This window comes from Xyrauchen texanus, chromosome 5 (assembly GCF_025860055.1).
Source record: "Xyrauchen texanus isolate HMW12.3.18 chromosome 5, RBS_HiC_50CHRs, whole genome shotgun sequence".
NCBI classification, from domain to species: domain Eukaryota; kingdom Metazoa; phylum Chordata; class Actinopteri; order Cypriniformes; family Catostomidae; genus Xyrauchen; species Xyrauchen texanus.
This window is the reverse complement of record NC_068280.1, coordinates 46272061-46337423: the sequence shown is the minus strand read 5'-3', so window position 1 is coordinate 46337423 and position 65363 is coordinate 46272061. Positions and strand designations below refer to the sequence as shown.

Below are 65363 nucleotides of genomic sequence, written 5' to 3'. Positions count from 1 at the left end.
CTTTAGGGCAACAGCTCTTTCAAACTGCTGAGTTATAGTCCTGCTCCATTAGCAGAATCTGGCTAATGCAGTCTTGAAATAATAAAGCGAGTCTCCTCAGGGGCAAAACTCAACTTCCCATTCCCTCTTTCACACACACACACACACACACACACACACACACACACACACACACACTGGTGCGGCTATCCTTATGAGGACTCTCCATAGACAAAAAGATTTTTATACTGTATCACAAACAACTTTCTACATTTTTACATTTTCAAAACAACATAGTTTAGTATGTTTTTTTTTAAGTGATTTGAATTATGGAGACACTAGAAATGTCCTCATAAACCACATTTATAGCATAATACCCTTGTAATTACATTTGTAACCTAAGAAAATATCATCGTAAACCACTGAAACCTGCACACACACACACACACACACACACACACACACACACACACACACACACACACACACACACACACACACACACTCACACACACATACACCTACCATATAGATGTCTATGGCTTTGAGTGGACAAAATACTCTTCTTAGGGGCCATTCAGGCCGAATGGGTTTTTCAGCTAAAAAGCTAAATTCAGTACAACATATAGAACAGAGTGTATGTGTCTCTGTGTCTCTGCTCGTAAAAAGTTTTTTCTTCTAAAAAATGTGGCACTCCTCCATGATATATGAAAAGCCAGCAAGACGCGGGCAATGGACAAAGACATCCGCCTAATCCATGTTTTACTCGAAAAACAATTGAAAAGATGAATCCAAAAATGTACATTCTAGAACATTAAATTATGGTCCTCAAATGTTACTGGCCAAGTGGCGTCCCCAGCACTGGGACGCTTTGCTATGTGTATTACTCTGCTTGTCTGTATATGCGGCTTTCAAAATAGTTGTGAAGATTTTGCTACATAGTTCATTTTGATTTCCTTCACTGATTCGTTTAGTGAGCATTTCTGGAAATTACACTAGAAGATGATGACAAATGAGCATCTTTTATGAACAAGCCATTGAGTCAGCTCAGCAATCATTGACGCTGACTAACAACCCTGGAGTCACGAGTTTGAACCCAGGGCGTACTGAGTGACTCCAGCCAGGACTCCTAAGCAACCAAATTGGCCCGTAGAGTAGAGTCACATGGGGTAACCTCCTCGTGGTCACTATAATGTGTGGTTCTCGCCCTCAGTGGGGCACGTGGTGAGTTGTGCATGGATGCCGTGGAGAATAGCGTGAAGCCTCCACACGCGCTAGGTCTCCGTAGTAACACACTCAAATTGGGGAGAAAAGGGGATCAAAGAAAAAGAAAAGGAAGTGTCGGTACTCCTACTCGGTCTCCAAAAATGGTATTGATGTATCGGGATATATATATATATATATATATATAAAGCAGTATCACAAACATGCTGTTGGTCTGTATTTTAACAGGACTTTGATTACCTGCCACTACGTATATTAGGAACAACAGCTTAGATATTGCATCCATGCTTCACAGATGTTCTCACAACTATTGACACAGATCACACATACTCTGACAGGGCTAAAAAGCTGAAATGGAGTTTATCGCACAGCCACATTGTCAAGCCTGTCATGGACGAACAGGGTTGAAATAAACCATCAGGACCTGAGGCAAACACACTGCACTGTAATTTATGACTGCTGAGGTGAACGCTGACTGGCTAGTCAAAGTGTAACGGGAAGGGAAAACACAAGCTGTGAAAAGCATTTATTAACTTTCACTCCCTAGATAGCTGGAGACTGCACTTGTGACAGTGAAATGTTTTGTTAACCCCTTTTTGCAAACGAAACAGTCTGAAACAATTTTGTGACTTATAATTATATATTTTTACAGAAGTACACCGGCCATTTTTCTCTGACATGTTAAGAATGTCCCCCATGCAAAATATACATTCTGTGTGTTTAAATTGGAACCTTCTGGGCTATGAAATGTCCCACTCACGGCAGGACTGGAAATTCATTTACCTATATGGCTCACTATGTACAATTGCCACACAAGTGGAAAAATCTATTTAAGTGCAAGTGCATTACAAAATATATGCAAATAGACAAAAAAAAAAAAAAAAAGGATATGTTCAGAGTGCAATACTAGCTTACTGCATACTTTACAGATGCTTACTCATTTTTTGTGAAACAGTATAAAATATGCAAATGCTTAGTATTACCTCATGACCTCATTATGAAGCACATTTAATTCAAGTGCCATCCAGTTATCATTTCGGAAATAAAAATGGTTATTTAGCTTTTTTTTATCCAGTTTTGTGCAAAAAATTCTAAATTTTTAGCATAAAATGCAGATGATTGTTTTGTTATCTGTCATATATCAAATATAAGGTCAAGTTGAGCATGTAGTGTGCTCTGTTTTATAAGACACATTTTGACAAATGTAGAAGGTAATCCAAGTATTCCATGCACACGGTATACATAAGCATACTGCAAAAACCGTATTGGTATTAAGATATTCTGAACATAGACAAAAACGATCTTCTGCTTCCAGGCCAATGCTAGAGGCGGGTGGGTGATATGAAATACATTTGGGAAGTTGTCATTCAGTGTGGTATGCTATACGCCATCTAAAACTATTTTAAACCATATATTGCTGATTCTTTTATCATGATTGTCTATGCAGTTTTATGAACTCATATTAACTGAGAGTCTACATAGAATATTTGTACTTTTAAAAATACATTTGTCACACCACATGACCAAATGGTGTCTAAAAATGAGAGAACACCGATGTATCAGACAAACATTTGTATTGGCCGATGAGCAATTGTGGGGCCGTTGTTGTGTAAAAACAGCCATTATAAAGGCTGATTATTTCCTCTCAATGGTGGTGGACAAAATGCCATGGATAATTAGCCTCTTGTTGTGTGTAAAAGAAAATGTCTCTTGTGTGAAATTACTTTGATTTGGGTGACAATTACAGCAGAGTTGCGTTTCGTAAGAAATCTAGAACTAATTTGGTTACTCATCTTATAACATGACACGTCAAGAAAGAGTTTGTTAAAGATAGTGGCAGCTTCATTCAGAATCAAGTATATCTGAGATAAGAACATAAAAAAAATTACGAAATCTAACCAATGCAATGTGAGGCTAACAAGAGGCTACTGAGAATTCAGTTTGTGAGTTAAGAATGTTATAATAAAGTGAGTTTTGATTCAGTGTTTTGTTTTCAACTGTGACCATTTACTCTGAAACCTGGAAGTCATATAGAGGCATAGAGAATAAAGTTAAGTTTATCATTCTTTCCATGTTGTGTAATCAGTTATTAGTGATTTGAAACAAGGTACCATATAAATGCAGAACCACTAAACTATGAGTATCAGTATTAGCAGTTGTTGCTCGAAATAATCGCAGTATAACCAGTTATCGGCACACACATTTTGTATCGGTGCATCCCTACTAATAATTATGAAAAACTTTAAAGAAATGTTGAGGAGTTACAACATACAAAATATTCAGTACACCAGCCCAATCTCACGAGAATCCGTCACAAAAGTATGAGTTTGTGAAATCGTTCTAATCCGTATAAGTTCATTTGTACGAAATAGTAAAAGTTATACACCCACCAATTAAAGACTCTTGCCTTGTGTTCTTCTAGTTCCCGATGTGATTAAGCCACCAAAATACTTCCTACAAAATCAAAGAATGATTGAGTGTGATGTCATTTAGAACAAAATCTGCCCAAAAGGTGTTTTTGCATTCGTTTTAGTGATTTGTAACAGCTCCCTGGGGTGAAACTTTAGGTCAAATTCTTACCGGCTTCTAAACACCTTCTTACTGCCATTGGTCCATTTCATTGGTAGGTGTGACCTAAAGCTCCATCTACATTTAAGCCGACAGCTAATTTTGTTTATGTTAATTTTTATTTAGTCAGTCAAAATCAGTCAATGTGAAAACACAGGGGTGGCTTAGTAGTTAAGGCTCTGGGTTACTGACTGAAAGGTTGGGGGTTCAAGCCCCAGCACTGCCAAGATACCACTGTTGTATTTGCATGATATTAATGTTAAAACATCTGATGTTTAATATGGTAGAAAGCAAAATTTTCAGGTTCTGAATGTGTGTCGTGAAGTGTATGTTATTAGCCGTATGTTTTTGTACAAATTAAGTCACCACCACATAGTATTGTGACAAATTCTCATGAGACTATGTTGAGTAAACTGTCCCTTTTATACACACATAAACCACAGAGTTATAGTAAAGAGTGCCACTGCCATGGCATGACGTTAGCCTTGGTACAACACTTTTCCCTTCCCCCACACTGGAAAACCCACAGGAAATTTAGTTTTTCATACAGAATTTTTGCCAGGCTCTCTCTATTTCTTTCTCCTTTCTCCTTTCCCCCCTCTCTCTCTCTCTCTCTCTCTCTCTCTCTTCCTTTCCCTCTAATCTCCCGCTCTCTCACACAAATAACTAAACTTTTTAATCTCAAAGCTGTCAGTGTGTGTTTACAGACATCTGATACACAATGGGAAGTAGCATCTTGCAAGTTGCATGTTTGTTTACTAGTGTCTTTTAGCTCTCTGCCTCTGGCAAGCAATGGTGGAATTGTGTAACTTTGAATCCACATCTCTTAGATTTGAATCCATCCATATGCTCACAGACTGATCACTTTGTAAATGCAGCCACAGTACATATTGTAGTTTCATCAGCTAAAATCAGTATGTGCTTGCCAAAATTCAAACCACTGCCTCCAGTTGCCAAAGCTGGTAGTGTTGTTGAACTTATGGGCATATGCAAAATCATGTTTTTGCTTGAGTTGTCCACAGAGTGGCGCCAAAAGCAAGTTGATTTAGTTGTAAATTATGTAATACAGTTAACAGCAATGCACATTTGATTAACCATATGTCCTAACCCCAACTCTATATCTAACTCTCAGTGGAGTAAAAATGTAATCTAACATTTAGACACGAATGCTGTGTCTTCGTACAGTTGACCGTGAGCCTGTCAAAGTATACTCCATATGAGAGCCTACACACTAGGGTTTGGAAGGCGTGTACCAGAGGGAAGAGGCAGTCATGGATAGAGATGGCTATTTAAAATATAGCAAACCGCACAGACCGGATTATGGGGCATCATAGGCAGTGAAGTATGGATCTATTTTTCCTTCACAAATCAACCAGATGGAAACATATCAGTAAACAAGATGTCATTCAAACTTATATTGGCTAAGAATGCAGCGCTTTTCAGGCTTCTGACAAAGCCTTTAAATTAGAGCTTTGCAGCCCAAGTCTAACCTAACAGAGCATCCTGTGGCTGCAGAGGCCCCAGAAATGTGTCCATGCAAGTCCACTGTTGTGTGGACACACCCTGCCTGCAATCGACCTCTGCCCTGCTCTCTTGAAGGTAAGTCTGAGAAGACAAAGGCTATGTGGAGCACACCCTGTGAGGAAAAACAACATACTTTGCAGATCCGAATGGCCCATTTGTGGAAGGGTCCAGTTGTCCTGTTACTGGAAGCCTTCCTGACACTAAGATGTGCCACTGGAGATAGCAACAAAGCATTTCTGTGTAAGTCTCCACTTTTGACCTCCTCTGCAAAAACATCAGGACTGTCAGGTCCACAACGTTTATCTTCATCACTGAGCAAAAACCTTACCGTAGGGAACCATAGTGTCACCATGCATCTTTACAATTGTGAAGATTGGGTCATCTAGAGTCATCGCAAGCTACTAGAGTGTTTCCATATAGCTGTGTTTCTATGGCTTCGGGCACTTTTAGCCCTGTGAATTTGAGAAGTAAAATCCAGTGAATTTTTTTTTTTTATATTAAAAGTTTGTTTACTAACAATGTCCAACAGTCTACATAATGCATCGCAGGAGATTTATGTTAATTTTGTCATTTTGTTTTATGAAAGACATGGAAATTCCCACCAAAGTGTCATTTCCATCACATCTTTAATTCTGTATTGTGTTAAATAGATTTCTGTGATGGAAATTACATTTTTAATGTTTTTTTTTTAAACAAAATGTCCAACTCTTATTTTACTAAGGCTAATTTCACAGTTAAAATTGTATGTATCCTAAATACACACAATTACATATTGTTTTCACTTTTATGTTTATACTAGTGCTTTCAATCGATTACAATTTTTAATCGAATTAATTACATGGTGTCCGATTAATTAATCGCGATTAATCGCATATACAAATATTTGCTGAGAAAGCCCCTCATATAAAAATAATTCAATATATAATGATGTAATCATTATACATGGTTATCTTTAAATATTACAAAATTATATATATATATATATATGTTCAATTTCACATTAATGCAATTATCTAATCAACCAATCACATGGCAGTTGCTTCAATGCATTTAGGGGTGTGGTCCTGGTCAAGACAATCTCCTGAACTCCAAACTGAATGTCAGAATGGGAAAGAAAGGTGATTTAAGCAATTTTGAGCATGGCATGGTTGTTGGTGCCAGGCGGGCGGTCTGAGTATTTCACAATCTGCTCAGTTACTGGGATTTTCACGCACAACCATTTCTAGGGTTTACAAAGAATGGTGTGAAAAGGGAAAAACATCCAGTATGCGGCAGTCCTGTGGGTGAAAATGCCTTGTTGATGCTAGAGGTCAGAGGAGAATGGGCCGATTGATTCAAGCTGATAGAAGAGCAACTTTGCCTGAAATAACCACTCGTTACAACCGAGGTATGCAGCAAAGCATTTGTGAAGCCACAACACGCACAACCTTGAGGCGGATGGGCTACAACAGCAGAAGACCCCACCGGGTACCACTCATCTCCACTACAAATAGGAAAAAGAGGCTACAATTTGCAAGAGCTCACCAAAATTGGACAGTTGAAGACTGGAAAAATGTTGCCTGGTCTGATGAGTCTTGATTTCTGTTGAGACATTCAGATGGTAGAGTCAGAATTTGGCGTAAACAGAATGAGAACATGGATCCATCATGCCTTGTTACCACTGTGCAGGCTGGTGGTGGTGGTGTAATAGTGTGGGGATTTTTCTTGGCACACTTTAGGCCCCTTAGTGCCAATTGGGCATCGTTTAAATGCCACGGCCTACCTGAGCATTGTTTCTGACCATGTCCATCCCTTTATGGCCACCATGTACCCATCCTCTGATGGCTACTTCCAGCAGGATAATGCACCATGTCACAAAGCTCGAATCATTTCAAATTGGTTTCTTGAACATGACAATGAGTTCACTGTACTAAAATGGCCCCCACAGTCACCAGATCTCAACCCAATAGAGCATCTTTGGGATGTGGTGGAACGGGAGCTTCGTGCCCTGGATGTGCATCCCACAAATCTCCATCAACTGCAAGATGCTATCCTATCAATATGGGCCAACATTTCTAAAGAATGCTTTCAGCACCTTGTTGAATCAGTGCCACGTAGAATTAAGGCAGTTCTGAAGGCGAAAGGGGGTCAAACACAGTATTAGTATGGTGTTCTAATAATCCTTTAGGTGAGTGTATATAAATAAAATATATTATAATTTTATATAATATATTTATATTAAAATGTATTACATTTTTGTGGCAGAAGAGTTAATAATTGATAAGACAATACAAAAGCGGCTTTATAATACAGTATTGTTTTCTACCATATTATTGATCATAAGTCAATCATTGGCATACGGTTCACAGCAATCCATTTCGCTAGTGAATTTGTCAATCAGTTCGAGATTTATTATGAGGGCTTGTTTAAGGACCGTCAATTTACACCTGCATCAGATATGCTTGTGTAGCGTCTCGGGTGCGTTGCATCATAAAAATAAAATGTTTAAGTCACTGTGTCAAGTTAAATATAGTTTAATACTTAGAACACATCTTGAGATCCCTTAGTTTGAATATGCGCTCCATTAAGTGTTTTGAATACAAGAACATAACAAATGTCTGTGTTGTTCTGTCTGCTGGATGGTTATGTTCTTCACTGTATAAACTGCGCGTTGCAGCACAGCTGAAATTTCACTTACTGCCCTCTGGAGTAAACAGGTGGTACTACAAGCTTGCATTTCTCAGGAATCTTCCTTATACGGTCCGGGGGTATTGCGATGAATTGCGTTACTTTTTTAACGTGTTATTTGTAATAAAATTAATCGCACTGAAAGAACGCTTTAAATCGACAGCCCTACTTTATACTTTTGCATAATTCTGCAAAAATAAAGCTTGATTGGAAAATGTGCCCAATAATAAAATTCTACTCAAAAGTGATATTTACCTTGATTTCTGTTTTCTTCAAACATCACTTGTCTATTATTGAATCTCAATCATGTTTTTAACTGAAAATGTTGTCGATTTTTTTACCAGTATACAAATTTTCGAAAAACGTTATTTAGGGCAAAATTGTTTTGTGTGGTAGAAATGACCCCACAAGTTGTAATTTTGGAAATATTTATAGAACTAATAGTCTCACAAAATGAACACATATATAAAGTATCACCATCTTCATCTTGATAACTTAAAGGGATAGTTCACCCAAAACGGAAACTTGGAAAATTATATTTTCACTATTCCCTTTATTATAGCTTTTTTTCTATACATTGAAAGTCAATAGCCACATTTCCACTGTTGGGCCATGAGGGCGTGTTAGTGCGTGCCAGGGCAAGTTGCGTTCCCACTGTCACTTCCAGGGCTTCATCGTGCCTCCATCGTCTTGCAGTTTGAGGTCCGAGGCTATTGGCCCTGGCTCGCATTGGCCCGAGAGTGGAAAAGCGGCTAATGGAGTCTCAGGCAAACATTCTGTCAATGATAACATGTCATTTTTTTGTGTATTCCATGGAAGAACTCATACAGGGCTGGAATCACATTGGGGTGAGAAAATGATCACCGAAATTTTAATTTTTCCGTGAACTATCCCTTAAAGCATGCCTATCCCTTTAAAACAAAAATATTACAGTACAGCTCAGTATATTTGGCTTAGCTGCTGCCTTTTGTGATTCATGGGGTTCTTTGAAAAAACAGTGGTCTCTTTTTCAAAACAAACACAGAAGCTCTAGAGGTGAAACAAAGCAAATATGTTGGTTGTGGCTACGCTGGAAAAATACTGTGAATTGAAAGGATTAGAAGGGCCAAAGTGGTGAAAAATCGCAAAAGAAAAGGAAAACTATGATGACCAATAGCATTTAGTTGATCTATAACATTTTAAAATAGTAGGAGACCAAAATAAAAGGGCTATTTAATAAAATAAAAAAAGAAAATTTTAGTCTTATTTAAAGGCTAAAATATTTTATTACTTGTTTTAATTTAACACTTCACTTAGCCTCACTTTCACTTTAAAACTTTGAATGTGTACTATCTATAGCAATATAGTTCACTTGCATGACAGCACAATTTGTCCACATATACTGATTTACTGTCTACTTATGACTGATTTTAAAAGCATGTGAATCTATAGTAGTGTGGCCAAAATAAGCTAATTTAACGTAATTATTAGATTAGGTACTTATTTTTGATTCCAGACAATTAAGATAAATTAACCAAATGTATAAACCAAAATGTAACCACAATCTGCTACATCCAGAAATGTATTTTCTATGTTATGTTTCAGTTATAGAGTATAATTTCAAGAGTCACAAGAGTCATCTATACTCATAAAATGTACCAGTTTTGAAAACCTACAATGGAATTAGTCTCCTTTTGAATGCCAAATCTGCTTTAATTCTTTTTTTTATCATAACTATAAACTATAAGCTAAATATTAAAATTGTAATCCAGACAAGCTAAATCCTTCCAAATCCAACTCCAGCATATTCTGTTGAAACCTTGCAATCCCTCTGTGCACAACACCCTTATCAACTCTATATGGATTTTGTCATTTGTTTAAATTATTCATCATCGTGTCTTGCCGTGTGGACTCTCTAGAGATGACAGGAGCTCGAATGATCAGTCTGATGTCAAGCAAATGTGCAATGGATGCTCTGATGTTTCCTGGAAGTCGTGCATGCACCGTAGCATTGACACACTCTCCTCTCTTCTCCAGTCCACTTCCCAGTGTGCCCGCAGAGACTGCAGAGTGTAGCGTGTGGCAGATTGGGTGGACTAATTCAGGATTAATTGCATGTTTGTTACAACAGGGCACCCATATGGCCTCAAGCTCACTGAAGTGTCACTTTTGTGTCAAATCTCACATATACTCGAGGAAAAGGGAGGATGGGGAGTTTACTGCTGAAGTGTGTTGTGTTTCTCGATTCTGTCGAATCTGCAGAAACATCCTTGCATGTTACATGGATCTTTGTCAATTTCCAGCACGAGTTCCGCAAGATTGAATGGGACGTGATTGAATGTTCTTCTCACCATTGAATTGCTCACAATGGAGAGTGAGAGGTTATATTGTGTATTCAATCAGAAATCTAAGACATTTGAGATGAGGCAATTCATGAGGCATGGTGGAAGCCATTTAAGCCTGTTTAGAGTCAATGTCAAACAGATGGTGAAGACGGGATCCATTCTTGAGCAGTAGAAAGCTATTAGAATCAAAAAGTCCCAGAATGCTTGTTAACTTCGTAGCCGTGAATCCATGATCCGATTTGAGAAAGAATGCAATCGTGATCCAGATTTCATCCGAGGGGCCACTTTTGTTACAAAATGCTTCATTGACGATCAGTGATGGCTTTTAGCAAGAGAACAATATAAGAAAATTCACACTCATTACTGCTTTTCATTTCCAGTTCCTTTTGGAATGCTTTTTCCAGCTGCCATTCACACATTTTGTAAGTGAAAAAAATAAATGTTCTGAAAAAATAAGACAGAAATGCTGGCACAATAGCCTATAATGTATGTTAAAAATGTCCCAAAAAAGATGGGTTTTTTTTATTTTTTATCAATTACTATGCTTTTTTGACCCTTAAAGGTAAATGGTGTTAGTTTTTTGATATGTCAAAATAATTTATCTTCTAGCTTAATACGAAGACACAACTATAAGAAAGCAAATTGTGGTCAGTTTTCTCAAACATTGTAAACACTGTGTCTCTGTGGCTCTATAAAAACATTGATTTGTTGTCAGAGCATCCTGACCAGCCCGACACAGCAACATTGGCTCAACTAATCACATGAGTTTTGGGACGGGAGTATCTGTTTGTTCGATCAATGGCTGTTGGGGGTAGTATTTGACAAATCTGTTTGAAAACAATGTTATTTTTTGCAATTTTGTTTGGTGTTGCTAGTTGAGCAGAAATTACATTCTATAGCTTTAACAAACATAGTTATATTCCGTTCATTATAACTACTGTTCTATCAGGAAGACTCACAGACAAGAGTGAAATTTAAGATGACATTCATTTGATGAAAATAAAACAGAAATGCAATGTCTCTCTTTGGCGTAAGCCCCATCTGGTGGTCCGAAGAAGTTGTACTTGGAACCGTCATATCCTGCCGGAGATAGGAGGTAGGGGAGAGGAGCCTACCCCCGTGCATGACGGGACTCAACTGGTGGTGGTGGGGTGGTGGAGGTTGCCTGTTATCATACTGAAACAGCAATGTGATATTGTGAGCAGACTTATAAAGCAATGGCTTACATGTGATTGGCTAGGAGTTACCTTGCTAATCTTACGATGATGTACAGCTGCTAGTCTTCCCGCTAAAACTATGCTGCGCTTACATTTCAGAGTCAACCACTTAAATACAGCACAAAAAGCAACATAAATATCTATCTATCTATATATATATACATATATATATATATATATATATATATATATATATATATATATATATATATATATATACTGCATGTATATATTACAGAATAAAATCTACAAAATTGTATAGTTGCAATATTGTATATAACTGTACACAGATAAGTATAGTAAGCAATTTTATCACAATAAAATCATGTTTTATACATGTCCTGTGGGTATACTTTTAAAACAATTTGTATTTTAACATTCATGGACTTGCTCTGTTCACTTCCATTGTAAGTGCCATACAGAAACCACAACTTTTTATTTTATTGTCTTTTTTTTAATAAATGAGGCCTGAGTCTAAAATGCTGTTGATTGAGCTTTACTTGTATTAAATCCAGAACATTCCTTTAAATTGTTTTTGTTGAAGAGACCTCAGGTTTTAACAGTGATCTATATAAGCCAAAAATGAAGTTTCATTTTACTAATCGTTTTGACTATTCTATATTTATAGTGTGACATTTTTTGTGGTCATACAATATTTGAGATGACATTTAACCCTATAGATTTAAAAGGCACATAAAACCGAGACAATAATGTCTTTGCTTGGCAATGACCTATATAAGAGGAAGTGAGCTCTATGCTTAAGTCTACACTAGCAAACCTCTCCATTCTTTCCCCTTTACCTGTCACAACAAAGAAACATCAACTTGCCCTTCTCTGAGTAGAAACTGGTAAAATACTGAGTGGAAAAATGTACAGTGATCATTTGCAACAGATGTTGGCATGGTGGATTATACAGCCACTCTTAACTCCACATTCAGGCTTTTATCATCCAAATGTATGGGGTAACGTTAGCAGTCTCTCTAATTCAATTAAAAATTAGCAAACAAAAGTTTTGCTGTGTTGTAAGAACAGATGTTCAAAGGTGTCAGCTTCTTTTGTTGACCACACACACCACCAATTACTGTAGAGCTGCTTCTATTGGGGTGTGAAATCTACTACCAATAGCGATTTACAAAGCAAGTGACAGCAGATAAACCAGTTGGCCAAGAGGGTAGAAATGAGGGTGGCAGCCGGGACTGTTTGCTGTGTGCCATAGTACTCTCACAGCATGTTTGGCTCGAACCTGTTTCCATGCAAACATTTCACACTTCTCTACAAATCTAGTCTCTCCATCAAGATTTGGTCTTCATTCTGCTTTAGCTTGTTATATGAAACCATATTTTTTAAAATGGTCTGATTATTTCGTTTTTTACATCTTCTATTGTCCACAAGGCAAAAGTCAGGTTGTTCAGAAAAGTAATACCATAACTCTCCTCATTAAGCCACCTAAATTGGTGTATCATTCATGTCTGTAGCACAAACATTTTGATTTGATACAATATGAGCAATAATAATAGTGCCGCTTGCATAGATAGATAGAAAACATACACAGAATGATAGATAGATAGATAGATAGATAGATAGATAGATAGATAGATAGATAGATAGATAGATAGATAGATAGATAGATAGATAGATAGATAGATAGATAGATAGATAGATAGATATTTCTGTGGCGATCTGATTAGACATTCATCCACACCGCCAATCAATCTCCATAATTATCTGAAAATACAATCAGATGGCTTTCTAATCCCTGTGTTATGAAAGACTCAAGCGGGTTAACAGGTCAAGGTTCAGCTACGAGGGGTTGAACTCTACTAATTGTTTCTTTAGAATTAGGTCTTCATCTCTTTTAAATGGCTTTCACTGAGTCACGTTGCACATTCTACTTCACAAAGACGAAATTACCGACACCAAGGATGAGAGCGGCAGATACTTAAAATGTAAAAAAAGGTCTTCAGACCGAAATGTCACATCATAAATTAGCAGAAGGGAAACTCCACACCCTGGGACCAAAGGCTTTCCAGTGCCAAGTAAACGACAGACAACAGCACATCTGGCTGTCAATGTGCGTTCCTTTGGGCTGAATGTGGGTGTTGGAACAAAGAAGCATTTGCAAGTTTAAAGGAATAGTTCACCCAATGATGTTTTACTTATCCTAATGTCGATCCAAACCCTACGGCATACTTTCTCCTGTGGAACGTAAAAGGTGCATTTTTAAAAAGTTTTCACAGGGTTTAACTGCTATATATTTGCTATATAATAGAGTGATTGTATGGCTGTAGAAGACTTTTATATAGTGTGTGAGGCATATCTGTTACTTTTACTGTGATGTTATAGTGAGGGTTTTTTCAGTCACTATTTACCAGCATTATATGGCAAATAATCACCTTTTGTGTTCCACGATAGAAAGAAAGTCATACTGGTTTAAAGCAACTTTTAGGATGAGTAAATAATGACAGAGTTTGAATTTTTGATAATAACGATAGTTACAGTGGCATACTGTATTACAGACTAACTTTTTAGAACCCACAAGATTCTTTAAAGAACTAACTATTATTTGACCTTGAATCCATTGGAGTGAGAGTCCAGCATAGCAGCAAGATTTAATTGTGCTTTTAACCCCTATGCCCTGTGCGTTATGTGTAGCTGGGGTCCTTCTCTATAGAAAATGAAAGTGTTTTAAATGTTTTCACACACTTTATTAACTCTACAGACTGCTTGATGCACCGAGCCGTGCTTGCAGTGACAGGGTACTTGATAGTTAGTGAGAAATGAGATAAAGGAGCAATAGTCTAAGGTGACACTGGGCCACTGTGGGACTGTTAGTCATTTGCTTGGGTGAGGATGGTGGGGAGGGGAGACGTTCCGCCTTTTCCTTCTCCATTACTTTAATTGTTTCCAAACCATTTGGCCTTGAACGTGCACCAGTCTATGCTCAGCACACATGCTTCAACCACACTTAACATTCCTCGGTACGCAAGCCCTTAATCTTTCCTCCACTTTCCCTGTCACTTGAACGTGAGGAAGGTGATATATGGCGTTGAGAGACATGCCGAAATCTGGAGGGTAACTTTGAAGGTTTCATCCGCAGGCAGTTTGTCATTGTCATTGTTTTGGTTTGTTTCCTTCTTCTTTTGTGTAATTTATTTCTTCATTCATTTGCAGCTTATTTCTTCCCATGTAATTTTGGAAAATTGCATCTTACGTGGCACCTTATATATCAAAAACACTGCCGTGACATGTCATTTTTAAATTCCTTTTGAATAAGAACAGCTAAATGGCTTCCTTGAGGACTGACTCAATACAAACTATTTCGAGTTAAAAATGCAATGGTACAAAATCACAAGAGTGGGATGACTATTAACAAGATTGCATATTTCATCTGTGGATAAACAATATCTTTTGATATTAATTTTTATTTCATTTTATTCCACATTTTTGTTGTACCAAGCCATTTCTGTAAATCAATTCAATGCAAAAAAACACTTATGATATATGTTAGAACTTATGTTATAACCACACTGGCAAGTCGGTGTATTGAGGCCTTAAAGGAATAGTTCACCCATAAATTTACATTTGCTGATAATTTACTCACCCTCAGTCCATCCAAGATGTATATGACCTTCTTTCTTCATCAGAACAGGATTTAAGATTTTTAGGAAAGTTTCCCAGGTTTTTAGCGTCATCCAATGCAAGTGAATGGACATACATTTTTGACGGTCCAAAAAGCATATTTTATCAACATCAAAGTAATCCACACGACTCCAGTCCATTAAGTAATGTCTCCTGAAGTTAATCGATCCACCAGCTCTCTGTAGCTGTGAAGTACGTTCCTCTGTGGTAAATAGAGCGGAACTTCTAAATTCTCGCATGAACAAGCCAACATGATAACGTCACACGACAGCAACGCGAGGCATTCAGTGTTTACAGGAAGTGATTTTTTTAAATTAATAAATTTTTAATTAGAGATTAGTTTTACACAAACGTATCGATTCACTTCAGAAGACATTACTTGATCGGTCGGAAGTCATGTGGATTACTTTGATGCTGACTAAGTGTGCCTTTTGGACCATCAAAAATTGGTGTCCATTCACTTGGATTGGATGATGCTAAAAACCTGGTATACTTTCCAAAAAATCTTAAATCCTGTTCTGATTAAGAAAGAGTCATATATATCTTGGATGGCCTGAGTAAATTATCAGCAAACTTTCATTTACATTTTTTTTTTAATTTAGTTAAAGAAAAAAAATTTTATTCACCCCAGAATTTAAATTCTGTCATTATTTACTCACCCTATTGTCATTCTGAATCCATATGCTGTTATTAAAAAAATATATATATATTTTATTTTTTATTTGATTTTTTACTTAAAAGGAGATTTTTTCAAAAAAGTAACCTGGTGTCATAGAATCATGTTACTATACCTTTACATGGCTAGTTGTAATTACCGCAGCAGGTTCCTGGTGAAATGAACACTAGAGGCACTATGACAATAAAGACTTTTATTAGTTTTCACCCAAACCAGAAGTTAAATTCCATTTAATATATAATTATATCAGTTCATAAACACTTTTCACCCTGTTCCTCACACAATACTATCTTTTTAAAATCAACACACTTTTACTATAGTGCATGAATGTAAAGGGATACATATTAATGTTTGTATTAAATAACCGTCTACATTTACGAGCTTGTTCAAGTGTGATAAATTTGTGCGGTAGCTCAACTGATAGAGCATTGCACTTGCATTGCAAAGAATCAGGATACGAGTCCTAAATAGCATGATCGACATGTGAGTTGAAAGTGTCACAGAAGCACAACAAAATGATTGTTGCTTCAGCAATTGCGTTTTTCTTCTCACATTTGCTTGTCATGACATTATCAGTTAGGTTTTGGTTAAAGGTTTAGGGTAGAGAAGTACGTTTTGTTGATTTAAAACTCAATAGAGCATTAACCTTAAAAACATCATCTGTTTGGGAGAATTGTTTGGGTGATTTTACTAGCGACAAACAGTGAACATTTCACCTAAGAACTGCTGTGATGCGTGGAATGAAACATGTTATATCATCTAATATCAAAAAACGTCACAGTCAAGCAATTTTGTGGAGATCAGGCTGAAAAACAGCATTAAAAACATAGTCTATATGACTTGTTTGCTATATTCCAAGTCTTCTTAAGTCAGTGGTGTATAATTATGTAAAATGTTAGATGTAATTCACTGAAAATCTTCCCCTCTGCCATAGCTCTCAAGTCAAATATGCTGTCTATGCCACAGGCTGCACATATGTCTCATGATCAAATGTCAAAGACACCAAACTGACTATTTAGAGAGCTGCAATGGAAATATAAACATCATATGGGTTTGGAAAGATGTTAGGTTGAGTAAATAATGATAAAATTTTCATTTTTCGTTGAACTAACACAGGTTGAGTGACCTCCTGTAGTGTAAGGAATTCAAACCTGTGAACAGTAGTGTATGCAAACAGACCATTGGTGACAGGTCTAAGATGATCTATGGCTCTCCCTCAGAGTAAAAACATACCACAGTCTCTTCCTCTCTTTTCTTTCCCCACCCTGCATGACAGATGTGTCTCCCTTCCCCCACTACTACCTACCCCCCCCAAACACCACCCCTATTTTTCCTCACTGGTTCTTTATTTCACAGCCTACAGACTTTGGTGGGGAGGAAATGTGCCTGCCACATGAAGATATCTTGATTTTCCCAAAAAGTTTTCCATTTCCTGTGAATTCTGAGTCACAGATATTACACAAAAGGCACACAATCACCCACTTCTACAAAATATATTTAATATAGCTTAAGCCATTGTGGTCTACGAGTATTTGCTCCTGATTTTTAACAAGCATTAAATAAGATGAAGCAGCAGGCTGGAAGGTTCTTTTGTCATTTTTAGTCCAGATGTATTCTCTCTTGCAGATAAGTGACTTCAAGTGTTCGTTCTGATTTAACGAAGCATTGTGTGTTCCGAGTGAAGCATTTCAATGCCATTGTAAGTAGTGCGGAACAAAAACTCTTTACAAGTGTTTCATACTTTGATGTAGGAGCATGTGGCTTCTCGGTAATTAAAATGTATACAGAATATTGGAACTACTCAAACTTCCTCTTGGGTTATTTAGACTACAGTCATAAAACATTACTACAAATTACTGCTAAACAGATATGGCTTTTAAAAGGAACACAGTACAATATAAAGGTTTTTTGTTTTTTTCATTGTTAAAATACTTTCTGCTATCCCAGATGTATATGAAAAGAGAACTTTAAGTAAGCCACTGTAGCTCTGTTTGAAAACAAACATCATTTTTGCAATTCCGTTTCGTGGCGTTAGTGCCGCCGAAATTACACATTTCAGCGATGGACACTCATTTTACACCATATTTACAATAAATGATCTGAAATGAGCAGAAAACGTTTTAATCCATTAATAATGCTGTCAGTCAATTTTGTATTTGACACGAGGAAACAAACATTTCTATAAAGTTCAACAGTGCCTGCCCACTTTTTCTGCCATCTTGGTTCTGGTAGTATTTTTCCCATTCATTTAAGGGATTACATTTGTAGGGATTTAATAAAATCCTTCTTAAAAGAGTTCTAAGCCATGAAACAAACCAACCAGCTCTGAGGTAAATCACAACGTTACAAACTTTCATCTGAAGCAAAAAAGTATTTGAGACATTTACTAAATGAAAAAAGTACAATTCTGTGCATGTAATGTTTTCAATGTGGAAATTAACTACAATCCCATGAAGCAAATGATGTAAACAAAAAATATAAAACTGTTTAATTAAAGTTGTTGATTTTAAGTATAGAAACTATTTATATTTATATTTAAATAGTTATAAATAGTATATAAACTAAATATATTTAAAGCATTGTAACACCCTTCGTTCGGGCAATGGAGGAGTCAGGAGACAGCGAAGCAGGATTGAGGTCAGTTGTACTTTTTATTCGCATACAGACAACGTCAATAACTCAAAATAAGACACATAAACAAAGTAAGGCTTCAGGGATCTCTCTCTCCTCGCACCTCCATCTGCCATTGGCCTTTATCCCTCTCGGAGGCTTAATTAGCCTGATAAGGGACCCGGTGTGTATAATCACAACCCGGTCCCGCCCTCCGCCCTGCCACAAGCATATAAGTAGTTTTGCGTCATTGAAGTGGGTGGTTGCTGCAGAGCACTTTTGCCACAATTTAATTGCTGTAATTCTCTGATTGGTGGATCTTTCCATTTAAGTTCATGGGTAATGTAGTTCATCACTTTCATTTTGCAATTAAACACATTCTCAAAATATCAGGCAATAAATTTGCCTGGCTGATATCTAGGCATATAAATCTATATCATTACTACAAACATTATTAAAGAAACAAACAGTGACTTTCTGATTAAAATCCAGACCTCCAGAACATAAAAAATATATTTGAGCGTCTCCACCCAAAACTAAAGTTTGGATTTCAATTATTGTGAGGAATTATCATGTCCAATGAACTTTTCCAAAAAAGTGACAGAAATGCATAAATTCCAGGATGCAGTTTTTATAAATTGGCAATCATACCCATAATGACAGAAATGTTTCTGTTGGCTCTCTGTGATAGGCAGCTGGCTTGACATGTAGATTTAGCACCCCATTGTTCTGTCCCTCCATAACAAAATCACACAGTTTCCTGTTCTCCTTTATCCCTGCTTAGTATTCAGGGTGGAATATTGTTTGTAACGTAAGAGGGGAGAGTAACGACTACAGATGGTGGTCTATGGAAGGTTAGAGGTCCATATCTGAGTCTGTAAGTAAAAGAGTAAACACAGTGTGAGGGCATGGGTGTGTAGTTAGGCTTGTGTGAGACAGTAAGTGTGTTTAAGGTCATGAGGTATGAGTGGGTCTTTTGAAATGTATCTCATTATACTCCTCACCGTGGGAGAGGTCTGAGTGTCTCGGTGACCCAATGCGTCACTGGAAACTAAGCCAAGTGGTATTTACTTCCTATGTGGCTGACAGGGAAGAACCCGCTGAGCAGACAATCTTGCTTCATCCTCTATGATTGCTCACAGTAAAAATGTTTTGTCAGATAATCTAGAATATGCTCTTTATGTGGTCACATCTAAATTACCTTGTTTTATTCAGTCAAAAGTATGTGTAAAATTTGTTTAACTTTAAAATACTTTCTCCTATTCCAGCTTAATATGCAGAAAAAACTCAAAGTAAGCCAGGTTGACTTTCCTGAAAGTGTAAACACTGTAGCAATATCAAAACATTGCTCTGTTTGTTTGATCATCCTGACAAGACCAACGTAGCAACATTGTTTTAGTTTTTTTTTTACCAATTTTAAGATGGAGGGAGACTTTGGGAAACCATTATTTGAAATAACTTTTACAACTTTGTTTGGTGACGCTAATGGCACAAAAATTACTAGCCAGATTTAATGAAAATGATATAACTGTGGTGACATTTAGCAAAATGATATAACATTGTTCCCAGGTGAAATGTCCTCTGTGTGGCGCTAAAAGCAAATTAAACAGATCAGGTTTTTATACGTTAATGCCCCACAGTTTACAGCAATGCATTTTGCAAATGAATTTGTCAGTCAGTTTGTAATTTAGGGCTTTTCTAATGACGCATAAATGGTCTCATGCATCAGACGGACACTTTTGGAGGGTCTCACTTTGGTTGCATTGTGCCATAAACATACCATTTTTAGGTTGCTGGGTCAAGATAAACATAGTTTGAAACGTAGAAAATCAGATCTTGAGATCCCTGCATTTGGATATGCGCTCCATCAAGCTGTGTTTGAAAGAAAAACATGTCCTCATCTTGTGCTGTCTGCTGTCAATATGTGTGGTTTGTTCTCTGTATAAGCTGCAGGTTGCATATAGAACTGAAGTTTCACTTACTGGCCCCTGGAGAAAACAATTGGTACATCAAGCTTGAATTGCTCGCATGGTAGGTTTTTCCTTAATACGGTCCGGGGACATTATAAATTATGTTAATTTTTTGAATGCAATATTTATTTATATAATTAATCACACTGAATTAACAGGTTACATCAACAGCCCTAGTTTTAAACCAACAAAACCTACCTCCCTACCTTAACCTTAAACCTAATCCTAAACGATAGAGTCCTAAATATAAATGTGACCTAAAAACCACAATTGCTTTGTAGGACTTTTGGTTCGCGAGTCCACTTGCATGCTCTTCAGGACTTTGCTTCACAAGTGCAACGCTTAATCAGTTGAGCTAACATGAAATTTGCACTCAAAAAACCTTGTAAATGTAGTCGATTATGATTCAAACATATCTAACAAGTCTTGCGCTATAATAAAAGTGTTTAGATGCTGTATGATAGCATTGTCTGAGGTTGTTATTTGTGTAAAAGGGAATAAAAGTAATTATTGTTGTAGCGCCTCAAGCGTTCAACTCACCAGGAAACTTCAGTGAAATGCAGAGAGCGCCACATAAAAAATAAATTTGCAAATATGTAGGTAATGTAACGTGAATCTTTGAGACTAGATTAAAAATTACACACTTCATCTTTAATGTGACAAATCATCGTGGCAACATTAGATTTTTGTGCCCACAAAAGTAATTTTTAAGGGTCAGATCAGGTAGAAATAGCTCTTTAAGCTAACAATTGCACAGTTTGACATTTTCAGTGCTCCAAAGATGGTTGATAAATAATTTAGTCGGTCTCATGTATTATTCAATTATTCTCTCCAACACATCCTGAAATGGAAGTTTATGAAGTTGTACCTTTCTGACTTTCTGAGAGTATGTTTCACTTTGCCACAATCCTGTTTGTGAATGATTCTTGGACAATGGCTTTTTGATATGGTGCAAATTGAGTCCAGATAGACATGAGTTTTGACTAAGAGGCCACTTAGTTTATTTAAACAATAGAAAACAACTTTGTGTACTTCTCATCCATCCATCCATCCATTCATTCATTCATACAAAAACAAAAATCTTAAGAGAGCAGCACAAGTGACTACGTTGAATCAACTTATTCAACATTGCCAGTCGACTGGAATGTGAATATTCCTCAACACACTATTGGCTAGAATTAAGAAACAAGTCTAACAACTGCACTTTTTTTTTTAAACAAACATGTTGATCATGTGTACTTGTGATATATCCATGTGTAACAGCAACATGTGGCTTCTGGTTTGGGGAAGTACTTTCCTTGCATTTTTATCATGTTTAAACAATGATGATCAAACATGTTGTAGGAAAATGGGCAAACAAGTGTTCAGATTCATATAAAGCATAACTTAAAGCATAATTTAAATGCCTGGATATTGTATTTACACTAACAAGTCAACAAAGAGGCTTTCTGCATGTTGATTTTCAGTTTTGTTTGTTTGTTCTTTGAATAAATGTTTAAAAAGTCATAAGCAAATTTGAAAGAACCACATGTGTTTTGAGGACCACATGGGCAAAGTCTTGCACATTGACACTTTGTTGAAACTGAATAAGGGCTAGAAAAGTCTGTGAATTGTAATATACATCCATGAGGCCAGCTTTGGGATGCAGACAGTCTTTAAAAAACAGACTTTCTTAGGATTGACTCAAAAACATTGAGGAATTCCAAAGACCATTTTCAGCTAAGATCTGGGAGTTGAGATTTGTGAAAATAAGCAAAAACAATAAATAAAAAATGGACCCGTATGCTCGTAACATAATCAGATTAATAAGATCCTGCTTCAAGAAATTATGTCTGGTAGATTACTCTAAGATGCGTAGCTCTCTTCACATGACCACTCCAGGTTTTTCCCTTTATTTGAGATTTATTCAGTATGATTTTGCAGCACTTTGATGACATGTTCATTTGTGAGATTGTTCTAGGCTTTGAAAGTCATTCAGCTTTCTCATATCACGTTAAGGTATCAACAGAAGATCAAATTCCTATGTGCACCAGAATCCAGAAGTTCTTCTGAACTAGACTGCTGCCCATGTAGCATCCAACTTATTGGGCTAAACCAACCATCTCAATGCCATCAAAATGCAGATGTCCATCATTTGAAATGTATTAGTATCCTTGGTGCTTGCTGTCAAACTTTGTAGTAAATGTTTGCAGGATTTTGTGGTGGCATTTCTTGGACAATGTAGACGGGGTGTCCGTAGTCACCACTAACCTTCTCGTAGTGTGGGCAGTACATGCTTCCTGAGGTCCGAAGTGGAAAGATGATGTCACTCGGCTCAGAGCCGTTATTGTTGCTTCCGCCACTTGCTGCACTTCCGCGCTTGGGCAGTGTGCTTAATGGCAATTGGGCGGAGCATTGTGCAGAGTGTTTCTGATGGCGGCGATGCAGAAGTGCTACAAGAGCAATGATGATGACGATAAAGATGACAGTACCAGATGCCACACCAGCAAACATGGCCACTTCAGAACCAGTGGATCCTACAGACTCTCCATTTTTCCCACCGGGCTCGCCATTCTGTATAGAGTCTGGACAACATGAAGGGGTTAGAGGTACTGATCAGCTCAAGGTCATGATCTTTATTACAAAGACAATGATACTTAAAGAAGTGTCCTGCTTTATAAGTGATGATCATCAGTCAACATGAGGAGAATCATTTAAGTGCATTAGAGCTGCTACTTTTAGCTAATCAGACCACATTAAACTAGCAAAAGACTTTTGTGATTTTAATACTACAGTGCCAGTGATACATATATCCCAAAAACTATAACTATATATTTAACCCTTTTAGTAAGTAAACACTAGTTTTGGGTAAGTTACTCAAAAAAAGTACTTCACTGCAAATTGCTAATTACTTGTCTAAATTTGTAAAGAAAATGTTTCTGCACAACAAATACAAAATAATGTCTACATGACCATTACAATGACTTGTTAGGGAATTAATGCCCTTCAGCTGTTACAGAAATGCAAACAGATGTATATGTTAAGGCTACGTCCACATTTATCCAAAAACATAAAAAAAATTATTCAAAAAAGGCATCCTGTCCATACTGTTGTTTTCAACCGTTCTCCAAAAACTGCTTGTCCACACTATCGAAAAATCATCGCTCCATGTACAGGCTGAGACGCTATTGTCCTCGTGTTCGTTGCCGGACAGCAATTCCGAGTAAACTGCAGTCGCATTTGAAGGAATGCATTGTGAAGGTTGTACAAAGTAATATTTATCTTTAACAACGCAATCAAAGTGAATAGCAGGCACAACAACGCTGCTACAAAATGGGCCACCATCTTGATTGTTTTAGGTTGAATGGATCACAAGACTGCGTCACACGACAACAAATACATCATCGTTTTCTGATATCTCCATTTTCCCTGACCACACTACATCTTGAAGATGGCGCTTTCAAATTTAACCACTTGGAAGAGCATTTTCGAAAAGCTCAGTTTTCGCAGTGATAAATACCGTCTCAGTGTGGACAGAAGGACAAAACGTAAAGAAAAAGATGCGTTTTCAAACTAAAACGTGTTTTTGTGGACATGGCCTAACATAACTCATGTTTCAAAAGTTTCCTACATAAAAAAATTTTTTTTTAGAAATATGTGTGTGACGAGGAGGAGGGTGTGGCCAGGCCGTGAGGATGCACACCTGGCGCTGAGTTGTCTAATCAGCGGGAGGGAAATAAGGGAAGAGCCGGGGATGCCAGATGGAGAGAGAGACGTAGAGTGTGTTTATGTTGCTGTGTTTTCAGTTTGATATTCTGTCTAATTAAAGTTTTGTTGATTGTTAATTCGGTTCCCGCATCCTGCTTACACTGGTGCCGAAACCCGGGAAAAGAGTCCAGGAGAACTCGCCGCTGTCGTCCACCAGGAGAAGGAGGAGTCATTGACATCCGCCAGGGGACGGAGTCGCCGCTGCCATCTACCAGGACCCGGAGGAACCGCTGCTGTCCGCCAGGGAGCAGAGGAGCCGCTGCCATCCGCCAGGGGACGGAGGAGTGGCTGTTGTCTGCCAGGGGGCGTAGGGGCAGCTGAGGACCTGGTGGGCTGTGTGCCCGATGGAGCCGAGGAAGAGCGTTTTCATTTCTCTCTCTCCACTCTTTCTCTCTCTCTCTCTCTGTCTCTCCTGCTCACTCTTTCTCTCTCCCCTCATCTCTATCAGATTCTCAGGAGAGGGGGAGGACCATCGGGTGGTGGAAAAAGCCGGAAGGGCAGCGTTTCCCATCCAGAGATGGGGGGACTAAGCCAGTCCGGATGGCACCCCTGCCTGGATCAGGCAGTGGAGAAGTGTGACGCGGAGGAGGGCGTGGCTGTGCCGTGAGGATGCACGCCCGGCGCTGTGTTGACTAATCAGCGGGAAGGAGATAAGGGAAGAGCCGGGATGCCAGAGGATGAGAGAGAGAAACACACGCAGCCGCTCTGAGTGTGTGTGTGTGTGTGTGTGTGTGTGTTGAAGTTGCTGTGTTTTCAGTTTGATGTTCTGTCTAATTAAAGTTTTGCTGATTGTTAATTCAGTTCCTGCCTCCTCCTTTTCCAAACTGTTACAATGTGTAACCCAAGTAATGTACTTAAATGAATTGAAAGTCAGTAAATGTAATCCGATTACAATCTGTTACACAATAAATTTTGTGCCAAAGTGATTATATTACAGTAACTAATCACTCTGTAATCGGAGTACACCCAACACTGGTAGATACTACAAATATGAAGGTGAGATTTAAGATTTTAGTTCATAAAACAGAGTGAATTGTATAGTTGTGAACAAAAGCACACACTTCACAAAATGTGTCTGGGTCATATTTCACCCCAAAATGAAAATAAATAAATTATAGAAAAAATTTATATTTATGTTTTTATTTATATTTATATAAGAAAATAAAGACTTTTGTTAGGGCAATTGTGACACCATTTTCAAAAACCTTGTGAAATCTTTCCTCAGTGTGTCTGTCCATGTACCATAATGCATCTTTACTCATAATGCATTTTATAACAGTGATTTTTAATACATTTCTTTTTGCAAAATATAATGTATCATTATTTTGATTTTGTGGTGAAATACGATCTGGACATGATGAGATTCACCCTCATTCACATGAATACATACCAACTTTACTAACAACATCATTTTCTTTGTTGAAGATGCTTTGGTCATCATTGTTAGGGTTTTTTGGAGGATAACTTGTTGGGTGGTTTTTCGCTGAGAATGAATCTGTAGGACCTAAAAACAAATATATAAGGAAAGATTTATGGCTGACAACAAAAATAAAACTTTTACTAAAATTATATGAACAGGGATGGCGCAATAAAATGTTTAGCAAACAAAAAAATTGTTCTGAACATTGGACCACCCCTACATCTTTTCTGGCTTTTAGGTACAATGCCCCAGGATTTGAGAAATAATATAATGAATTGGCTTAAAGCTGTGAGCATCTTCCCCCAAGACCAAGGAAGGGACAGCTGGCATGACCACAGGAAACAAGCTCACATGACATTTCAATTACACGCCAAGGCACACTAGCATGGACACCCTCTACTAGACCGGTGACTTGAAAGACCGTTATGGCAGGAGTGATCTTCATCATTGCAGTGATGCAGGTGTGCATATGGAGAAAGAGAGTGTGGGTGGTACTTACTCTGTCCAACTCTCAGGATCAGCTTCATGGATTTGGTCTTACAAACACCACCATCATGATTGTCCAAACCTTCAAAAGTACTGTTTGATGTGGCTGAAAGGAAGAAATATATTTTTGTAATGTTGTTCGCAAATCAATAAATAAGTAATCACAGCATCCGGGTGAATTTCATGAAACCTGTGAAGAACATATCTGGGTTATGTTTCATATATATATACTATACTATATATACTATTACTATATATATATATATTAGGGCTGCTGATTTAGTGTGCTAAATTATATTTTAAAAAATTATGTGTTATAAAATTGACGCAATTAATCATGTCATAATAATCGACCATAATGACGAATATTCCTACCATCTGAGCAATTACCACCTTTTTTCTTATCTATTCACAAGATAAGAATGCGTTCAAACTGTATTTTAGAGCTTCTTGGTTCAAACACATGATGGAGCGAAAATCCGAATATATTTCTAAGTTTTCAATATGTTTCACATAATTAGCTTTTATTATATTGTATTTATTAATATATTACTATTGAATATTATTATACTATTAAATATTTTATCATATATTGTTAAATATATTATATTACATGTTTTATTGACATTGACGCATCCAGAAATGTATAGAAAATATTTTGTAGCTTACATTTCTGATGTTAAAACACACTGTCGGAGCCTGGGTAGCTCAGTGAGTATTGACGCTGACTACCACACCTGGAGTCGCAAGTTCGAATCCAGGGTGTACTGAGTGACTCCAGCCAATCAGTCTCCTAAGCAACCAAATTGGCCTGGTTGCTAGGGAGGGTAGTCACGTGGGGTAATCTCCTTGTGGTCACGATTAGTGGTTCTCGCTCTCATTGAGGGAGTGGTAAGTTGTGCGTGGATCGCGGAGAACAGCATGAGCCTCCACATGCTCCGAGTATCTGCGGTGTCATGCACAACGAGTCACGTGATAAGATGTGTGAATTGACTGTCTCAGAAGTGGAGGCAACTGAGACTTGTCCTCTGCCACCTGGACTGAGGTGAGTAACAGCAGAATTGGGCATTCCAAATTGGGGAGAAAAATTTAAACACACTGTCCATCTTACAAAATTTGATTTACATGCCATCAAATAATTATTCACTCTCTGGTTGCTTTTTTTCACACAGCCTTGTGGATGTATTTGGCTATATAAGGTTTACTAGCACTAAGTGAGCTAGTTTATGACCAGTTCAACTTTCCATATGTGTACTCACAGGTACTTTAAAACCTCTAAAGTTTTCCTTGTGGACATTTATGTCACGTGTTCAGTAATCATTATAAATCATGTTTGTTAGTATATGTGTGTGCAGGTTCAGCTTGCTGACACAAGAGAGAAAATCTCAGTTTTGCAGCACAGCAAAGCTTCTTAAAAGCTTGTGTTTGTGGTGTTACATGCTAGTAAATCCATATGAAAATCGTTAAGAAAAGAAGGACACACACACACACACACACACTCACACGCTAATTTAGAAAAACCACATACTGAGAGCAATAACCCCAGTGTAATCATGCTGGTTTGAACTTAACAGAAACTAAGCATATTACTAAAGTCTTCTCACATCATTATCACAGAATATCAAGGATTTGCTTAGCACATCAATCTGTGACCATTGGAGAGGCTTGGTCAACGATTTAAACGCCATTGTGCCCATGCACCCATGCTGTGTTCCCTGATAGCAGAGCTAAAGAATTCCATTGGCGGTAATCTCTCTTTCACTGTGAAGATTAAGACCAATCCCACATGAACAAATGGACTTCTCCTACAAACTGCTTAGGACAAGGAAAGAACTGAGTGACCAGCAAGTGAAAGGCCAAGGGAGTGGGGGTGGGTGAGAGAGAGAGAGAGAGAGAGAGAGAGAGAGAGAGAGAGAGAGAGAGTGAGAGAGAGAAAGAGAGAGCTAAGGAGGGATAAACAGAGAGAGTGAAAGATGGTCATGTCCTACTTCCCTTCAACTGTTCCCACATTCGTAAGCAGCGGCCTCTCTAGATGTGACCAGACTCTTCAGCTTGAATGAAGCCCGCTCATTTCCTAACCACAACAAGCACACTCTGAGCCTCAGGCCAGTTCAGCTTAGCCAGTCACGAAGCCAGCGATCAAGACACAAAAGTGGAGGTGGAAAATGCAAGGGCAGCATACAGGCAGCTGTTAATTTTGGTAGATTATTATATTTCAACTCGTCGTTTTCTGGCTTTTTATCTCAAAATTGTGACTTTATTTCTTGTAATTACGAGTTTATTTCTTGAAATTATGAGATATAAACTCTCAATTGAGATAACTCACAATGATGACACACAAATATGCAAATTCTTGCAACAACGTTATATCTCTAAATTGTGAGTTTATATCACGCAAGTGTGACTTAAAACTAGTTATTAAGACACAATTGTGAGAAATAAAGTCAGAATGAACTTCTTTATTTATTTATTATTCCGTGGCTTTATCAGACACTACACAGATTTTAACCACATATTTTGTTTGCAATATTTTGCAACAACAAAAAAATGTCTTCCAGTCACTCTTCCTAAGAGGAGGTTACGCCATGTGACTCTACCCTCCCTAGCAACCGGGCCAATTGGTTGCTAGGGAGGTTAGAGTCACATGGGGTAACCTCCACGTGGCAGCTATAATGTGGTTCTCATTCTCGGTGGGGCGTGTGGGGAGTTGTGCATGGATGCCGCTGAGAAAAGCGTGAAGCCTCCACACACTCTAGGTCTCCATGGTAACATGCTCAACAAGCCATGTGATAAGATGCATGGATTGGCGGTCTCAGACACGGAGGCAACTGAGATTCATCCTCCTCCAACCCGGACTGAGACGAGTCACTACGCCACCATGAGGACTTGGAATTGGGCATTCCAAATTGAGGAGAAGAAAAATGTGTCTGTCTGTGTCTAGAATAAATGGAACAAATGGCCTGACATGGTGATTTCATTATTTTCTGTACTTCACCAATGATCAGTTTCATTATTCATTGTTATCATGCTCTTTTTATTGTCTGCTGATTCTACATGCATGAATGTGCAACTCTCTAATAAAACCATTATTCACCCTCCGGAAATGACAAGCTGATAATAAACTAATTATAGCTCCTCACAATTTGTACCTTGTTCACAAGCAAATGCAAGAACAAATGTCAAAGGCTTTCCATTATGCCTATAAAAAAGGCAAACAAAAAAGTTTGTTCTCTCACTCTCATTTTGTCAACATAGTTATGCACACACTTTCTAAAACTTGCATGCACACAACACAGTCACAGAGGTAAGTCTCTTAAGAATCATTTAGGTCAGATATCCCTGTCCCTCAGGCTGCAGGCCAAGCTGCCTTAAAAAATCACATCAAACCGATCTGTCTCATAGTGACAAAGGATTGAGGGATTTGGAGCGTGTAAATCTTAAAATCGCATAAACGCCCATTAAGGAATATGCCAACTGAAAAGGGGCAGAGATCAACACACGCTAAACTGAACGATGGCCCCTTTCGAAGTAGTCAAATGATACTAATAACATCCATCTATGGAGCCATCAACACGGCATCCTTTTCAGAGAACGTCTAAGACTCGAGACTTTTCGCCCCTGAAAGGGAAAGCGAACCAATAGCCAGACTTTAAAATGAAAATGTTGTCATTTTCTGAACCTCGTTGTTTCTTTCCTCCTTGGAGCACAAAAGGAGATGTTAGGGTGAAGGTTTGAATAAACAAAAGTGGGAGTAAATGATGACAGAATTTTCATTGTTGGGTGTAATATCACTTTTAACATTGGCATTACTTTAAAGCATTATAAAATAATGAATGTGTCCAAGCTAAACAATAGAATGAATAATGAACATAAATATCTCACACTGACAAAGACATCTTGTGTGGTAAATACACTTTCCAGGAGATTGAACACATTAACATAGAACTATAAACTTGATTTGTTAACTGTATTTGGAGGACCACATTAGTCAGACCCCTGCGCAGAAAGAAAACAGGGGAAAGATATCTTGGGAGACAATGCTGGATGTGGAAATTCCCAGGAGTGGGATCGGTTCTGCATTTTGGCTTGTTCTACTCAACATTAGGGCTGGCAACATTGGTGAAATATGATCATGAATCAGCACCTGAGGTAAATTCTTTGAGAAAGCATGGCAATACACTTACAGATGATGTGATAGTCCTTTCCTTTGAGGAACTCCAGGCCCCACAGATTGGGACTGAATTCTTGAAACTTAAAGGTGAACTTCACGTCCTGGTCCGGTTTGTCACAGCTGAGCAGAGCCATGTCACCCTTAGCAACACGACAGGTCTCCAGTTGCTCTTTGGTAACAAGATAGACACGGAAGTATTCTATGTTCATCTGCTCAGTGGAGCCTGCCTTGATTCGTGGACACACAATGTCCATTTTGTCCCCAATCTGGGGGTATAGTACCAAACCCTTTCCCGGAACAAACCTGTAGGGAAAAAGATGATTTTAAAGGAATATTTCTCCAAAAACAATTTATAGTGTTCCCTAATGTTAACCAATCACTTTATGGAAAAAGATGCAATAAAACTGAATGGTCTATCATCCTGTCTAATATCTCATGTTGAGTTTGGAACTACATGAGGATGTATACATCATTTTGTATACTATCCCTTAAAATATGGCTTATGGAGTTACAAACATGGAAAACAAATACTGATAAGTATTAATAAAAATACATTAATTCTCTGTTGTTTGGAGAAGATGTAGATTTTATCATGTTTGAATGTCTTTCAGACACCCATGTTATTGGTATAAAATGTATCTTCAAAGTATTGAAGGAATGTTCCAGGTTAGAATCAAGGTAGTCTCAACTGACAGCATTTGTGACATAGCGTTAACCAGAAAATAATTCAACTTGTCCCTTTAAAAGAGCAAAACTCGTGGTTACAGTAATATGCAGTTATAATGGAAGTGAATGGGGCCAGTCTGTAAACATTAAAATACACAATGTTTCAAAAGTATAGCCACATGTTGTTAACATTATACGGGTTAACATGACTGTAGTGTGAAAAAAAATGCTTACTAACCTTTTCTGTGTAAAGTTATATACAATATTACAACGTCATTGTCGTGATGTTGTTACATCGGTAAACCCTGTAATCTGGTAAGTGCCAGTTTCGTCCACTAAAATCATGTTAACCCATATGATGTTTACGTCTTTTGGCTATAGTTTGATACAGTGAGTATTTTAAAATTTCTGGGACTGGCCCCATTCACTTCCATTGTAAGTGCCTTACTGCTATTATCTATGCAGCTTTTTTGAACAAATGAGCAACGAGTTGAAATCATTTTTGTGGTAATCAACATTATGCAACAAATGCTGTCAATGGTACTTAACTTATAATTAACCCCCGAATATCCCTTTAAATATCATCAGCTTGAGTGTATTTGACAGTTTCTTCGGGTACATCAGTTAAACGAAGAGACAATTTATTACTGAACAGTTGGCCTATATGGCTTTATTAATGTCATTTAAGGGTTTAAGTCAACTACTTAATGGTCTTAGTTGAAAACTTGTCTGCACAACAGCCCAGCAATAAAACCCCAACACGTAATACATTGTAGAAGCAATTTAAAACAATACCCAGAAAACTTTTGTTAAACAAGGTCGCCATGTCTATCCCCTCCCTACACTGTAAAACAAGCAATCAACTAAATTGGAATAAGACAAGCAATTTCCTATGGCTAATTTTCAGAGTTCTGTCTTGAAGCAGAATGCAAATGTATCTAAAGCACTAAAGATATTGGGACCTTGGCTTGCACTTTCACGTTTTTCTTCCCCTGTAAAATATTTACACAATCAAGGGTCACTAATTTCTGACAGCTTGCCAGCTGTCCTGTTCTACCCTTGTAATAAACACTTTATAGATGTTTATTACAATTTAATTATAGTCATATTTTACAACATTAACTAGTTATAGAAGGGTTCTGATAAAGACCATTCAATTGTTTGAAGATTCACAGATGAAGCTAATTTCTCGTTATAACAAACACACTGAAACTCCAAATTCCATTTTAAACCAGGCTTGTATGCAAATAAATATACATTTATATTAAGGATGTACCGATATGAAAATTATGGCCAATACTGATTAAAAAAATCTAAAGGCAGATACCGATATTTTAGCACTTACCTTATTTTGACATCAGATCACTGTTTTCACTTTTTATGCTTTAAAAAAATGGACAAAGAGGTACAAAAGCTGAACAGAGCACAGTCCAATTTATTTATTTTTTTTATATTTTTGCACTTCGGTCTCTGCTGATAATTTGGTATGTATTTATTTATATTACACACAAAGAAATGATTATAAACGTTATATATTGCGCAGTAAATTTACGTAATGAATAATACATTGTTTATTTATATTGGCATTTTCATGCTTTTGACCAATATGCCGATAGTTTTAATTTGGTCAATAACAGCCGATAAATATCAGTGGCTGGTACATAGGTGCATAACTTATACAATAACTGGGCCATGAAAAAGACATAGTTTTCCTTCATGTCTCATTCTTTAACTCATTCTTACTCCCTTATACACCATAAACTCGAACAAAAGGGTCACTTTCTAAAACTAAATTGCATCCTTGTATAGTCATTAAAACCTGGAAAGAAAGGGACACTCAAGGTTCTACTGGGGGTCCTAAGAAGACAGGAAGCTTGAAGGCCCCTCCTCCACCCCCTGCGGTACCAACTTCTGTGTGGTTCTTGCAGAGAACAAACTGGGATGGGGGTTGAACTGTGCCTTCATCCAGGAGCACCTTTTGTCTCCAAAGCTCTGTGACAAAGATTACCCACTGAGCTACTGGAACTCATGAAAACCGATTACAACCTGCACCAAAGCTCCGCTATACTACAGCTTAGCATCTTAAAAGAATGTTATCCTGCAGCTAAACAAAACTGATCTATTTCAATACAGGTCCACCACTGTGAAGATGCTACCTAGACAACCCATTTCACTTGAGCGGTTGGTTCTTGGTATAAAAACATATCTTTATTTTACAAATTATCAATGCTCATTTGTGGGACTACTTAGACAATTTAAGCCAGGTATATAACTAACTGTAATCCTACCTGTGAATGTCAACAAAATCAAAACATGGTTTTGGGTAAGCTGACCAAATGGCAAGCTCTCAGGCACCTTAATGGTTTTCACAAGACCACTTCAAGGCAGTAAGAGAGAATGTAGGCTACTTTGGCAGCTGGAAAAATACCAGGCTGGGTGTTTCAATCACTGAAAGTGCCTTTCCTTTTCTTTTAGCCTAGTGTATTGAAACAATTTGTCCTGAAGCCGAAAGGTGTGCTGAGGGACAGATGCATAATTTTGGAAAGACCTTGGACACTCATTCACCTAGTTACACTTCACACTGAAAAGAGGAGCTCGGGCATCAGCTCTCTCTGCCAATCAGTGTGAGGCTATATTCCACTCTTCAATTTAACATTTCTCAGCTTATAATCAGTCCTAAATTTAGACTGTGGCTAAGCAGTCTTAAACTAATGACCAATATGTAAGGTCTCCACAAGTTTGATTTCTTTAAATGCAGCCTTGTTCTATTGCAATTCCACAGCAAATACCAGGATTCTTGGTGTTTTTAAGATATTTAACAACCTTACCAATTTATGCAATGTATGCAACAGCACATTTACAAGCCTTTTTTTTTTTGTTTTAATAAAGGCAACACTTTACACTAAGGTTCCAATCGTTAACATTAGTTAATGCATTAGGTATCATCAACTAACAATACATTATGAAATTGTTCAAATGGATTCAGACTTCTTATGGATGTTGTTTACTAAATGTGCTTTTTACTGTTGCTCAATTAACATATTTAAAATGAGCTAACGCATCCCAATTGTTTTAAACTTGGTCTTAACTTCCTTTCATTGTGTACAATCCATATGTTCACTTAATCCAATTGTGTTGGGACTATGTGAATACTTTTGCTGCATCAATGTATTGCTGAAACCAGGCAGGGGATTTTCATTTCTCAGCATGTTTTTCATGGGACTGGATTGGGACAGTAAATTAGAAATGAATTAAAATTAAGCATTATTTTATTTTATTTATAAGCTAAATTAAGCAAGTATAGGATACTTCTCAGTGTTTAATGTGCTGTCATGTTGAATTTGTTTGGAGGTTACCATTGTGGAGAATAGTGGAGCTAATGGTTAGGTTGAGGTTGGGTACACTGCTAATGAAAAATCAGTGTATTGCTTTTCTCATGAAGCAAATACTGAGGGATAATTAATGTGACAACTGATATAGGGATCTATAAACTCGATAACAGAAAAACAGTACAAAAAGCTAAACAGGGTGTTCCAAGAAACACAAAACAAAAAATGCCACTAGATTTGCAAGATTTGTGCCGTACTTCCACGACTTTTCGTGAGCAACAACTTGCTACAAATAAACAAGGAAATACCCCCCCCCCCCTTTTATGTAATTGTAGCAAGTAGTAACTCATGATGATGTCACAGTAGCATAATTTAGTTGTTTACAAAAAAGTCATGGAAGAATGCCAAAAATAGTTTGCAAAGTTCAATAGAATTATTTAAACAGATCAATTTTAGGTTAGGTTAACTCAATTCATTTAGGTTTACACTACACAAAGTATTTGAGTAAAGCCTAAATTAAATTTCATATCAAAGAAACTTCATATCATTTTCACTTTGTGGAACCAATGTTCACAACTGAATTAAGTTATACCAACTTTTTTTTTTTTTACTGTGCATTAACTAATGTATTATTGTATTATATTATATGTTGAAATTAATATTGACCAAGATCAACCAATGCTGTAAAATATATTGTTCATTGTTAGTTCATGTTAACAAATGGAACATTATTGTAAAGTGTTACCAAAATCAATTACGCAAATACATCTGGACGCTTCCAATAAGTAAACTGGAAGTTCATAAAGCTTTTTTTTTTAAAAAAAAAGAAGAAAAAAAAAAGTTCAGCTCTTTAGTGTTTTCTATGTTTGGGTTGGGAATTCTATCTAACCTATTTATCCATCAATGAATGGATTTTTTTCTTCTTTTCTAAATCCACGAGTAATCCACTTGATCTGCTTTCGAATTAAGATTATACCGTTATCCCAAAAAAAAAAAAAAGAAAAAAAGACTCATTTCAGCCCAATTCCGCAAATCAAACGAGCTCTGCAACATCTCAATGTTAATACCAATAAAGCATCATTGTAACTAAAACCGTGCAGTCAGGAAAGGTGGGTGGTCCTCCACCAAAGTGACATTGATTACGAATTTGTTAAGTGGGCTATCTTGTGTTACATGACTATGACACGATAATGAAATCAATAAAGAAATCAAACAATTAAAATGAAATTAGATGCACTTACTTGCTGTTCGAAGTATTCCAATAGATTGATTCTAAAATTGTAGACCGGGCCAGTTTTATTCGGCAAGCAACCACGAAAAGACCAACAATATAACTCCACATAGTTGTATCCATTGCGATGTACAATGAGTTCTCCAGTCAAAATGTGATATTATAACGGGTTGCGCTTGAATCTGTATACAAGTGGGAGATCCACAGGCACAAATCGGTCACTTGCGAGAAGAATCCGATGTGTTGAGCGCTCTCATCTGTTGCAAACGGAGTCAGTGATTTATTTCGAAACGAAGCCCTTCATAAAAGGAACAATTCGATAAAACGAGCTAAAATAACTGCTCCAGCGCAACTGGCACAGCAGCGGACAATTTATACAAAATCGGTAGACGGCGGGCGAAAATCCATGCAATCAGTTTGTTTGGATATTAAAATGTCTTTATGTATCCTCTGCGAAGCCTACATTCCTAAGAATATAGAAGAAGAAAAATTGTTAAAAAGTGGATGCTTTGGATAGTTTTTCGAAACTCAGATGTTACTGACGTATCTCATTTAAAGGCAGTATGAGTGGCTCGCCTGTTCTTCGTCTTTGCATTCAACTCCGCCAGTCTTGGAGTGCCCTCAAGACGTGCTCGGAGACTTCTTAGGACAACCCAGTATTACTTGTAGACCCCGCCCACATTACTCTCGATTGGATGACGCTGAATGAGTGACATCTTGTCGATTTGAAGCGGACTAAAGCGGACTTTTGTTAGTTTTTTTCTTAGACGTTCTTTTTAACTTGACCTGGCGTTTAAAATGAATAACAGCAAGACTTTCAAACCGCTCAGAAACGTTAGTTTAGTGCATGTTTATATTGAGAATTAAAAAAAATATTAAATAAAGGCGCAGACCGAATACAAAAATACGTGCTCAGTGTGAACGACCTATTATGATAAAAAGTTTAACTGAGGCGCACGGATGAATCTATTAGTTTAATAAGTCTTTTTTAGACATTTTAATTTCTGAATTCGAGTAAGAAAAGTGTTCTTGCGATGAAATAACTAATCTTTTATTTTAATCCAAACTTGTAAGCTTGTACTTCCTAAGCTTATCCGCTTAGTCACGTAAGCCTTAAAAAGTCACTAAAATCTTCTAAATCTGTATTATTCACACGAGTGTGCTGCATTTCGTCATCCGTTCTCTGCTGACCCCTTTAAAAATACACATTTGTGACTTCAAGATTAGAAGCCTCAGACAAATATTTCGAAAGCGAATAAACTGAACCATTTGGTCTCAGCAATCTTTGTTTATTCTCGGTCGCGTGTTTGGACAGTAATCAAGGGGAAAACTAACACGTAAGAGATAATTGGATGTCGACCGGTGTTAAAAGTGTGAACGCGTTTGCACTTTCATCGTCTGGCCTGCGTTCGTGCGTGAATCAATTGTGTATTTGAGCTTTGGACTTGTGTCGAAGGAACACGGGTGTCAAACAAACTATTAGTTAGGCTGCGGATTGAAAGCATTTAGGTGATGATAACATCCTGTTATCAAAATGTTAACCCACTTAGTACCTAATGTTGGTCCCATGCTTTATATAGCCTATAATAAGGTAGGGCCTACAACGTGGCTAAAGGCCCCAGTGGTAAAGGCACTTGATTTTAGTTTCTCCCAAAATACTAACAGCAACAAAATCTACCACAGTACATTCCTTAACACCTGTTTGGGCTATACATTGCTAAATATTCACGATCAACAAGATTATTGCATGCAGTGTCTATACGCTAAAGTTTGATTTTGAGGAAATTCGATCCAAGGGCCTAGGTTTCGTCTGAAATTTGGTAGGGACATATAGCAAGGATAATATTCCAAATGTTGGTATTAAGAAAACGTGAGATAGTCAGTCTGGTGATATAGGCAATATAACACGATTACCGCATTTAAGAAGTCTAATATCTTACAGTATTTATCTCTGCCCATCATATTAAATATTAGCCATTTGTATTAATAATTTCTAAAGAATAAACAAATTAAGAACTGACCACTGAACGGTTAGGAGGAAAAATGTGATCTGCAATAAACCTAACCTAAGGTTAATGGATCAAATCAAATGTTTCTCTTTGAAGATTTATCTCAAGAAAATAATATCCATGTAAATAAAGTGACATTCTGTTAAATATATTATCCAGTAAATTGAAACAAAGGGTGATTTGAGCAAAATCACAAGATGGGCACAATGGAACATTGGAATATTGACATTTTCCCCTACTTACTGCTTTCCAACTCCCCTCACTCACTCATAATCTTACCTCATATAGCTTATTTATATTTTCTTAAATTTTTTTTATCTAAGGTAACCTCCTAGGCTTTAGGCTTATAGCCTACAATTAATAATAATATATATTATATATATATATACAGTGAGGAAAATAAGTATTTGAACACCCTGCTATTTTGCAAGTTCTCCCACTTGGAAATCATAGAGGGGTCTGAAATTGTCATCATAGGTGCATGTCCATTGTGAGAGACATAATCTAAAAAAAAAAAATCCAGAAATCACAATATATGATTTTTTAACTATTTTTTTGTATGATACAGCTGCAAATAAGTATTTGAACACCTGTCTATCAGCTAGAATTCTGACCCTCAAAGACCTGTTAGTCTGCCTTTAAAATGTCCACCTCCACTCCATTTATTATCCTAAATTAGATGCACCTATTTGAGGTCATTAGGTGCATAAAGACACCTGTCCACCCCATACAATCAGTAAGAATCCAACTACTAACATGACCAAGACCAAAGAGCTGTCCAAAGACACTAGAGACAAAATTGTACACCTCCACAAGGCTGGAAAGGGCTACGGGAAATTGCCAAGCAGCTTGGTGAAAAAAGGTCTACTGTTGGAGCAATCATTAGAAAATGGAAGAAGCTAAACATGACTGTCAATCTCCCTCGGACTGGGGCTCCATGCAAGATCTCACCTCGTGGGGTCTCAATGATCCTAAGAAAGGTGAGAAATCAGCCCAGAACTACACGGGAGGAGCTGGTCAATGACCTGAAAAGAGCTGGGACCACCGTTTCCAAGGTTACTGTTGGTAATACACTAAGACGTCATGCTTTGAAATCATGCATGGCACGGAAGGTTCCCCTGCTTAAACCAGCACATGTCAAGGCCCGTCTTAAGTTTGCCAATGACCATTTGGATGATCCAGAGGAGTCATGAGAGAAAGTCATGTGGTCAGATGAGACCAAAATAGAACTTTTTGGTCATAATTCCACTAACCGTGTTTGGAGGAAGAAGAATGATGAGTACCATCCCAAGAACACCATCCCTACTGTGAAGCATGGGGGTGGTAGCATCATGCTTTGGGGGTGTTTTTCTGCACATGGGACAGGGCGACTGCACTGTATTAAGGAGAGGATGACCGGGGCCATGTATTGCGAGATTTTGGGGAACAACCTCCTTACCTCAGTTAGAGCATTGAAGATGGGTTGAGGCTGGGTCTTCCGACATGACAATGACCCGAAGCACACAGCCAGGATAACCAAGGAGTGGCTCTGTAAGAAGCATATCAAGGTTCTGGCATGGCCTAGCCAGTGTCCAGACCTTAACCCAATAGAGAATCTTTGGAGGGAGCTCAAACTCCGTGTTTCTCAGCGACAGCCCAGAAACCTGACTGATCTAGAGAAGATCTGTGTGGAGGAGTGGGCCAAAATCCCTCCTGCAGTGTGTGCAAACCTGGTGAAAAACTACAGGAAACGTTTGACCTCTGTAATTGCAAACAAAGGCTACTGTACCAAATATTAACATTGATTTTCTCAGGTGTTCAAATACTTATTTGCAGCTGTATCATACAAATAAATAGTTAAAAAATCATACATTGTGATTTCTGGATTTTTTTTTTTTAGATTATGTCTCTCACAGTGGACATGCACCTATGATGACAATTTCAGACCCCTCCATGATTTCTAAGTGGGAGAACTTGCAAAATAGCAGGGTGTTCAAATACTTATTTTCCTCACTGTATATATATATATATACATACATTTTTAATGTGTTTTCCTGAAGAGGGCGCTTACCGGCTGAAAAGCAGAATCTTCCATTGAGCTGCTTTTAAAACTCATGAAGATTTTGTACTTTTTGACAGTAATCATTTTGTACATGAAAATTATGCTTGTTTAAATCAACTAATTTCAAGGATTGATAGCAATGTTTATCTCCAGAAAAAAAATTATCTCAAAAAGAGAACTATGTCTGTTAGCATTGGTGGTTTTTCTTCATCCTCCGCACCCATTACAAATGCTGTTCCACAGGGTTCCATCTTGGGTCCTCTACTCTTTTCTCTGTATATGCTTCCTCTGGGTTCTATCTTTCAAAAATACAATCTCATTTTACTGTTATGCTGACGAATTATCTCCCTGATGGGTCTACCAATTGCTGTTCATTAAGTAATCTATATTCCTGTCTTAAGGATATAAAGTGTTAGATGACACATCATTTCCTTCAACTTAATGATAATGAAACAGAAGTGATTGCATTTTGCTCTCAGTTTTGCATCTCGAACAATGGTAACCAGTTACTTTATATTCTAACTTGCTTAACAATGTTAAGAATCTTGGTGTCATTTTCGATTCAGCAATGCTCCTTAATAAGCAGGTTGATGCCATTGTTAAAGGAAGCTTCTTCCACCTTAGGTCCATTTCTAAATTAAAACCTTTCATTCAATGAAAAATCTGGAAACTGTTTTTTCATGCCCTTATTACTACTAGGCAAGATTACTGTAATTCCTTGTATGTGGACCTGCCTCAGTCCTCCCTTGCATGTTTGCAGATGGTTCAAAATGTAGTAGCAAGATTTTTAACTGCATGGTTCAAGAAAAAGAGACAATATCACCCCTGAGCTGGCATTTTTGCACTGGTTACCAGTTAGTTTTAGAGTTGATTTTAAAATTAGGTCTTGCCCCGCAATGTAATTGTGATCTGCATCATCCACATTCTGCTCCGAGATCACTCAGGACATGTAACCAATTATTTCTCTGCATTCCACATTCTCATTTAAAGTCCAAGGGTGATTGAGCATTTTCAGTAGCTGCCCTTGCTATTTTTAAATCTAGCTTAAAGACTCGTTTTTACTCTTTAGCATTTGAGGTTGCCTGAGATGATAACACAATTCCTTTAGTACTTATTTGTGTTTTTATTATTGTTGCTATTATTCTTGTATTATTTTATTTGTTTTGACCTTTTTATTATTGTACAGCACGTTGGCTCAACATCATTTGTTTTTAAATGTGCTGTATTTAGAAACTTAAATAACTTAAAAACGACTGCGATGGTTGCATCCTGAAGAGCACTGAGAAAAGGAACAGGTGCGTAATGCGACGACACCATTTATGCACCACTTCAGAAGAGGTAGGACAATATTTTACACATTAAGAATTATACTAAGGATATGGAATTAAATTAAAAACATAGTGTAAATTTAAAAGTATTTTCTGTGTAGTAAAAAATGTATGAAAGTTGATTGGGACATGTCACTCACTAGGTATCATCCCTACCTAAAATTACACCTATATTATTCAATCCAATATTTAATAATTATTAAAATGTTGCAAATTTAAAAAGCTAATGAGAATCCCTGAAATTATCACATTTATTTTTAAACAAAATACTTGTTTATCCTTTTCAGTTTTGTACAGGTGTTTAAAATCAAAAGTTTTGTATTAACTGTCAAATAAGTGAAAGGATAGTATTTGGGGTAAAATGGCCCCCTGTTGCAAGGGCTAAAGGCCCTCATAAAAACTTTTTTCCTAAAAGAATATTCCAGATAAATACAAGTTAAGCGCAAGAACATTTGTGGCATAATGTTGATTTCCACAAAAGTTAATTTCGACTAATTCCTCCTTTTGTTAAAATTGAAGTTTCAGAGATGCACTTACAATGGAAGTGAATGGGGCAAAATTTTTGAGGGTTTAAAAGGCAGAAAGGTGAAGCGTATAATTTTATAAAAGCACTTACATTAATTATTCTGTTAAAACTCATGTCATTTTTAAGCTGTAATGTTTTTAAATCATCATTTTTAGTTATTTTAGGGTTTGTTGACATTACATCATCATGGTTATAACTATAACGATAAATTGGCAAATAACTTTACACAGTAAAAGGTTAAGCGATTTTATTACACTAAAATCATGTTAACATGCATATTGTTTATGTCTTGTGGCTATGCTTTTGAAACAGAGAGAATTTGAATGTTTACGAATTGGCCCCATTCACTTGCATTGTAGATGACTCACTGGAACACAGATATTTTCTTTTTTTTTAAGAAAAGGAGGGGTAAGTCAAAATAATTTTTTGTGGTAATCAAGTTTATGTCGATTGAGCTTAACTTGTATTGAACCCGGTATATTCCTTTAAGTGGGGCGAATCAATTTGTTTAAAGTGGGTTCACAGACTGATCCAATTACAATGGAGATTAATTTGTTTATAGAGTACTTGATGTTTGAAATGCCAAATGTGATTGAAAGGAACAGAAAATGGTTAACCCTTTTTTGAAGTGGTAATTTTGAATTAGCGTTGTCATAATTTGTTACTGTAAAAAAAACATCTTTCTGTCTCAAAAGCATTTGCCGAAGCGGACCAATTTTGCCCTATAACTATTGTCCCTATATTTACACAATATCAGTTTAACCCCACTGGGCTCCCTAGCCACCTTTTATTTGATTTATTTTTTTAAATAATTGTAACCAAAACAACCTTCTGCTATTATTTCTTTTCACACAATGTTTTTTCTCCATCAATTTTATATATATATATATATATATATATATATATATATATATATATATATATATTGATAAAATTATATATATATATATACACACACATTTATTTATTTATTTTTCAATCTTGATACACTTTGTGGCCAGAGAAAAGGCTCAATTAGCACTGTTGTACCCTAACAAGTTTTTTTTTTTTTTTTTTTTTACTTAAATTCAAGCTTAATCTAATAAAATAACCAGATTAATACAAGTAACTTTTTGCCAAAGTAAGCAGATCTCAGAACCAGGACACATTCATGGATTTATTGGAGATTCCTGACATATCCTTGATAACTGTTAAATATTTAACCACAAACACAAATTCTGACCAATCTGCAAACTTCCACCCATTCACCTCTAAAAGTATCCCGTCACTGACATATACGCAGCTCACTGACATGCAACGACCAGGTACCCTTTATTACAGCATCATCCATTTACATCTTGAATGTACAATTATTAATGTAATGTAAAAATGATAAACAGCTATTTTTGTTTTACAATGCATCAGATTGGTTACCTTTTTGTTCAAAGTGTATTTTCCAACTCAACGAACTTCCATGCCCATCTCGCATTTTAATTCCATTATATTATCAATAAACTATTAAAAAAAAAAAAAAATACTTAAATTCGAATCAGTATGGAAATTTGTTGAGGTCTTGAATTAATGAAACAGGAAACCATAATGCACATTTAGATGAGACAGCAGGTCAGGCCGGTCCTTTTTTTCTTACTCGTGCAATACACCAAATGCGTTTGCAGAGACTACATGGAGGACAAGTGGAGGTTATCTATACAAGAGTCAGTAATACAAAACAGACAGTTAAAACAGGAAAAAACTGAAGGGTATATGACAAACTGATTGTTCCCGTTGTTCGGAGAATTTGAAACATACCACATGAGACCTACAACGAAAAACTCGTGCTGCAGCACAATTCTTTCACATGAAGAAGTGGTCTTGAGAAAGTCTGGAGAACCCATGGCATGCCAGCCACTTTGTTTCCATCACTCTGTGGCCTTGAGCGAGAAAGATAGTTTAGGCCTCGACTTTCCTTTCCCCAAAATAATCTTCTGTTCTTCTTTCTGCTGTTTCTGTCGCTCTTGCTCCAACTTCATACGCTCTTCGTGTATCTTCCTCTGCTCTTCAACTATTCGTAGCTGTTCCTCTGCCTGTAGGACACAATGTGGAGAGTTTGTTGGCAAGATCCAGAAACTAATTCTTGTTGTGTATCTTGATGCACTAAAACCCAGAACTAAACTGTATCTTCTATATCAAGAAACAAAACTCTACAATACAAGTCAATAGCCGCGTTTCCACTATTGGGCCAAATGAGGGTGTGCTAGTGTGTGCCAGGGCCAGTTGCGTTCCCACGGTCTTTTATGGGGCTTCTTCTTGCCGCCTTGAGGCCTTCTCGAGGCCAATGGCCTTTGGCCCACCGATTACCCTTGGGACAAACAAGGCCAATTGGGACTGATGAGGGGTCAATGTCAAAGGTGGAGTTTCACTGAAATTGGCAGGATGTGTATCAGGCGCACAGCGGTGCAGGTTCAGAAAACAAAAAACTAATTTGCGGGTAAATCTGTTAAAACAAACAATGGACAAAGCAGTGCCCAAAGAAAGAACTTTCCATGGTTCGAGGTTATGGATGGTGTGCTGAGACAGCGTCCCGCTACCGGGGCGCTCGGGACACCATGGCAGTTACAGTCGGTGAGTTATCAACGCTAACTTATCTTGCTAGCTAGCTAATGTTTACAAACAACATAAACTCGATATTCTAGATAACATGATACGTTGGCTTGAGCTTCCTTCTTGCTTGTGAAATGGGCGGGGTGTGTGACATTGACACCAGGGTGACTTTTTACATGCATGTTTTAGGGCAACGCTGTGGGGCTATTTGCCTGATGGTGGGAACGCAGATCGATTTTGGTCTCGAGGTTTGAGGTCCAAGGCTATTGGCCCCAGCTGGCTAGATGATAGCCTTGGCTCGCACTGGCCCAATAGTGGAAAAGGAGCTAATTAGTGCTTATGCAATATTAACATTCCAAAGGACTACACTAAATGCACACGTTATGTCCTATTGTGATTAAACAAGCAATTACAAAGGATGTAATTTGATGAAATATACAGTCTGCATGTCCTGCACATATCAAAGTGGATGTATGAAGCCAGCTGTTTAAACAATGAAAACACCTCATGATGATGGTCATCACGTGCACTATTGGGTGTAGTAGACAACAAAGACTAGCGCTTGCATTCACTTACACAGCACATACAGACTATATATTAATTTAATTAAATCACAGCCATTAGTGGTTTAATAATCACACTGGTTCATGTAGCCACCTGCTTTTCTGGAGGAATGAAACTGTATCAATAAAATACAAACTGAAGGGCTTCACTCAGTTTTCGCCAATAAAAATCTCAATTTACAACAGAAAAACAATACAACAGAAATATATCACTAATGTATAGTTATGTTATAATCTCTGTAATAAAAATACTACTAACAAATCATTAATCAAAAATCAAACATTCATTGTATTATATTTAAGCATTATATCACATCTGATGCTTTATTTGACAAAAATAACTTGTGTTTTGGATTGAGCTGTAAGGATCTGAATAAAAGTACTTGGTATAATTAAAAATAATGCAAAGTTTTGTTGAAAATTAATTGTTCTATTTTAAATTGACTTAAGTTGTATTTAATTTATACATCCTTTTGGCGATAATACTGAATTAAACTGTTCTATATACACACCAGTTTAGCTTGAGCATCGGCTATCTTGCGATTGTTCTCCACCAGAATCTTCTCCAGTTCTTCACGCTTTGAATTCTCTTCCTCCTGCAAAAGTAAACTGGTTAAATGGAATTGTAAAGACTTCACAATGATTCCCAAAAAACAAGTAGTACAACTTCAGCAACACATAAATGAGAAGATAATGAATATTCATTGAGCTCACCAGACATGGATAAACCTACACTTGTCCTTCACTGATGAATAAATGGAGTTCCTAGAGGAGTCAAATTGGGAATACTTTCTTTTTTTATAGCAAAACACACCACCCATCAGCAAGGGAGGTTGTTTCAAACCACTGACCTGTATTTTCGGTACATCTCTGCTTACATCTCACTCACAGAAAAAAGGTCACACAGTGAAGTGCCGTCTGAGGAGCAGTCAGCTCCAATGGTGTGTGGGAGGAACAGAAGCATGAACAACTTTCATCACTTCTATCTGTAAGCAACTGTTCTGGCGAGTACATAGGCTTACAATTGCAACAAAGGCTCTCAAATTAGTAATTTTTTTTTCCTTGAAAAAAAATGATGTTCACATGGGGGAAACATTAAAAAAAGATAAGAGGATGGTAGCGCTGTCCTTGAATATCAAACAGGTAACCTTTTGTTAAAGATTAGGTTACTTACATTGGTGCTTACGAGGAGATAACCAGTGCTGGGTGTAATACTGTAATTAAATGACTATTTCATTGAAAAAAGTAAAGTAAGTGATTACTCTTAATTTTCAGTAATTTAATTACAGTTACTTCTGATGTAATTGGGTTAAATACTGTATAGACTATAGAACATTTCTATTTAAAAACAATAGTGAATTTAAAATGACAATTTTGCATCTAATGTTAAAATATACGTTTTCTAATTTAACGCCGCCCCCTTAAATTATTTGGCCAGTTCATGATTAATTTATTTGATTTTACATGATTTATTTGAAAGAATTAAGAGAACAGTTTCATGTCTATCCTTGTATTTTTCATCTGGTCAAGGTTGATAAGTGTTTAAGAAAGTAATTATTAATAAGCAATTATTACTTTCAGACAGAGTAATTAGTACAGAAATCTAATTAGAAAAATATGTAATCAGTAGTTAGTAATTAATTACCTTTTTAGAGTAACTTACCCAACACTGGAGATAACATATTGGTTGATGTTTCTTCCATCTGATCCGTTCACATACAAAACAATGCTCAGATTGTTGCTCATAATTTTCCCCTCAGGTGTCAAACTACATTTGTGCGTTGCCATGGCAATATATAGGACCCCAGGCACAGCCTAGTTGGCTATCTAATGGCGGATAACATATAACTACATTGCAATTTTTTTTTTACTACATACAACTAACTAAAACCCATTATTGTAGTGAATGAATCTTTCGTGAAATTGAATAGGTAGGGGAGAGGAATTTCTGGCCCACCCATGAGGGGTGGGGGGAGATGACATTACGATTTGTCAAATTTGACTCTACTAATGGGCTCAACTAGTTGACTATTACAAATTTGTAGTCTTGCAACCCCTACCATCTAGCGCATGTTTCCACTGGAAAACAATTCAAAAACATATCTCATCCCATGCAAAAGGCCCCTAAGTTGATCAGAACAGGGATAAACAGAAGAAAGGAAGGTAGTACATTTTGGGGTGTGTGTGTGTGTGTGTTCAAATGCAAGTTACCTCCCGGGCCTTCTGAGCTTCCAGCTCTGTTTGTCTCTGTCTTTCCAGCTCCTCTAACAACTGCTTTTCCATGATACGTTTAGCCTCCTCCACCCGTCGCAACACTTCTCTCTCAATCTCATCCTTGCGTTTTTCCAGTTCTTCCTCCACACGTTTGGCGACCAGTTCTTCTACACGACGTGCCGTCTCCTCCTCTATCAGCCGTTCCTCTATTTCCTGCTGTCGACTAAGGGGTAAGGAGAAAATAATGTGCATTGTTTCATTTAGTATCACAAACTGAAATTGTACTTGTTTCTTTTCATAATAAACATTGTGCATGTAACCATTGATTTCTGTATATCGGCCAGTGTTTGGTATTTTTAGTATCCTGTAACTGTTAACTGTCTTGTCTAATGATAAAATGGCAAATATACCAGATTTAATTCACAAACCTCACAAAACATGCGTAAATCCATTTTCCATTCCTTTTACTAAGGAGCGCTCACATATATTCCTCTATAGCACATTTTATAATAGCCTGGATCAAAACGGTGACTCTCTGACTCACGAATGTTGCACAACCATTAGTCCATGAAACTCCAAACAGGTGATCAGGGCCGAGTAAATTGGAAGCGGTCAGTAGATTGCTGCTCTCGATGAATCCACACGAGAGCGATAGATCAACTTTAAAGTAAAAACGCTTCAGCTGTGCTCTAAGTAAATGTCTTATTCACTGAGCACTGTATGTGAATACGTTTGATTTGGTCTTTTTGTTGCTCGACTACTACGTGCACTCTTGTTATTTCCTTCTTCCTAATGTATTACAATTTCTTTATGCGCAAACAATTATCCCACTAAAATGGCAAGACTAAACAGAAACCAAGAAAAACTTCTATCTACCATCTAAAACACACAAAATCATATATATATATATATATATATATATATATATATATATATATATATATATATATATATATATATAAAATGCTATATAAAAGTTAGACAATTTATGTGCATGTCATTTACTATTATTAAAGCTGAAGTGTGAAATTTTTAATAAAAAATGACAACTGAATTTAATTGCAAAAATAAAACAATGTTTTCTAAACCGCTTTCTAAATACGCCCCTTCTGCAGTTGTTCAGACATTCAGATAGTCCCGTCCCAACTCAAACCATTGGCTGAGAAACGTTGTTGGGGCAGGTCTAAGCGGGTCGCTCAAAACAAACGGAGGGACTTTTATAGTGCCACAAAATGTTTACAGTTTTTCAGAAAATTTATCTATGAATGACTTATAGTTGTCTCTGCATATTAAGCTGGGATAGAAGAAAGTATTTTAATACCAAAAAAAGTTACATCCTTAAGCTCTAAATTGTGTGATATGTCAGCATTATATCGGCCACACTGCTCTCTGGATATCGGCATTAGCCATTAAATAATCCATATCGGTTGACCTCTAAAATATAATGCTAACATATTTTATTTAGTGATAGTCAAATTGTTCACAAAATGACTGAACTTTAATGCATTTGTGTAATGAATTATTTTAAGACTACATTTGAATAGATTCTGAAACTGATCCTAGATAGGCTTCTTTTAAATTGGATAATCAGACATGGCTATAATCTTAAAATAGCAAAATATCAGCTTGGCCGATACTGATCTATCATAATTTATTAGTACAACAATCTAGATCCTGTGTCTTCAGTCACTTCCACAAAAAACAAATAATAATAAATACCAAGGCATTACCTTGTTTTTAGGTCACGGAACAATACCATGCTTTTGGACATTTGCAATAGTAATACCATGTTTTGGGGTTTTCCATGGTATTTTTTGAGCACCTTGTAAATACCATGATATGTTAATGTGGTCATTACTCAGTACCATGGAATATTCTTGCAGAAAAAAATAACCATCACACTAATGGTTTTAATGGTTATTATGGGAACTGCAATGGTTTTAATAAACTAGAATGGTCACTATGGGTCTCTACTGGGAATGTGTAGGCTTCTATTGGTGGCATGTTATGTCTCGTGGATAGGGACCAATACCTGTAAAGGGAACCAAAGCAAACTACACAATCTTAATTGTATATGGCCCAAAACACACTACACTTGTAATTACATTGGTAGTGGTACCATGTTACCACCACAGTACTTTTTTGAGTCCTCATGTCTCACACAGCTCATGTGATGTCCTACTACACATTTGTGGACAAACTGGCGGCACTCACATTCTCCTCTGTCTTTCCAATTCAGCTTTCTTCTCTTCCTCCTCTTTCTTCTGCTTTTCATCTACGGCACTCCTCTTGCTTAAAGCCCTGCCGAAAATATCAATTCTCTCGGGCGGCGATACAGGTCTTTCCCTCTCCCGGCGGGACGTGGCCGTGTTTGATTTGGATCCAGAGCGCGATTCTCTCTTCCGACTCCTTTTGGACTCTCGGGACTTTGAGCGCCTCTTCCTCTCTTTGTCCCGGGACCTTGACCGAGAGCGGCTGCGCTTTTTACTGTGCTTGCTGCTTTTGGTGTGTTTGGACCGGGAAGAGCTACGGCTCCGCGAACGACCCATTTAAAAGCCGGTAGAGTACAGTAGTAGTAGTAGTCAGGAGCTCCACACTCGGAAGACCTCTATAGCATCGGATAGACAAGTGACTACCGGCGGCACAAGCACTCGATCGTTTTCAAAACAAGCCCTTAATCGCACACTTAAGGAATCAAGCCGGACTGCATGAGAATGATCGACTGCTATTATCTGCAAATTAGTTGTATAATATCAACAATGTAATTTAGCTGCACTGAGCCATTTATTTCGTAGGGTTAAAAAGCAAAATGGATGGTGGCTGATCTCAGATCCCAGAATGCATCTTCTTGCTTTTTTTCTTACCGTGTCACGATCGACACTAGCATGGATTACTGCCATCAACCGGCGTGGAGCTTGAATAATAAACCATTCGGATAGCACTGCGAGAACGCATCAGGCCTTTTATTTGGATTTTAATTGAAACCTTTAGCGTTAGAACACACATAAAGGACATTTCAGCATAACATTATGCAACATTTCAGCTAGTACACCTAAACAGGACGATTTAATTAATCGACAGGCTGCATTTAGGTTAGGTGCAGTAATAAAGTAATACTGTTTTTTTCCTGCTACAGCAGTCTCAGGCTTATAATATCTAAATGTAGCTAATTATAATTTGATCAATTTAAATCGGGGTTCATTGTTAACTAATAATAACTGACTGCTGGATGGTTATTTGACATAGGCCTGATATTGATATCGTCTGCATTACATTTCCATCAATTATGGTATTAGGCATCACCTGCCTAATATCATTTAGGTCCCTTTTGTGCCACCAAAACAGCTCTGACCTGTCAAGGCATGGACTCCACAAGACCTCCGAAGGTGTCCTGTGGTATCTGGCACCAAAGACGTTAGCAGCAGATCCTTTAAATCCTTTAAGTTGCGAGGGGGCCTCCATGAATCGGGCTTGTTGGTCCAGTACATCCCATAGATGCTCAATCAGATTGAGATCTGGGGAATTTGCAGGCCAAGTCAACACCTTTAACTATTTGTCATGATGCTCAAACCATTCCTGAACAATTTTTGCAGTGTGGCAGGGCACATTAACCTGCTAAAAGAGGCCTCTGCCATCAGGGAATACCGTTGCCATGAAGGGGTGTATGCGGTCTGCAAGGTGGTACGTGTCAAAGTAACATCCACATGAATACAAGGTCCCAAGGTTTCCCAGCAGAACATTGCCCAGAGCATCACACTGCCTCCGCCGGCCTGCCTTCTTCCATTAGTGCATCCTGCTGCCATCTCTGACACTTTTTATCATGGCCAGCATTTTTTTAGCAATTTGTGCTACAGCAGCTCTTCTGTGGGATCGGACCAGATGGGCTAGCCTTTGCTCCCCACGCGCATCAATGAGCCTTAGGTGCCCATGACCCTGTCACCGGTTCACCATATGTCCTTCCTTGGACCACTTTTGGTAGGTATTAACTACTGCATATGGGGAATACCCCACAAGACCTGCCGTTTTGGAGATGCTATGACCCAATCGTCTAGCCATCACAATTTGGCCCTGGTCAAAGTCACTCAGATCCTGACGCTCACCCATTTTTCCTGCTTCCAACACCTGAAATTCAAGAACGGACTGTTTACTTGCTGTCTAATATATCCCACCCCTTGACAGGTGCCATTGTAATGAGATAATCTATGTTATTCACTTCACCTGCCAGTGGTTTTTTATGTTGTGGCTGATCAGTGGGGTAATCTTAAGGGATTGTCCACCCAAAAATTTTAATTCCCTCATCTCTCATCACCCATATGCCATCCTAGACATGTACTGTATGGCATTTGTTCTTTCTTCTGCTGAACACAAATTAAGATTTTTGAAAAATATCTCTGCTCTTGGTCAATACAGTGCCAAGGTAATAATGGCCAAAAAATGTAAGGTCCAAAAGGTAATAAATGCAGCATAAAAGTAATCCATAATACTCCAGTGGTTAAATCTGTATAGAACTCTTTAAAACCGATATGATAGGTGTGGGTGAGAAACAGATCAATATTTAAGTCCATTTGACTATAAATTCTCCTCCTGCACAGTAGGTGGCGATATGCATGAATAATGGTAATCGCCAAAAACAAAATAAGAAGAATGTAACTGTGACAGTGTAGATTTATAGTAAAAAAAAATACTTAAATATTGATTATTTTTGTCACCCACACCTATCAAATTGCTTAAGATATGGGTTTAACCACTGGAGTCATTTGGATTAATTTTATGCTGCTTTTATGTGCTTTTGGACCATCACATTTTTGGTGCCAATTCACTTGCATTGTATGGGCCAACAGAGCTGAGCAATTCTTTAGAAAAATCTTCAATTGTGTTCAGCAGAAGAAAGAAATTCATACACATCTGGGATGGCGTGAGGATGAGTATGAGAGAATTTTCATTTTTGGGTGAACTATTCCTTTAATATCTATAAGAAGTTAAAAGATGTATTCCTATTGGCTCTGGAATTAGTTCACGTAGAACATTCACAACCTATAGAAATTTCTGGTGCATAATATGTTTTTATTTTTATCATATAGGCATACTAGGCACTTTCATAGGCTTTTATCTTTAATGAAGACCAGTCTTCTTAGCAAACCAAAATGTGTTACAGTATTGCGGAGAAGAGTCAGAAATGTACGAGAATATCCAGCATGCTTGTAACATTCGTCAGCGAAAAAAACGTCACTGAAAAGCAGTCTTCTAAAATTAAAGGATCTTCTCTGATTGTCTTTGCTAACATGGGTGGTCCACCCTTTATATTACACATAGCGGCACCTGCTGGTCAATAAATGCTATTGCAAGACTCCATCTTCTGTAAAGTTATCCACTCAAATCTTGCCTTCCGCGAAAGCGCAATATCGCCATAACAAACTGTTAATGCTTTTGGACGGACTGTATGAGTATTATGTGTACCTGGGTTGTTTTGTAAAGCATCTACAAAAAAAAAAAAAAATTGTCTGTAGCCTACTAAGAAAGAGGACACATTAACTTTTAACGTCTAGTTATCACGAAGCTATTTAAATAATTTCTGGGAGTAGGCTACATAGGCTACTGAAGATTTTTCGTTGTAAAATTGCCTGTTTAACATAGGGCACATTATGTCAAACGTCATTGTTTTAAGGACATCCCATTTCTCATTACATTATTACTGAGAGCATACATTCAAGTAATGGCATTAAAGGAAAAAAAAAAAAAGCTTGTTCAATTCACTTAATTAAAACTAAAGCGACACAATTCTAGAACATTTTGTAAAAATGGATCCATTTACATTTGTAAAATGGAAGTTTATTTAATCCATTTGTGTTGGACATGGATACATTGTGTGGTGTTATGTGTTGTCACATTGATTACAAGTTGATTAAAGTGGACAGGGGATTTCCACACCCCAGCATGCATTGCATAGGACTAGAGTAAATGTTAAAATTCTGTGTTATTTTGTGTATTTTTGTGTTTGTGTTTTTTATGTTTAGATTTAAAAGAGTTTCCTCTATGTTGGAGTTTTGGGGGTTACCATTACAGTGAAGAGTTGAACTTGAGCTAATAATGAGGACAGGTAAATGTCAATCATTAAATTGAATGCTTACTTTGTTAAGTAATTGCTGTGCAAACCATTTCATAGTTACTAATCTTACACACCGTAGTGCTTCCAACCAGCATGTATTTAGCATGCTAACATAAACTTTCAATAGTTAGTGCACAAAGAAATTAAATTGCCTGGACACATTTAATTAGTTGGATTTACCCAAGTCAATAGGTTCTTTCTACACAAAATATTTGTGTTGAGATTATATAGTAATATTAAGTTAAGAAAACTCTTTTCAAAGCTATTCTTTTGAGGGTAGTTTATCCCAAAACAATAATTCTGTCATCTTTTTCTCACCCTTATGTCGTCTCAAACTCCTATGACTTTCTTTCTTCCGCGGACCACAAACAAAAATATTTTAATGGAAATATGATGTCTATTTGTCCATTCAATGCAATTGAACGGTGATCACATTTTCAAGATCTAAAAAGGACATAAAGTCATCATAAAGGTAATCCATAAGCCTCCACTGGTTAAATCCATGTCTTCTGAAGTGATCTAATTGGTTCTGAGTAAGAACAGGACCAAACTCAGGGGTGGACGATATGACCAAAATCTTATATCATGTTATGAGTAATTTTATATCACGATACATATCATGATATACTTAAAGTTAAAAAAACAAAATCAATAGAAATTCAGTCCATGAATTAAATACTTTATAAAGGAAAACGACTTAATATTATATAATTTTCTGTCTCGTTTGGAAGACTGCGTCCTCCGGAGGTCACATTGGTTGGCATTTTTTCCTTGATAAATTGGTTTCCACTCCAAACAGAAATATGATATTATATTATGTATACAGAGACAAACTTTCCACTCCAAACAGAAATATGATATTATATTATGTATACAGAGACAAACTCACATGTCCATTGTAAGTATATTATACAAATACATTTTCCATACATGCTTTAAATTCTTGATTTACAAATAAAAAAATTACAAAAATACGGCAATGAGAAAAAAAAACATTCCACGGAGTATATATAACTTTAAAGTTACCCACACAGTTCAAAGTTTGAAAACAACACCACACAACCAAATCAACATAACCAATTAAGTGTTTACGTGTGTGGTGTGTGTGGAGGGGAACAGAAGGTGAGGTGGAGAGAAATTAAAAATAAGGCCTTGAAGAAAAATAATGAGCAGGACTGGGAAAAGGCTTTGTGTACTTGCGTGTGTGAGTGCTCTGGGTCAGCTGCATGTCGCGTTAGTATCATTCTTATGTACATGGGGTCAGTCGACGAGTCATGCGGAACAAAACCGTCCTTTACAGTCTCCTTCAATGCAGCGCACATCACACAACCTCTCCACACAGAGACCTCAATCAGTGCAAATCAATCGACTTTTTTTACTCCCGCTGGGCACCATCTCACATGCAGTCGTTCATTTAACTCTCGTTTTGGCAGAAGCTTTAGTCCAAAGAAACTCTATGCACAGCATACACATGAACAAACTTTTCAGCGCGCCCTTCCAAACAAACTTCCTCTACACCAACTCGTCACCACCCTCTTACGCTGTTGTTATAGTATATTTTTCAATAATATAGTATGTTTTTATATCAAAGTAGCCTACTTATATGAGTTTCCTGGCCTTTGTGTGAGAAAACCACAAAGAGCACCCAGCTATAACAAAATAATGAGGCTATGGACCTTGAAACACAGCTGAAGATTAAGAGTAAAAACAACCAGTGGTCAAAGTAATTAAAAAGACTATAGCCAGGTTTCTACTAGTAAAAAGATATCAAAAGGCTCTGTGAGATAATGGTGGCGAATAGTATCCATTTGTTACAAAAATAACGAAGGGGCGTAGAACTGAGGTAATGCCAGATAACAAACTGTATAGAAGATGAGGTTTTGGACTAAGAGAGTCAGAAAGGACAGCTGGCCTTCAAAGGTTTATTGGTTGCTCAATAAACTTCTACTTTTGACATCTGGAACCCTGGACTCTTCGCCTGTGGATTCCAGGGCGACTCTAATTCACGGGTCCCAACTGGCTTATGAATCTGTAAGGTCCTTTCCATTTCCCAGCTAAATTGGCAGCAAAATTTACTTTAGCACCGGATTGGGGAAAGTTTCTTAACCACACCTGATCCTGTTCTTTAAACATGACATCACGCTTTAATTTTAGTTTCTCAAATGTCTTTTCAGAGCTTTCTTGCTGTTATCATATGATGGCTCGTCTGGTAAGAGATTTCAGCCATGTAGAATTTTATTGGTCCATTTTCGTTGGTTGTTGTCATCCACGTAATATGATATCATGCTTTTTAGTACCCAGTTCACACTCTCCGTTAAGTTTGTTTGTGGGTGGTAGGCAGTGGTGAGTTTAGTGGTTACATTCCACTCCTTGCATAATTCCTTGAAAATTTATCAAACAAATTGGGTGCCTCTGTTTGACAAAATAATGTCAGGTACCCCACATCTTGTTAGCATTTCTTTTTGTAGAAAATAAACAATTCAACCCAGCATGTGTAGTAGTCAACAAATATTAGCAGATATTCATGTTGGTTGGAACTGTGAGGTAAAGGGCCCAAATTGTCACCTTCCAGCATTTCATTTGGGTGCGTTATTGTGGTGTGCTGTAGTTTACCTGCATATTTTCAATTTTCTCCTTTGTGTGTTTGGCCAGAACGCTACATGTAGAGAGACTGACAAACCCCCCAAGCCAGATTCCCAGTGAAATGCTCTCAGACAGCAAGTGCAGTGAGTTTGCTTCTTTCTTCTCTGAAAAAATCAATAATATCAGAAAGGTGATCAGCACATCCTTGAGTTGTGCTGGGGTCAGACAAATCAACCCATAACCTGAGAAAGTAGTTACTATGTCTGATTTCAAAGAAATTGATGGCAAAATTTTGGAAGAAACCGTACAGCACCTTAAAACATCAACCTGCGCACTTGATGCACTTCCCAGCACTTTCCCAAACTCCCTGTAAACTGCAGTTGTCAAGCCCCTCTTGAAAAATAGCAATCTGGATAAGACCATATTAAGCAACTATAGACCGATCTCAAATCTTCCTTTCATAGGCAAGATCACTGAAAAAGTTGTCTTCAATCAGCTGAACAAATTCTTGAACTCAAATGGATACTTTGACAATTTTCAATCTGGTTTCCGATCGCATCACCGCACAGAGACAGCGCTCATAAAGATAATAAACGATATTCGCTTAAATACTGATGCAGGAAAATTATCAGTACTGGTACTACTCGACCTCAGTGCTGCATTTGACACTGTCGATCACAACATACTTCTTGACAGGCTTGAAAACTGGGTGGGGCTTTCTGGGATGGTCTTAAAATGGTTCAGGTCATACTTAGAAGGGAGAGGTTATTATGTGAGTATAGGAGACCATAAGTCTGAGTGAACGTCCATGACATGCGGAGTCCCTCAAGGCTCAATTCTTGCGCCACTCCTGTTCAACCTGTATATGCTCCCAATGAGCCAAATAATGAGAAAGAACCAAATTGCTTACCACAGCTATGCAGACGACACAGAGATCTACTTAGCCCTATCACCTAACGATTACAGCCCCATTGACTCCCTGTGCCAATGCATTGATGAAGTTAACAGCTGGATGTGCCAAAACTTTCTTCAGTTAAACAAAGACAAAACTGAAGTCATTGTGTTTGGAAACAAAGATGAAGTTCTCAAGGTGAATGCATACCTTGACGCTAGGGGTCAAACAACTAAAAATCAAGTCAGGAATCTTGGTGTGTCTCTAGAGTCAGACCTTAGTTTCAGTAGTCATGTCAAAGCAATAACTAAATCAGCATACTATCATCTGAAAAATATTGCAAGAATTAGATGCTTTGTTTCCAGTCAAGACCTAGAGAAACTTGTGCATGCTTTCACCACCAGCAGGGTGGATTATTGTAATGGACTCCTCACTGGCCTTCCCAAAAAGACCAGAATACAGTTGCAGCTCATACAGAACGCTGCTGCCAGGATTCTGAGCAGAACCAGAAAATATGAACATATCACACCAGTCCTCAGGTCTTTACACTGGCTCCCAGTTACATTTAGGATTGATTTTAAAATATTATAACTGGTATATAAATCACTCAATGGGCTAGGACCTCAATATATTGCAGATATGCTCACTGAATATTAACCCAACAGATCACTCAGATCATTAGGATCACATCAGCTATAAATACCAAGGGTTAACTCTAAGCAAAGAGAGTCTGCTTTTAGCTATTATGCCAGCCGCAGCTGGAGCCAGCTTCCAGAAGAGATCAGATGTGCTCCTACAGTAGTCACATTCAAATCCAGACTCAAAACACATCTGTTTAGCTGTGCATTTACTGAATGAGCACTGTGCCACTGTGTGTCCGACTGTTTGTACTGTATTTTATTTTATTTTATTTTATTTTATTTTATTTTATTCTAAACTCTTCTAAACTTCAGCCAGCATGCTTTTTCAGTCTCAGCAGCACAGAATTGGAACTCTGTTCCTCAGAATATTAGAGAACTCACTACAAACACTTTGTTTAAAAAGCACCTAAAAAACTGGTTCATATTACACCAGTCATGTCAACACTAATAAGTATATAGGCTATAATTTCCCTCTACCCGATCGTGCTGTCATCTGTGTCCCTGTTGGGTAACTGTGTTCAACATTATTATATTTAATTTTAACCTAATGTTGAAAATATAGTGAATTTGTACACTGTATTAATTTAAAGGATTTAACGAGTTATATTGTTTTATTGTTTTTATATTTTGTATTTTCCTTGTAATGTTTTAAAGCTGTTTTTCTTTTTAAGGTAGACAATATTAAGATCTGTCCAGGGACAACGGATGAAAAATAGCCTTTTGGCTAATTCTGGTGCATTTGGACTAAGAGAGTCAGAAAGGACAGCTGGCCTTCAAAGGTTTATTGGTTGCTCAATAAACTTCTACTTTTGACATCTGGAACCCTGGACTCTGAGAGTTTTTTTGCATCTTAGAGAGATTCTTCAAAGATTTTCCACGACATTGTCCTGATGACACTGTGGCGGATCTTTAAAGAACCCACACATCATATTCTCTCCATAGATTAAAACCATAAGAATCCTCCTTCTTCATCTATAGATGTGTTGAAGATTTCCAGACTCTTGCGTTTCTGAAGTCTATCAATTCTAGCCAGGCTTCGTGTTACAGACGTGGACAGTGCGAACGTCTTCGCCTGTGGATTCCAGGGCGACTCTAATTCACGGGTCCCAACTGGCTTATGAATCTGTAAGGTCCTTTCCATTTCCCAGCTAAATTGGCAGCAAAATTTACTTTAGCACCGGATTGGGGAAAGTTTCTTAACCACACCTGATCCTGTTCTTTAAACATGACATCACGCTTTAATTTTAGTTTCTCAAATGTCTTTTCAGAGCTTTCTTGCTGTTATCATATGATGGCTCGTCTGGTAAGAGATTTCAGCCATGTAGAATTTTATTGGTCCATTTTCGTTGGTTGTTGTCATCCACATAATATGATATCATGCTTTTTAGTACCCAGTTCACACTCTCCGTTAAGTTTGTTTGTGGGTGGTAGGCAGTGGTGAGTTTAGTGGTTACATTCCACTCCTTGCATAATTCCTTGAAAATTTATCAAACAAATTGGGTGCCTCTGTTTGACAAAATAATGTCAGGTACCCCACATCTTGTTAGCATTTCTTTTTGTAGAAAATAAACAATTCAACCCAGCATGTGTAGTAGTCAACAGATATTAGCAGATATTCATGTTGGTTGGAACTGTGAGGTAAAGGGCCCAAATTGTCACCTCCCAGCATTTCATTTGGGTGCGTTATTGTGGTGTGCTGTAGTTTACCTGCGTATTTTCAATTTTCTCCTTTGTGTGTTTGGCCAGAACGCTACATGTAGAGAGACTGACAAACCCCCCAAGCCAGATTCCCAGTGAAATGCTCTCAGACAGCAAGTGCAGTGAGTTTGCTTCTTTCTTCTCTGAAAAAATCAATAATATCAGAAAGGTGATCAGCACATCCTTGAGTTGTGCTGGGGTCAGACAAATCAACCCATAACCTGAGAAAGTAGTTACTATGTCTGATTTCAAAGAAATTGATGGCAAAATTTTGGAAGAAACCGTACAGCACCTTAAAACATCAACCTGCGCACTTGATGCACTTCCCAGCACTTTTCCAAACTCCCTGTAAACTGCAGTTGTCAAGCCCCTCTTGAAAAATAGCAATCTGGATAAGACCATATTAAGCAACTATAGACCGATCTCAAATCTTCCTTTCATAGGCAAGATCATTGAAAAAGTTGTCTTTAATCAGCTGAACAAATTCTTGAACTCAAATGGATACTTTGACAATTTTCAATCTGGTTTCCGATCGCATCACCGCACAGAGACAGCGCTCATAAAGATAATAAACGATATTCGCTTAAATACTGATACAGGAAAATTATCAGTACTGGTACTACTCGACCTCAGTGCTGCATTTGACACTGTCGATCACAACATACTTCTTGACAGGCTTGAAAACTGGGTGGGGCTTTCTGGGATGGTCTTAAAATGGTTCAGGTCATACTTAGAAGGGAGAGGTTATTATGTGAGTATAGGAGACCATAAGTCTGAGTGAACGTCCATGACATGCGGAGTCCCTCAAGGCTCAATTCTTGCGCCACTCCTGTTCAACCTGTATATGCTCCCAATGAGCCAAATAATGAGAAAGAACCAAATTGCTTACCACAGCTATGCAGACGACACAGAGATCTACTTAGCCCTATCACCTAACGATTACAGCCCCATTGACTCCCTGTGCCAATGCATTGATGAAGTTAACAGCTGGATGTGCCAAAACTTTCTTCAGTTAAACAAAGACAAAACTGAAGTCATTGTGTTTGGAAACAAAGATGAAGTTCTCAAGGTGAATGCATACCTTGACGCTAGGGGTCAAACAACTAAAAATCAAGTCAGGAATCTTGGTGTGTCTCTAGAGTCAGACCTTAGTTTCAGTAGTCATGTCAAAGCAATAACTAAATCAGCATACTATCATCTGAAAAATATTGCAAGAATTAGATGCTTTGTTTCCAGTCAAGACCTAGAGAAACTTGTGCATGCTTTCATCACCAGCAGGGTGGATTATTGTAATGGACTCCTCACTGGCCTTCCCAAAAGACCATAAGACAGTTGCAGCTCATACAGAACGCTGCTGCCAGGATTCTGAGCAGAACCAGAAAATATGAACATATCACACCAGTCCTCAGGTCTTTACACTGGCTCCCAGTTACATTTAGGATTGATTTTAAAATATTATAACTGGTATATAAATCACTCAATGGGCTAGGACCTCAATATATTGCAGATATGCTCACTGAATATAAACCCAACAGATCACTCAGATCATTAGGATCACATCAGCTATAAATACCAAGGGTTAACTCTAAGCAAAGAGAGTCTGCTTTTAGCTATTATGCCAGCCGCAGCTGGAACCAGCTTCCAGAAGAGATCAGATGTGCTCCTACAGTAGTCACATTCAAATCCAGACTCAAAACACATTTGTTTAGCTGTGCATTTACTGAATGAGCACTGTGCCACTGTGTGTCCGACTGTTTGTACTGTATTTTATTTTATTTTATTTTATTCTAAACTCTTCTAAGCTTCAGCCAGCATGCTTTTTCAGTCTCAGCAGCACAGAATTGGAACTCTGTTCCTCAGAATATTAGAGAACTCACTACATACACTTTGTTTAAAAAGCACCTAAAAAACTGGTTCATATTACACCAGTCATGTCAACACTAATAAGTATATAGGCTATAATTTCCCTCTACCCGATCGTGCTGTCATCTGTGTCCCTGTTGGGTAACTGTGTTCAACATTATTATATTTAATTTTAACCTAATGTTGAAAATATAGTGAATTTGTACACTGTATTAATTTAAAGGATTTAACGAGTTATATTGTTTTATTGTTTTTATATTTTGTATTTTCCTTGTAATGTTTTAAAGCTGTTTTTCTTTTTAAGGTAGACAATATTAAGATCTGTCCAGGGACAACGGATGAAAAATAGCCTTTTGTCTAATTCTGGTGCATTTGCAGTAATGCTAATTAATGTACACTGTCCCTGTCAAATAAATTAAATTAATAAATAAAATAAAACGGTTTAAATTATTCTTATTTTTTTTATTCTTATTTTAATCTCTTCTATGTAAAGCACTTTGAATTACCATTGTGTATGAAATGTGCTATATAAATAAACTTGCCTTGCCTTGCCTTGCCTTGCCTTACATCATGCAACCATTTAAAAGTATTGAAAATACCTGCATTCAACCAGTCTATGGGCTTGCATGATAGTGGTTAAAGATCTTTGACTTGAGGCGTTTTAGGAATGTAGACCCGGTAGTGAGATTTATTGTCTGCCAATTTCTTCTTGTGATACAAAAGTATTATATTTCAGTATTTCAAAACGGTCCATATGTATATTACTACCTTTTGCTAGGGAATGTTTCTCAATGTCAACATCTTTGTGCTTTCCTTCCCATATTACATCCGTAGAGTTGGGAATAATCTCGTCTTTTTGGATAGTGTACAGACAGCTTCCCTTAGCCTATGGAAGACACTTTGAAGATCATGGAAATGTTGAGGGATGGATGGTGAGTAAATGATAATGCCATCTATGTAGACAAAAATATTCTGCCGACATAAATTTCCCAAGACTGACCTTTGAAATGTGGCTGGGGCATTTTTAAGCCCAAAAGGCATCACAGTGACATGGAACAACCCATATGGAGTGATGAAAGCTGTCTTGTCTTTGCTTCCAGACTCCATGTTGACCTGCCAATACCCACTGTTAAGGTCCACTGTAGAGAATATTTCTGACCCTGAAAGAGACTCCAGGATTTCTGTAATGTTTGGTAAGGGGTATGCATCATTCTCTGTGACAATGTTGACCTTCCGATAGTACTTGATGTGAGGTATACAATCTATATTCACGAATGCCAGTTTTGCTGAGCTGTTGTGTACAAACATCTGCATTAGATGCTAGAATTTTACATAATTGTTTATTGTATTTATCATGTAACCGAGGTTCATGAACCACCATGTCAATGAATTCCTGAGCATTCATACAACTAGGAGTTACAACAAAGGAAGGTGGAGGAATGGAACTCAAGAGTGATAGACTTTGTTTATTTTACTCCTTTTTCATTAATTTCTGATGACTCCAAAGTCAGTTTTCTGGAACACTTTCCTGTCCTGGTTGGAAAAGGTAGTGATGCTCAGGAAATTATTTGAAGGTGAATTGTAGTCCACTACAATAGATGAAGTCTAGTCCCTGGACCACAGCATAGGCTAATGCTTTAGAGGCAAGGATGGCAACGGGCATGTCAAACACTTGACCATGAAAGCTAATTGATATTTTGGCCCCCAACCCAGAGGAATTTCAGCCTCCCCATTTGCCAAATATAGTGGACCAAGGGTCCAAGGTTGGAGGTCAGATAGGGGTCGGTCAAATTCCTTTCACAAATGTTCATGTGCAAGAGTGTAGCTAGCACCTGTGTTGATGATTGCTTTGCCTCTCCAGTCATCAATACTGATGGGTACTATCAGTTCTTGGGGAATGGCATCAATGGGATTAGACACAGTATTTGTTATGTCTAGGAAAATGGGTCTGTTTGTCTTGGCCATTGGACTGGTAGGGATTGATTTTGTGGTGATGGAATTACTGGTGGGTTGGCTATTAGATTTTGGAAATTGAAAAGAGCATTTGCCATTTCCTTGAGGATGGGTGGTTACTGGTGTTGTGAAAAAAGGACATTTCCCAGTGGAATGATGGCCTTTGCATCTCCAATACTGAACTGTAGGCTTTACTCTGGGTCTGAGAGAAGGAAGTTCTTTGGGTGCTGCATACAAGTGTTTCATGCTGTTATACTGTAACTGATGTTGATAATCCTTTTACAGTTGATGCCCTAATTTTACCAGCTCCTCCACTGTGCTGAATCGGCTGCGCAGTTCACTAGAAAGGTGTGGGTTGATATTTTTCAAGATGATATTTACTAACTCCACCTCCTCTAAACTGGGCTTCCATATTTTGCACAATGCTCTATATGAAAAAGGAAAATCTCTTATAGATTATTTTTCACCTTGCATTCTCGTCCATACCTGCTCTACCTGCTCATCCTCATAATCGTCTGTCAGGAAAGCTGAGAGAAATGCAGGCTTGCATTCTGTCCAGGTTGTAACCAAGGTTCTGCCATAAAGGTTGATGCACACTTGCTTGTGTCGTTTCCCAGATATCTTTGATGTCTTTTTGGACCTCTGTTTGCAGTGGTTACGGTTTACAGAGTTCAATCTGGCCTTTACATTTTGAAGTTCATCAGAGACGATGACTTTTATGGCATTCATAACCTGGTCCATCCCAGATTCGATCTGCTCTTTGTAGGAGGATAGGCTAGTATAAATGTGGCAATAGTCATCTTGTTGCCGCAAGGGAGTCAAATACATTTTTGTAGTGGGAAAACTTGGCTTTGAGTTCAGTGTTAGAATAACCAATCTCCTCCTCCTGCTTTTCTATGAACTTACTTATTTAATCCCCATTACTTTGGATTTGAGTAGTAAGCTGACCTAGTCCTCTGCAAGGCATGGCTAGAGTTCCTGGCAAGTCATATTAAGTAACTGAAGCAGCAGGTGATGGAGGGGCAATGACAGTTACTCCAGATGGAGGGGTACATAACTGTATTTGGTCCTGTGGATCCCAAGTGAGGTTTGGAACTGGGTTTGGAACAACATTGTTGGCCAAAGTAGGTGTTGAAAACTGAACAAGTGGTTACTGGATGGCGTAGGGGTCTGGAAAATTTTTGAACATTTGGGACAGGATGATGGTAATGAACAGTGGGCTAGACAGGTGCATCGAGATCAGGTGCATCAATATCCACAAAGGTTGACTCAGGAGCCTGGGAGGCTGCCATGACTGCAAGTATTATTATTATATGTATGTACAAGACTGCATACAAATACACTTCAAATCACATTTCTACAAGATTTCTTTTTAACAAAATTTTAAATGTTCCCAATTCAAAAAAAGTAAGAAAAAGAATAAAAACAAATATATACTAAATAGTCTAATTGTTAAGATACCAAAATTATTTTGAATTCAAAAACAGATAATTTCACAGCTTTCAGACAATACAATGTAGTGGATTGATTGATTTCATTGATGCTATGCATAGTTGCTGATGGCACGCTGCACGAGTGTTTGTAACTGGCTAGCCTGCTTAGCATTGCTTATTCTTATACGTTCATAGTTTTATGCTTTGCCATTTTACCATGTGCTTTGGGTTTTTCCCCTTTTCTACTGTTTCATCTGTGTGTATTTTACTGCACGCACCCGTTTCTTTCATTCTTTTCTTTCTCGCATCTCGACTGCATGCATTTGTTTTCTCCACTGTGTTTTAAACTGATTATTGCATCAGTCTCAAACATCTGATGATTAGGAACCATATAGATCTCAAACCCTCACCGCTCAAGTAAAACCACAAACATTGCGGTAAGTCATGTCATCCGCTCAAGTTATTGCTTCCTGCATTACATGCCATATGTTTACATTAGCTTCTTCCATCAGCAGTGAGGGGTTTACATGTGAGAATGTAAGGAATTAGCCAAGTTGACGTAGAAGATTAATGAGATAGAGACATGCATCTGAACACTAGTGGAGGTCAGTGAGAAAGAGAAGCTGGTAGATACTGTTTCAAATACTGGTAATACAGCGAGCAACACACACACTTTGGTTCCGACTGAACAGCCCCTGCAGCAGGGCGTTTGGATGACGTCTCGGTGGCATCCTAGCTCAGCAAAGCGACACCACTCTCACATTTCTGTAAGGTTTCCAATCGATTCACCCCACTCAGTGAATCAGCCCTAATAATTGGTGATTCTATTGTAAGGAATGTGGAAATACAGACTCCAGCCACTATTGTCAAATGCGTTTCGTGTACCAGAGCGTCTGACATCAGATCAAATTTACAACTGCTGGCTAATGCTAAATGTAGATTTTCTAAAATTGTTAATCATGTCGGCACTATCAATGTCCGGCTTCGCCAGTCAGAGGTCACTAGAGATAATATTAAAGAGGTGTGTGAACTTGCAAAAATGATGTCAGACCTGTAATATGCTCTGGCCCCCTTCCTGCTCACCGTGGTGAAGAGGTTTATAGAAGATTAGTGTCACTGAAGTGCTGGATGTCTGAGTGGTGACTGGAGAATAGCATAGGATTTAAAGACAATTGGAAGAATTGTTTGGGGTAGACCTGACCTGCTAAAGAGAGATTGACTCCATCCCTTTTTTTGCTGTATTTGCACCGGTGGTGTTGAGTTTGTTGTTCCTTTGAGTTTTGAATTATGTGGGTGTATTTATTTTCATAAAAATGATTGTTGGTGTCACCATCATTGTGGTTTGTGTGTTAAGCCCAAAGTATATTTTGGTCAGACATACAAGATGTGTGACGTAAATCTCGCCATTAACAGGGTATGTGTGCATTGAATGCAGCCCTATATTTCCAACTGCGTGTCTTTGAATGAGCAGAATACTCATGCGTC

General features: G+C 37.6%; 2 protein-coding genes across 3 annotated transcripts; both read right to left on the bottom strand.

Annotated features, from left to right (window-relative positions):
- Nucleotides 1-21384: 21384 nt before the first annotated feature.
- Nucleotides 21385-36040, bottom strand: LOC127644164 (ephrin-B2a-like). The gene is made up of 5 exons (XM_052127201.1): nucleotides 35459-36040; nucleotides 30236-30525; nucleotides 26065-26157; nucleotides 25536-25649; nucleotides 21385-22962 (listed from the first exon to the last, which is right to left on the bottom strand). The coding sequence occupies exons 1-5, from the start codon at nucleotides 35569-35571 to the stop codon at nucleotides 22565-22567; spliced, it is 1008 nt and encodes a 335-aa protein (XP_051983161.1). The 5' UTR covers nucleotides 35572-36040; the 3' UTR covers nucleotides 21385-22564.
- A 6461-nt stretch (nucleotides 36041-42501) lies between these two features.
- LOC127643598 (arginine and glutamate-rich protein 1-B) lies at nucleotides 42502-49546 on the bottom strand. 2 transcript variants are annotated; one of them, XR_007970537.1, is made up of 5 exons: nucleotides 48924-49546; nucleotides 46707-46932; nucleotides 45008-45091; nucleotides 43141-43415; nucleotides 42502-43036 (listed from the first exon to the last, which is right to left on the bottom strand). XR_007970537.1 is itself a non-coding variant. In XM_052126388.1 (4 exons), exons 1-4 carry the CDS (start codon nucleotides 49256-49258, stop codon nucleotides 43251-43253), a joined length of 810 nt encoding a protein of 269 aa, XP_051982348.1. In that variant the 5' UTR covers nucleotides 49259-49546; the 3' UTR covers nucleotides 42502-43250. The 2 variants fall into 2 exon arrangements, 1 of the variants encoding a protein (XP_051982348.1); XM_052126388.1 differs by having other exon boundaries at nucleotides 42502-43415.
- Between the last annotated feature and the right edge of the window lie 15817 nt (nucleotides 49547-65363).

Excerpts from the sequence above, each read along its gene's own strand:
- LOC127644164 (XM_052127201.1), bottom strand. The coding sequence starts at position 35,571 with ATGGATACAACTATGTGGAGTTATATTGTTGGTCTTTTCGTGGTTGCT. Across the intron at positions 26,158-30,235 it reads AAAGGACTATCACATCATCT|CCACATCAAACAGTACTTTT; the intron begins GTAAGTGTATTG and ends TCTTCCTTTCAG. Across the intron at positions 25,650-26,064 it reads GATCCTGAGAGTTGGACAGA|GTCCTACAGATTCATTCTCA; the intron begins GTAAGTACCACC and ends ATTTGTTTTTAG.
- LOC127643598 (XM_052126388.1), bottom strand. The coding sequence starts at position 49,258 with ATGGGTCGTTCGCGGAGCCGTAGCTCTTCCCGGTCCAAACACACCAAA. Across the intron at positions 46,933-48,923 it reads TTGGAAAGACAGAGGAGAAT|TCGACAGCAGGAAATAGAGG; the intron begins GTGAGTGCCGCC and ends CTTACCCCTTAG. Across the intron at positions 45,092-46,706 it reads AAGCTCAGAAGGCCCGGGAG|GAGGAAGAGAATTCAAAGCG; the intron begins GTAACTTGCATT and ends TTACTTTTGCAG.